The sequence below is a fragment of the Convolutriloba macropyga genome, chromosome 2, assembly GCF_964194025.1.
Source record: "Convolutriloba macropyga chromosome 2, txConMacr16.3, whole genome shotgun sequence".
Lineage (NCBI taxonomy): Eukaryota > Metazoa > Xenacoelomorpha > Acoela > Convolutidae > Convolutriloba > Convolutriloba macropyga.
The window spans coordinates 70227033-70299121 of NC_134469.1; the positions used below are offsets into that span (position 1 = coordinate 70227033).

Consider the following 72089-nt stretch of genomic DNA (forward strand, 5'->3'; position numbering starts at 1 on the left):
AAAACAATCACCTAGCTTTTGGCTATATAATAAAACATGAAAAAACATAAAAACAATAAAAGATTTGGCTGGACCATAAGCCGTCTGTAATTTGAATGGAAACAAACTATGTCCTGGAACACTAAGTATTTTACACTCAATTTCGTTGCTAACTTTTGCTTATAGCGTAGTCAGTAGGCATGCTCTTTCATCTTTTTCCGAAAATTTATTACAAATCGGCATCTTTTTTCAAAAAATAATTTTTGAATTTGGAAGGCAAAAAATTAAGGACGCCACTTCTCAATCACGGCCAATGGGATGACAAATACTACAATTAAAGTACTTAGTTTCTTTCAATCAACTTTAGTGGCAAAATAGTCCAGCTGCGATAACTGCTTTATCTTAAGAAGCGAAAAAATTTTTGGCAGTTTTCCGTTGTTTGAGAATTTGTACGGCTTTTGTGCAATGCTGTTTAGTGTTGCATAGGTGCTGTCAATTGACAAGCCTGCTTTGAAAATAATTCAATAGCATTGTTTTTAAAAATTGAACAAATTTTTGCAAAGGTGAATAAAACAGTGAAATTTGGTCCACTCTTTACAAAGGTTAAACCTCCATAAATCCTGTAAAAGAAAAGGAAATCAAAAAAACTTTTGATTTCCACATTTTACGCAGGGCTAGTTTTCCAATGATGCCAGTCTTAACTCTCTACGAAGAATAAATCGTTCGGCCATAGTTGACTGAACAAAATAGCTCATTCGATTATAGAGGTCATCCCTTCCTTCCCCCCAAACAATTGCGTCGCAACAAAGTTATATATTAATTGGGAATGGGGTACCAATTATTTAGTCTAAGTCTTTAAAAGCTCCCTTTCCGCGCTGGCTAAACTGCCCTGATGTTGAACTGTATGACAAAAAAAGACTGAAAAAAGTAGTTAGTGCTTAATCCTCGGAAGGACAGTAAAATAACCAGAATTCAAAAAATCGCAATTTTAATTTTCGGGAGTTACTTTATTCAATAAAAAAAAGTCAACTATACAAACAGGGCCACCCTAAGCCAGAATCTGGAATTACTAAAAGACTGCCTTCAAACAATCTAAAGCATGAGAGGACTGTCTTCGACAGATTTTTATTATGAAATAAATTTTTCTGGACATTGCGTGATGTCCCCGACTTAGTCGGGAACAAAAACAATCACCTAGCTTTTGGCTATATAATAAAACATGAAAAAACATAAAAACAATAAAAGATTTGGCTGGACCATAAGCCGTCTGTAATTTGAATGGAAACAAACTATGTCCTGGAACACTAAGGATTTTACACTCAATTTCGTTGCTAACTTTTGCTTATAGCGTAGTCAGTAGGCATGCTCTTTCATCTTTTTCCGAAAATTTATTACAAATCGGCATCTTTTTTTCAAAAAATAATTTTTGAATTTGGAAGGCAAAAAATTAAGGACGCCACTTCTCCATCACGGCCAATGGGAAGACGACTACTGCAATTAAAGTACTTAGTTTCATTCAATCAACTTTTGTGGCAAAATAGTCCAGCTGCGATAACTGCTTTATCTTAAGAAGCGAAAAAATTCTTGGCAGTTTTCCAACTGTTTGAGAATTTGTACTGCTTTATTGCAATGCTGTTTAGTGTGGCATAGGTGCTGCTTTTGTTTGTACCGAAGCAGAAAACAAAATATTCACATTTGCCAAAAAACACTTTTGAGAAGACTTTCGCTGGACTCATAGAATAACCATGTTTGGCTATGAAACGAAAAAATCTTGCCTGACCCGAAATTCCTATGAAAAGACCTTTACTCGACCAATGAAAAGAATTTGACTTTATTTAAAAAAATGGACCTCGAATTTAATTCAATATTTACTCCAATCTGGAATTATTAGGTCTTTTCGTAAATTGCGGGCCTAGACTAGGGCAATATTCGATAATGATGGTAGCTTTGATCATCAGCTTCAAACAAGAGCTCTGATGTTTTGAAAGAACGATGATGAGGAATTGCAACCAAAATTCCTTCTTTTGAAACAAGCTATGATATGATAGCTCAAGGTGTGTATTAGAACAATGATGTGCTCCAGATAATAAATAAAGCTTAATTCAAATTTGCGTGAACTTTTGATATTTATTGCGAAGCACCCCAAAATTACCGATTCATGTTCCGGCTGTTTACGTTGGGCTGTTGTCAAATTTTTACTCAAATATTGTTTTCCCACAAGCTTAAAATTTGATTGGCTTAAGATTGCAACTTGAGCTAAAAAAAACTGCAGGGTATCTGTTTCTGTTTCCGTCGAAAGAGATCATTCTTACAGTTTCCTTTGATACCATTGCTTGTGTTGTTGAAAGTGGGTTCATGATTAGTTTTAAGTCAATTTATGATCCGATGTTCTGGAACTAGGATTCAAAACAATTGTAGTATGATTCAACTAATGGTGACGATGCGTGTTTTTCAATATAATTTGGCTTTGTTTATTAAGTGGTTTTTTTTTGAAAAAAAATCGAGTTTTGCCGTAATTAATACTTTTTGTCCCGACCCCTCTTGAGGGGAGAGGAACTAAATACTCAAATAGGTTTTTTGTTCAGTCAATTTTGACCGATCGATATATCCATGGTAGAGAGCTGGGAGTGGTATCATTAAAAAGCCCGCCCAGCGTAGAATATTGAACTAAAAATATTTTTTTGGAATTTCTTTTTCTAGAGCGAATTATCGATGTTACAATTTTTGTGAACTTTTTTCTAAATTTCGTCATTTTTGCTAGAATATTTAAAAATTGTTAAGAATAGTATTGTTAACTTTATTTTTCAAGACAAACAATTTTTTTTAACCATTATTATTTAATTTTTTGGCAAATATTTTTGCTAAATATTTCAAATTTCAGCATTTTTCATCAAAAATAGAACGAAATAAGGGTCTTTAGTCAACTTTGATTAAATTTGCCGGAAGTACACGCCCCCTAAAACCCATAACACAACCTTTATCAACTTTAAAAAGGGCTACTTCTACTTTGGCTTCCATTGAGAGTGCTCTGTAACTAAATATTTTCCGTTTTTGCTAACATTACTCGATTATTATCAAAAACAAAGCATATTTTTTCGATTCTGCAAATAAAAAATTATGTATAACTCAAACATTCGAGACAATAAGGGTTTCTAAAGGACACGCAGCGTTAGCTGGGCTAGATTTGAACCAAAATTGGACTGTTACAATTCAAATAAAATTCGGATTGTGAAGTCGATGGTTTTTTTAAAACAATTCAATCTTCTTTATTATAACTAAAGAACCGATCAATTCAAATCAAAGCCCATTGATGATAGGTCCAGTTCGATTTCTAAACATTTCAAAATTATGGTATCCAGTTTTAGCTTGAAAGTTTAAGATCGTCCTTTTACTTTTAAAATTATTTGATTTTTAAACAAACGAAAGCTTATTGAACACTTTTTCCTGAATTTTGTGATTTTGTAGCTTAGTGTTAGCAAACGAAAAATGCTTCCTCTTTTTACTGAAGAAACGTTGAATTTTTATTGCGGTTTTACGCAGTAAGTTATGGTCTTCCGGCTTTGATATAACTAGATTTCAAAATTCTTTTTCACTTATAGCATTTGACCATTTTTCACGTTTTTTCCCGTTTTGTCACATTATCACATTATAGTCAGTTCACACATCACATTGTTGGCAAAAAATAAGACAGAGTTGAAACTATGAGAACTTTTGAAGGTATAGATTAAGGTTTTAACGGCTTCCACAGCACTTTGAATTTTTTACTTTTGTTTTTAACTCTCGTTTTTATTTTTTCTTTTCAGTCATCTTTCTTTTCAGAAATTTCCGGGATAATGACACGTCTCATTGGGTTTTTATGTAGTAATAGTTGAGCCGTTATTTTTTTCTAGTAGATAGCTGATGACTTTCATGACTTTCAAACTTTCAGTTTCTAACTCTGCAATTTTGTGCCTTCTAATGTCTATTTGTTACCTATTCTCGCTATTTACAGGTTAAATATGACATTTTCAGCGTCCTAAAAAGGACTATTGAACGAAATTAAATGTGTTAAGAGATTTCTTTATTACTTTACTGACTTTGACAAAATTTTTTCGCAAAAAAAAAGAAATAAATTAGATTTTCAGTTTTGGTCATATTTTATGTTATTCGTGTAGATGTGAGACTCATTCTGATTAATTGCAGATCTCAGGAGCTTCCTTTGGACGAATAGACAAAACCATTTTTTTGTAGTTAATGGCTAAATACAAACTTTTACCTAATTTTGCTCTTCTTTCTTTTGTCTAATTGTTACCTAGTCTCAAAAATGAGAGGTGAAATACCAAATTATCTGTTTTGATGAATTTACAGTTGAACAATTTTTGGGGGTTTTAATGCTTCGAAACTGTTTTCTCGCAAGTTTTAGTTGTGTTTTTGTTTTTTTGTCTCTATTTGATAATCTTTTTGTAACCGTAAAGAAACTGAATCTTGACAGGTCTTAATGCCCTCCTTTAGTATCATAGGTAATCATAAATTTGTTGGAAGGTTTCAGTTGACATCTAATGTCTTCCGTTACTTTGAAATGAATGATTCTTTAAAAGTAAACGAACTTATTAATTTTACTGTTTCTCTTCTTTTTTGTCTAATTGTTACCGAGCATTATTTTGGACTGGGCCCATATCCTCTCTAAGGAATTACAAGTTTTTTGGTTTAATTTCAGTTTTATCTGACGCCTTTTTGACTTTGTTATTAAGTCTTTTTTAAATGGACATAAAGTTTTGGATCTAATTAATGTTTGTTGTTGTTGTCTGATTTTGCTGTTCGTCTTAACTCGTTTTCTTAATGATGGCAGATCTCATCAATCTGATGCAACATTTTTTTCTCCGCTGAAGTATTTGCGTTGGAGGCAGCATTTTTATTCATACACCAATTTTTCCATTAGTTTTTGAGTTTTTGGTGGTTTTCTATCTGGTCCTTATTTCGCAGACAATTATGCCTAAAATGTGGACGAGTGGTGTCGCAAAATTATGTGCGTTAGCACATTACCGAGCCTCCTTGTTATTTTATGCTTTCTTCAGGTCACTTTTTGCGTTTTTATTGTCTATCTCACTGTCATCCCACTTCAGTTCGGTTCATTCCAGTCTCGGGACCAAGAAGTAGAAATATGAAACGATTAATTCTAGGCGTATCTTGACTAAAAAAAAAACTGCCCAGACAAAAAGTTATGCATGGTTCACATTTGTGTACAATTATTGAAATTGAAATAGATAAAACAACGCTGGATGGATTGATTTTGCTGCATAATGTGTTTCCGGATAGACAAGCAAGGTGGCTCATTATTTAATGACTGTAATCAGATAAAAATTTGATTTTGGTAAACCCGATCACGAGAGTGTCTTGGTAGAAAGAAAATGAAACCTGTTTTTGCTTGCTATTCACGCTCCTTTCACTCATTCTCGAGGTGCTACCAATGGTGAATTGATTTTTATCAATCTATCTCGTTTTCCCATTCAAAAATCTGGACTTAGGTCTGCAAAAGATTGAGAAATTTTTTTTATTTTTCAATTGGCCAAATCTCTTATCAATGATTGGGGTAAAAATGATGAAGTCTTGAAACAACACAATTAACGAAATATACAAAAACAAACAAGGAGGCTCGGTAATATTCGATCGCACATAATGTTCCATCCTGCTCATCCACAATTTTTGCATAGTTGTGTACCAAATGTGGAACAGATCGGAAACCCCCGAATATCCAATTGTTTTTTCCAAAAATGGCGCAAGAAGAAAAAAATTTCCCGCAAAGCAAATAATTCAGTGATTAGAAATTGCTGCATCAGATTGATGAGATCTGCCATCATTAAAAAAACGAGTCAAGACGAACAGCAAAATCAGACAAAAACAACAAACTTTTATTTCATCCAAAATTCTATGCCCATCTAAACAAAACTTATCAACCAAGTCAGAATGGCATCAGATGAAACCAAAACTAAACAATATAACTTGAACTTCACAAGAAAAGATATGGGATCATTTCGGATAAAAGCTCGGTATCAATTGGACAAAGAAGAACAAAAATAGCAAACTTAAAAAGTTTGCTTTTTTAAAAACAATTTATCAAATAATGGAAATCATTAGATATCCGTTGAAATCATACAAATGAACGATAATTACCATTTTATCTAGAGAAGGACATTAGGAACTGTCCTTATTCAACTTTTTTGCATTTACAAAAAGAACAACAAGTAGATAAAAATAACGAAAACTCTATTAAAACTTGCGAGAAAACGCTGTCAAAGACTTGAAGCCAAAATTTCCTTCCCAAATATGTTTGATTGCACCTTTTGTGAAAGTCGATAATTTGGTAGGAGACTTTTTTAATGAAACTAAGTAACAATTAGATAAAAAAGAAAAAAAGGACAAAATTGAGTAATACTTCTGTTTTTTTTCGAAAAAATTTTTGTTTCAAGGTCATGAAAACCTTTAGCTACAAAAAAAATTCAATAGTTTCAATGCTCTTGAGGCCTGTAATTAATCATAAATTGTTTTACGTCTACAAAACTAACTGCAAAAAAACTAAAAATTAATTTAGTTTTTTTGCGAAAACTTGTGTTGATGTCAACAAAATCATAAAAATTTCTTTAAAAAGATTTGATTTTGTGCTTTTGCGTCTTTCGTTGACACCAATATGTCATATATAACCTGTAATTAACGAGAATAGGTAACAAATAGACAATTGAAAAAGAACCAGAGTGCGAAGTTAAAAAGAATTTTTTTTCTGAAAACAACTGTTTTCAAAGTCATGAAAGCCATCAGCTATTTACTAAAATAAAAAAATAATCTTTTTCTACCTAAAAAGCCAATGAGATTTCTTAATATCCCGGAAATTTTTCATGACTAAAAAGACAAATTAATAACAACAGTTAAATACAAAAGTGAAATATTCGAAATTGAATTCTTTGAGAAATTTGCGTTGAAGCCGTTAAAACCACAAAATATGCCTTTAAAATTCCGATAGGTTCAATTGTGCCTGACTTTGAACGCCAAAAATGTGATATATGAACTAACAATAATTGTATAATGTGGCAAACCGAGAAAAAAAAATTAAAAAATGGGCAGATGCCTTAATGTAGAAAAAATTGTGAAATCTAGTTGTATCAAAGCCGGAAAAGCAAAACTTGGCCGGTAAACTTGCAATAAAGATTGAATGTTAATTCAGTAAAGAAGAAGCCATCTTTTTCGCTGTCACGAAGGTTCAGGTTGGTCGAGGTTTGGTTAAAAAAATCATTTAAATTTATCGGTGAGAAAATTTTTCACCGCAAGTTCCCGCATCTCTTAGCATTGAATCTGTTGAGAGTGCTGAATGCTGGTAAGATTTGCAATTTTAGCGGTGAATTTTTTTCGCCGCATCCTGGTACCGTTGAAAAATTTTTTTTCACCGCTTTCTGCTGGTAGCAGTGAATAATTTCCTTTCGCATCTTAAAAATTTTCCTTTCACCTCTTAAGTGAAATAATCAACGCTGATCGTACAAAAATATACGAAACAAGAACCATTCAATTCTTTGAATAACAAAACACTTTCCTCATTTATTTCAAGCATATGCCGCTCAAAAACACATACCTCAAATCCAATTTCACAGAAATCTCCAAACTAAACATTAAAAGGAACGGCGAGTACCCATTAACTTGCAATATAGAGTGAGTCAACACTGAAATTTAAAAATTATTTACAGAAAGACAAATAAAAAAAATTAAACAATTGTTCAGATCTGTTGTTTTTAATACTTCTAAGTTCTAAGGTAAAAAAGTAGACGTGTTCAGACATGGTTAAAACCAAATATTCTTCGGCTAAAATGCTTATCTTCTATCCATAAGTTGATTATCTATCCATAAGTTGGTCCTCGATCGACAGCATTTTCGACATACATTATATTATATCTTTTTAAAGATTACGAGGTTGCTGATTATTCAGCGCTGTTCTTGTACTGTTTTAGTACAACTATTACAATGGTGAAACTTTGTAAGATTAGCTGTGAATTTAGCGGTGAAGTTTTGTATGAACTGCCATTTTCAGCTGTGAAAAAAAAACAAATTTCACTGCTTAAAAGTTTTTTTACACCGCATTCATTGCATTAAGTAAAATCTTACACTTTTTTTCAAATTCAACACAAATCTTACATCTATTAGCTATATTTAGCGCTGACCCCTCGACCCGGGTGGCGATTTGATCTTGTTCTATCTATCTCGCTTTCCCATTCAGATATCTGGGCTTAAGTCTGCAAAAAAAGTGAAATCATTTTTCAATTGGCCGAATCTTTTATCAATGATTGCGAAAAAAGTATAAAGTCTTGAAATGACACAATTAACAAAATACACAAAAACAAACAAAGAGGCTGTGTATTATGAGGCGGCACATAATGTTCCGACACCACTTATCCACATTTGTGGAAAAAATATCTATCAAATGAGGAGCAGATGTAGCCCAAAAAGAATCAATTGTTGTACTTCACAAGAAATAATACGGATCAGTCCAAAAGAAAGCTCGTTAACAATTAGACAATTAGACAAAAAAGAACAAAAACAGCAAAGTTAAAAAATTCGCTCAAATAGTTAAAAACTATTTATTTCAAAGTAGTGCAGACCAATAGATACTAGTAACAACTATCAACATCCAAAAGTTTTTTTAATTATCATAGTTTTTATAGGAGGGCAATAAGACCTGTCATTATCTAGTTTTTTTGCGGTTACAAAAGTAACAAAAAATCTTGACGAAAAATAACAATACGCAATTAAAATCTACGAGAAAACGCTCTCGATGCCCTTATTTTTCCCTCAAAATAAGTTTGATAGCATTTTGTTATGAAAATCAATAATGTGATTTGAGACGTCTCATTAATGAAACGAGGACACAATTAGACAAAATGCAAAAAAGGCAAAATTATATAAATCTTTGGTTTTTTTTCGAAAATTTTTTTTCAAAGTCGCATAAGCCATTAGCTACAAAATGAAAAAAAATAAATAAGTTCATTTATTTGTCTAAAGTAAGACATTTAGGACTCTAATTATTCAGAATTTGCCTGCGTCTGCAAAAATAGTATCAAAAACTCAAAAACAACAAAAATTAGAAAGTAAACAAGTTTTCTTGCAAAAACTCGTCTGGAAGTCAGTAAGGTCTTAACAAATTCTTTAAAAACATTTCATTTTGTGAATCTGAGCCTTTTGTTGACGCCAATAATGTTACATACAACCTTTGATTAACGTGAATAGGTAACAAAAAGACAATAAGAAAAGAGAAAAAAAGCTCGAAGTTAAAAAGATTTTTTTGATAACAACTGTTTTCAAAGTCATGAGAGCCATTAGCTAATTACCAAAATAATAAGATCATCTATTCCTCCTTTCAAAGCCAATGAGACTTCTACTAAACATCCCTGAAATTTCATATAGCTAAAAAAACAAATTAATAACGACATTTAAATACAAAAGTGAAAAATTCGAAAATGAATTCTTCGAGAAAGTGGTGTTGAAGCCGTTAAAACCACAAAGTATACCTTTAAAATTCTGATAGCTTCAATTTTGTTTTATTTTGAACGCCAACAATGTGATATGTGACTTGACAACAAAGTGATGATGTGAGAAAACGAGAAAAACGTCAAAAATGGGTACATGACTAAAAGAAAAAACAAAATCTAGTCTTATCAAAGCCATAAGACCAGAACTTGCCGCGTAGAACCGCAATAAAGATTAAAAGTTAATTCAATGAAAAGAAGAAGCTTTCTTTCTTGGCTGACACAAAGCTACAAATTGACTAAATTGAAAAAAGAATGACAAAGTTCAGTGAGCCATAGTTTATTTAAAAATCAATCTTTATTAAAAGTCAAAATGACAGCAAAACTTTCGAGTCAAAACAAGGTATTTTAATTTTGAGCTGCTTAGGAAGCGGATTGGACTTATCAGCTGTGATTTGAACTGTTCTCTTCCTTTATAAATATAAAAAAATTGAATTGTTTTCAAACGACCGACTTTACAATCCAAATTATATTTGAATTGTAACAGTTCAAAACTAGCCTAGCTAATGCTGTTTTTTTAGGAACATTTTGTTTTTCCAAATGTTATAGATTTTGATAATTTTTTAAAAAAAACATCAAAAATATATGCTGTGTTTTTGATAAAAATTGAGTAAAGTTAGCAAAAACGGCAAATTTTAATTACAGAGCGCTCTCAATGGAAGCGAAAGTAGTTATAGCCTCATTTTGAAATAACAAAGATTTGTTAGGGGTTTTTTGGTGTGTTTTTTCAGCACATGTATTCAAAGTGGAATAAGAATCTTATTTCGTGCTATTTTTGAAGGAATAGGCTGAAATTTGAAACATTTAGCCAAATTTTTTTTGACAAAAAATTTAATGATAATAGTCAACAATACTTGTTTGCCTTTAACAATAAAATCGGCAGCACTATTCTTAACATTTTTTAACCTATTTTTGCAAAATTGACGAATTTTAAGGCAAAAACTTTAGGCATACGCGTGAATAAAAGCAACGAAAATCCTTCTAATATTCACGAAATTTTAAACATCGATAACTCGCTCGGCAAAGATAATTAAAAAAAAATCTTTTTAATTGCATATTCTACGCTGGACGGGCTTTTAATGGTACCACTCTCAATTCTCTACGATGAATATAGCGATCGGTCAAATTTGATTGAACAACAAATACATTTGAGTATATAGTTCCTCCCTCCCCCACCTAAAGAGGGATCGGAACAATGAAGGAAAAGATTGAGCTGCTAAATTTTTACATTTCTGCTCATTCAACTCATTTGAACAAACTAAGTGTGTTTTGGGTCAAAATTTATTTGATTGACTGTATTTATGAAGATGCAGTGTGGCACAGAAAGGTTGGTTTTTGAGTCGCCGAATTCTGTTGTTGTTTGAATCCAAAAGATAAACCAGGTTGTGGTCCCAGAAGGAAAGTGTCTATGTCCAGACTTTTGTACGTTGACCAGACCATTCATGCGTTCATGCCCAAACTTTCGAGCGTTCACCAGACTTTCGTGTCTTCTCAAATTTTCATGCGTTCATGTCCAGATATTCGTGCTTTCACCAGACCATTCGTGCGTTCATGTCCAGACTTTTGTGCGTTCACCAGACTTTCGTGTCTTCTCAAATTTCCTGGTTGAGTTGTTGGATAGACGTTAATGTCCAGACTTTGGTGCGTTTACGTTATTGTGTTCACGTTAATGGCAACAAAAGTGTGCGCAGACTCAATGTCAGACATTAGTTTTGGTCTTCCAATTTTGTTCACTTTTCCTCTTCACATTAGTTAAATAAAATGTCAGCACCCCATTACCTTCACAGGTCGAGGTGTGCGTTAATGATCAGACGATTAAAAAAGCACGGGGGGGGGGAGTAAAGCGCTTTTTTGATTACATGGACGGAGCGTCATATTAAATTCTGCCTACATGAACGAGCTTCCTATTCAAAGTATGCATAAATTCTGATCATTAACGAGCTTAATTCTGATCATCAACGAGCTAAATTCTGATCATCAACGAGCTAAATTCTGATCATTAACGAGCTAAATTATGATCGTTAAGGGGCTAAATGCTGATCATTAACGATATTACTTCTTTTGAGCGCAGCTTCTAAGATAATGATATAACATTATGTCGGAAAATTATCTCAAATTGATTGAAAAAAAAACAAATTTGTGATTTTCCTGTATTTTCTGGTGGTGTTCCCCTCCTCCTTTCTCATCCGGGCTGGAAATTATGCTACCCAGCTTGGGGGAAATATAATGTATAGTCCGCCTAATTTCCAAAAAGCTTCCACAAAGGATCTTTAACTTCCGGTCGGGGTATAATGGGAAAGGCTCTGTTTTCACCACCCATTAAGTTATAACTTTGTAATTTGTATGTTTAGTCCACTACCATTTCACGCTGGGAATAGAAATGCATGATTATTTTAACCACACTGACATGAAATTTTTTGTTCGCAAATTTAACCTTACCTGTTAAAAAAGCAATACGAGCAATACAGCATAAAAATAGAACACCTGTCTTGAGAAGTCAAATTAATCAGATTATTTTTAATTTTCCGCATTACACATACCTCTAGATGCTCTTTAGCAACGTACAATAGTTTTTTATGCGTGCGATATGGACTCGGAGCAGAATCGTAAGTTAATTCTGGTCAAAGTTGGGCTGTTTGGCAGTTTCTGTCTAGTGTTGACGTTGCTGGTCCATGGGTCATACTTGGTCAACGCAGACACTTTTCACTACGGCATCTGGAAGTACTGTCTCCAAAGTGCTCAAACATGTACTGACGTAGGTAAGACTTGTTCTGTGTAAAGAACTTGATTGGGTTTGGGAGGTCGACTTTATGAAAAGCCAAATGAACTCGACAAATGTCCCTATGCATTTCATATGCAAATTACCTTATACAAATGAACCCTATGCAAATGAAGACCCTATGCAAACTACATTATTGAGACCATAAATACATCCAACCCAAAGTCTTTCGATTCAATGTACATTGACCCGCGATTTTTTAATACCCAATATCGGTCGACCCTTGGTCTTTTCATAAATTGAGCTTTCAACCAAGGAAGCATCTATTCTGCAATCTATCTCAAGAAAAATTTATATATGTTTCACGCCTTCGAGTGCAATCACATAGGGCACTGGAGGGGTCATGTAATTCATAAGTTATATATTTTACAAAAAGTTATTAACGCTTCACTTGTGATGGCATCAGTGCTAATTCAGCTACAATTTACTCACGCAAGTCCTGGTAATTTCACATTAACTGTTCAGGTGTGTTTTTCATGTAGTTTTAAGGTATGTTCAGGTAAAATTTTAGGTGGTGCCACCTTAATGATTCAGATAATTTTAAGGTAGAGTTAATGTAAGATCAAGTAAGGCAAAACAACCAGAACGTTTCAGATAAGTTAAGATGTTTTCTCAGGAAAATTCATGAACTTTATTTAGTGTGCAAGAATAAGTTAGGCAGAAGTTTGCAATTAGCAGTAAAGTCTTTTGTCTAGAAAGATCTCCTTTCGCAACAAAATTGCAAGACTGTTTCGCTACAAATTTTGGATATTTTCACCACATTGAAATTATCATCAAAGTGCTTCCAAACTAAAATGCTTTATTAAAAAATTAGCGATGAACCATATTGTATGAGCGCTATTAATTTCAACCTAGAATACAACTTAACTATTTCAGCAGTCAATTAGTTCTCAATTTCAAAGCTTAGGGAGCAGAAAACTTCAGCAAGTAAAAATCCGGTTTAGACGTAATACTTTACTTGATTGTGGAGCTTGCGTTCAAACTAAAGTGTGACGAGTAATTAAGATTTTCATTGTAATTCACTGTAAGCTATTGTTGCGTTTGACTTGAACGCAACAAAAGTCTGCAATGAACTATAGTGAAACTCTCAATTACTCGTCACACAAAGTCCTGCGAAACGAGCATTAAGTTGGGCAACCACAGTCAAAATGACGCTGTTTCAAGTATCGCCATAAAACCAAGTACTCAAGTTTAGTTGCATCTTTACGATTAGCGAGACGAGAGTCAATAATAATAATTAAAGATGTTCAGATTGAGGTCATTCGGTGAGTAGAGCTTCTAAGACAACTTCAAGAAGGTGACTCATAAGGAATACTGCAAAATATGATGTATATGGAAATATGGGACATGTTCAAAGAAATATGCAGTCCAAAAAACATGCTCAGATTAAAAATGATTCATGGATGATTTACACTGACTAGTGGATCCAAGTGCACCTAGCAAAAATATTTAAAAACCAACGGCTAGATGCCCGGTTTGCTGCATCTTATTAGTCATACAAGGATCATGAATGATGTCCTACACATCATACGTTTTTTCTTAGTACGATCCTTGTATGATTCCTAAGAAATCATCAATAGTTCAGTATGATTAACGGGACAACATATATGATCCTTGTACGACAACCAGTATATCATAAAAAGGTGACTTCCATGACTACCAGGGATCATATATGACCGCTAGATTGTCACGCCCTCAGAGAGCTTTACTTTCTTTTTCTGATTGTACGGCTCTAATTGACGATGGCGTCGGACTCCGAGCTTCGTGTTTTGACCAACAGTTGTCAAATTGTGTGTCAGAATTGTTCGTTAGAACATGCAGAATAAAAAATGACGGAAAAGTTCTTCTCTTTTTTGCAACCCATTTGCTCTTTCAAGATAGAGTGAAGCGTATAAGAGTCACAAAATATTTGTTCACTAGATTAGCATAAATCATATCATTTGTGGATTGTTTTGAGATGCTAGATATTCTAGAATGAAGTTTGTTCTTTTGGAAACTTGGTATTTTTTAGCAACACAACTGAGAAACATTTCATGGTTTGTAAGCGTTCAGCAAATTTCTCAAACCAAGCAGCTTGAAATTATACAGTGTAGCAGAAAAAGTTTTGGCGTGAAGCCAATTGTTCTTCAGTGTATAAAAAGTGACATAGTTGCCACGAAATAATCGGTTGGCAAAAACGATAACTTTGTTATGGAAAATTGGGACTTTTTTATTTTAATTCTTCCGCATGAAGAAATTTCCTTCAACTGTAAGATGAAAGCTTTACAGAGAAATTATCTTTAATTTTCAGAAAAAAATAAAGATGTTATTTTTTCATAAAAGCATGGTACCAAAGTAAGCATAGAGATTAATTAAATTGGTATAAATGACTATTGGCAGAAGAGTTAAAATTTAGTTTATTTTGTTACAAATATCTCTAACCTATTTGTTAATATATTGAATTTACTCGTCTAAAAAATGATATCGAGGACTGCAGAGTCAGATCTATCTGAAATCCAATGATAATAATTTGTAACAATTTCTCAGGAACCAATTATTCTCATTCACCACTATCTCATTCAACATAATAATTACCTAAATTTAACTTTTCTAATAATTGCTAGCATTTTCTCTTTCATTGGCTGCTTTCCATTTTCTCTTTCATTGACTGCTTTGCAACATGTAGTCCTAACAAACTATAGATCAGCAATGAAAAGATGTTGGTCAAAACTCTCCATTCTTTAAAAATCATTACAGGAGTCAGCGAAATAAACGGGTGCGACTTACTATATATATGTTACTTACTATATATGTTCAAAAATAATGCGGGTGCGACTTACTAACCCAATAAAATAATAATCTAAAAGTAAGCATAGTCCACTTTTAGTAATAAGAGAGAAAAATGGAAAACAACTATTAAAATTAACAAAGATTAGAAGCGGTAGACGCTTCTAATGTTTCCTAATTTAAACTCAAAAAAATTATAATAAACGACATATTGTTCTTCTAATGTAGCTTGCAATGTTCTTCCAATGAGGTTAATGAAATTTTAGATGACGTCATGAGCGGGAGATGGCAGCGTGAAATCAGTGCTGCTCGCTTCTTTCTCATCTCAGGGCACTTGGGTTATGTCGTCTGTATATTTCTGGTAATTGGGGCAATTCTTGAGTGGAGCTTCCTCAACAAAACCCAACTGAATCTGGCTATTGCTTTTGCCTCAATGATTTCATGTTAGATTATAACTTCAATATACTCGGCAACGCTAATTATTATAGACATTGGCTTGTTCGAAGTCCAAAATATTCACTTACTCTAGTCAAAACATGAATATGAAATGACTACTTAACTAACTTTATCCCATCATTTGAACCCCATTTTATTCCTTATATTTGGTCGTATCAACAAAAATGAATAGAAAAATGTAGGGTTTGGGTACAGCGTTTCCGCATTAAGAATCAAATTAAACCACAGCCGTTTTTTTATCCCTTTCTAATCAAAGTGAAGTAATTTTGTCCAAGTTTTTGAAGTGATGTTAAATTTGAAGAACTAATAGTATCAGTCATTAAAAGCTGTCAAATAATCTGATATGAGCGAAGTGTGGACTTTAACAACCCCCTCCCCTCACTTGCCATTTGCGTGTGGTACAAAATGTGTAACTATCTGATTAAATGCTAGGTGTACTTTCGGCTGCAAATTTCAAAAAATTGACCAAAGTTACATGCTGAAATCAACCCCGATCAATTCAATTTCGCCATGTAAAGAAATGACGGGTTCCTATCAGAAAAGCTTTTGATATCTAATTCTATCCATAGCAAAAAGGTTATTTGGTGGTTCGTATTTGGTATAGTCGCGAGTCATGTTTTGTAAAATTTTTGCGAGATACTCTTGAGGTATTTTTATGCGTAATCGATTTTCAATCATAGGACTTGTTCATGCCTCCTTTTTGTCTAGATAGGTCAACGAGCACACGAACGCACCAAAACATTGAACGAACCAAATCTTGATCACAGGTGATTTTGGTTTGTCTGGATATTTTTAGTGGCAACATGGTGGGGTTGGGTATTTTCTCAAATTATGACCTGCTCATTTCAGGAATACTGTTTCAAAGGAAAAATTGATGTACCATCCCTCATTCCTATTTTTTGCATTATATTTCTTCCTCAGTACTTTAAGGCATTAATGACTTTAACATTTTCTGTTGCATGAAATAGCGACCCACTTTTAGTTCTTCTGCTGCTGTTCGGAATGGCACTCGTGTCTGATGTGGCAGCCGACACCCTGAGGGATAACTCCAGTGCCCGTCTGGACTGGTCCAGCATTATTCCTTGGATCGGAACCCTATTCGGACTGCTGCAGTGCGTTGAGAGCCTGACTGTGTTCATGCTAACGAAAAAGCGGCCTGTCAAAAAATAATTGGATGTTTATTTTGCATGATGTAATAAAAGGATATAACTCAAATAGGTATTTAGTGTGATCAACATTTTTTTTAGATGTAGTCTTTTTATGAAGCCCAATTTATTCAAGGTGATGCATTGATGTGAGATTTTTTGGAGTTTTCTACCTTTGTTGAGGTCCAAAAGACCAAGAGTCGGAAAAGTTTTGCTGGTAAAAGAGTCGAAAAGTTTTGCAGATAGCAGACCAAACTTAAAATTTGCTGCTCATTTGCCTTTAGTTATGATGTAAATTCAGGAAGAGTTTCATGCCAGAAAACATCTTTATGAAGTATGATTATCTTCAGAAAACCAGGAAGAATTCAACTCGCCCAACAAAAATTGAAAATTTTTATGTTTAAAAGTTGGGAATCGCCGGTATTCGGTTTCAAAACATTCATTATGACCGAAAGTCGATCAATATGTCCAGACCATCCCAGACGGAAAGTGCCTATGTCCAGACTTTTGTGCGTTCATCAGATTATTCGTGCGTTCATGTCCAGACTTTCGTGCGTTTTTCCGTGTTTCCAGACTATGTAAATTTGAACGCACGACCCCCCCCCCCCCGTCGTGCGTTTATCTGTGTCTGGAAAATATCAACTTTCCGTCTGGGAGCTCAACCTGGGAGGCATTACAAAATCACTCGTCAGCACTCGATTAATTTTTTATTGATTTCAAGTTCGTATGAAACGAGCATTCATATGAGGGCCGAAATTTGCAAAAAATCTCAGTGGCACAGCCATATTTTATTTTTCGTTTTAATAAAAGAAATGTATGAGCTCCATGAGTTTTCAATGCTGCGTCAGTAAAAGAGTCGGAAAAGTTTTGCAGATAGCAGAACAAACTTAAAATGTGCTGCTCATTTGCCTTGAGTTACGATGTAAATTCAGGAAGAGTTTCATACCAGAAAACACCTTTATGAAGTATGATTATCTTTAGAAAACCGCAAAGAATTCAACTCGCCCAACAAAAATTGAAAATTTTTATATGTAGAAGTTGGGAATCGCCGGTATTCGGTTTCAAAACATTCAGTATGAGAATAATGAAGCACCAAAAACACTGAGCTGCGTTACTTTTATAGATAAACGTATCAAAAGATATGCTTGTTTTGTCGTTTTTATTTGATTATTGCACCACAGAAAAACTTTCTGTTGAGCTTCAAAATTGAGTTTTCGAAAAACTAGTATTCAACCAATAGGCCATCATTTTATTTTTTATGTTGTATAGTGTCATCTATTATAAATTTTTGAAATGATTTCTTTTCGCCAAAATCCGGACTCAACAGTTGGGGCGTTTTTGTTGGTCCGCATAGAACGATGCCAAATCTGGCTTTGGCTTACAAGTTAAAACTGTGCTACTTTTTTAAAGTAGTTGAAATTTTCTAATTGTTTCATAAAGCCCTTTTAAGTTATTTATGTTTTTTTAAGTTGTTGGAGCCTACGTTTCAATTAGAGCAATTTTGTCATAAACTAGAATTTTTTTTCTCCAGTGAAACACCGTTAAAGTCTTACTTTCTGTGTTATCACTTATGATTCATAAATAACATCATATTAGCCTCATAAATAGCCCCACATTTTACGCTCTCCTGCTGCCTGTAAGTTTATTGATTTCGTTGCAATCATACAAAACTCATGTTTTTTGTCATTCAAATAATGATACTAAAAAGGCATAGCGTGGGGTAATCAGATGAATTCGTTACAAAAAAGTCGTAACCATAAAAAAAGCATAAAACCGAAAACTGTTCTAAATCGGACAACATCTCGACCAAATAGAATGATGTTATCCATTCGCTGATACGTGACAAAATTTTGACAAATGATACATCGGCCGATGAAAGACTTGAAAGATTACGACTAAAAAATAAATAGGATAAAACATTAGATGTTGTTTGGCAGAAAAAAGCAGCTTAAAATTTTACATTTTACAGTTCCGTGAGCCAATTTCCGTCAGAAAAGGTTTGACCACAAACTTGCAACAAGCTGGGAATCAAAAGCAACATTTATACACAATATTCCTTGTAGAAAAGCTGTTACAAATCACATATTTTGTTTTGATTTGATTTCAAATATCAGTTTACAAAACCAATTGAATTTCTGGTCAGACGCATGAATTTCCTTAACAAGGCATCAAAAAAATTATCTAAGGTTGTGAATCAAATTAACATTTTTACATAATTTTCCGTGTAGTAAATCTGATAGAAATTCCATATAATGTTTTGTCCTGATTTCAAATATCAATGTACAAAACCAATTGGATGAGAACTTTTGGCGAGAGGCAACACTTTCTCGAACAAAGTATCAAAAAATTCTCTAAGCTTGCGAAGATTAACCTCACGAAGTTGAATGTCATTGTGACTGCTCTGAAGCATCAAACAGATTTTTACTTTGAAAGCATTCTCCGGTCGGCAGAGTTATCATTGAAACTCTCAGGGTTGCTCCCTTTTCGCGCAGATATCTAATGAAAAACAAAGATTACATACACAGATACACACACATACACACAAATTTATACATATATATATATATATATATATATATATATATATATATATATATATATATATATATACATACATACATACATACATATACAAAAAGCTCGATCAAAACAAACGGTAGTCCAGCGAGGTGGGGGTGTCGGAGTTTGGATCCCAAGACACTTCAATGTTAAACGTAAGAAAGAATTTGAGATAGCTAATGCAAATCTTTTGAATCAATGTGGCTCGAAAATAATGAACCTCTGAAGGATAAATGTTTGGTGAACATTTCGTACAATCTGAGTAAAAATCTTTCCGATTTTTTCTTGAACAATTTGAGTGCCTAAGTATCTAATGCATATTCCTTAACAGACAATCGTCTTCTATTTGGCGACTACAATATTGACCAATTGAATAAAAAAGAGAAAGAAATACTTGATAACTTTACATCTGGTCTGGCACTTGACCCAACAAATGTGGACACTCGCACTCGCATCAGCAAAACTAATCAATCCCTTATCGATCACTGCTTCATGACAAAAAATCAAATTGTAGAATGGAAAGTTTGTTTGCCGCCCATTGAGGTTGACCACAATATCATATTTTATCAGAGTAATTTAGAAATGATAGGGAGGAACGAAGATACATATTTCTTTAAAAGAAATTTAATTGAAATTTTTTTTGGGGGAGAAATTCAACAGGGACTTGGCTTTTGCGGACTGGCGACCTTTGTATCAAGAGGAAAATGTGATGAAATGTTTACAAATTTTAATGAAATTTTTCAATGTATATTTAATCAACATGCACCTATGCAGATCTGAGATTCTTCAATAAAACAAAACAAAAAAGTGATAAACCATGGAAATCCAAGGACCTCAAAAAATTAATAGCAGGAAAACATCATTTGTACAATCAATACGACGAGTTCAAAAAATAGCGTAACCTAGTGAACCGAAAACTACGAGATGCACATCACAAAAAAGTCTGTTAATTTTTTTAAGCAATGTGAAACATCGAAGCGGAAATGGAACTTCATCAATAAAAAATTAGGAAACCACAAACAAGGTATTATTGTGTCAGAAATTGAAACAGACGAAGCCATGACCGTTGACAAAAAAGCAATCTGCAATGCATTTAATAAATCTTTTGCAGAAATGGGCAAGTATTTTGGTGATTTCGTTCCTCTCAACATCCATAAGTTGGGCAACTGTTCTGAAAAATTCAATTTTGGAGCATTGACTCCAAAAAAATCTACAAAACTATTGATAGTTTAGAAAACAGTAAATCACCGGGTCTAGGATTTGTCCATGCATGGGCTTCAAAGGCGGCGAAGTTCGCAATTGGTACTCATCTGCAATTTATCTTTAATGAATGTATTCAAAACAGTGTCTTTCCAACTGTTCTGAAACATGCATATGTCACACCAATTCACAAAAAAGGATCAACAACACAAGTGTGCAACTATCGACCAATTTTGGTCACACCAACTTTTGCTAAATTTTTTGGGAAGCTTCTCCTTTTCCAAATGATGGATCACAATAATAAAACCAATTTATTGAATAAAGAGCAATTTGGATTCCAAAACAAAAAATCTTCAACAGATGCAGTATTGTTTTTCACTGAGACAGTAATAGAAAACCATGAAAATGGGCAAAACACTGCAGCAATTTTCTTAGACTTTGCACAAGCATTCAATTCAATTTCGCATAACATACTTCTGAAAAAGGCAGAGTGCTTTAACTTCTCTGAGCCTGCAGTTAATTTATTGAGATCTTTTCTCGAAGAAAGATCACAATGCGTCAAAATAGGCACCGAGGTCTCAGAACACATTTTCGTTAATCACGGAGTACCGCAAGGGTTAATACCCCTAATTTTTCTTTTAAACGTTAACGATTTTTAAGAAAAACCAAAGATGACTTTGAGCTTGTTCAATTTGCAGACAATACTAGTATTTTATGTCGATATGAACCAGGAGAAACAATTGCAACAAAAATTGAAAATAATTTACTGAAGACGGACAGTTACTGGAAGGAAAATCAACTCACTTTGAATGCTGATAAAACAGAACTACTTTATTTTTCTACCATGGACGAATTAGAACTAAAAATTACTTCTAACGGAAACTTAATAAAATCTGCTGAGAGTTGTCGTTATCTAGGAATACACCATGACTCAAAATTGACTTTTGAAGCACATCTAAATGTAGTTTTTTAAAAAATGGCGCCGCCATTCGCTCACTATATCTAGTAAGAAACCATATACCTTTGGAAGTAAGGTTGCAAGTTTTCAAATCTTTAGTCCTCTCTCATTTGTCATTCAGTGGAGTTTATTTACAAACATTGTCAGCAAAAATTTTACAGCGTATAAATCGACAGATTAATTGGGGCATAAAAGTGTGTTATATGCGTCGTAAATTCGATCGTTGTCCTGATATCCTTCTCAAATCGCATGTCCTACCAGCTGAATTAATTATTTCAAAGTTTAATATATTGAAACTCCACACAGACTTGAATCAGAGGATAATATCAGAAACTTTTAAAACATGTGCAAACCTGCAAACCGCCTACAGTTAAAACTGAACAAACGGACAAAACAGCTGATAATAAGAGCGTAAAATTATAATAAGCAGAGTGAAAGATCTTTGACTTTGAAGAGCATACAAAAATGGAATAAGTTACCCACTAACGTAAGAGCGACGGCGAAAAAAATTCTTTTCAAAAGAAATTTAACAGAGTTTTTGCAACGTCAGCATGAAAATTTTCCAATAGATAGACAGTTAGGATCATTCGGGTCTTTTATTTATATAGTAGAACGAACAGCTTAATGGGTAGCATCAATTAATAACCAGAAGTTTGATGTATAATTTTGATTATTTCAATAAATATTCGTGATTATTCGGAAGGCATGTAAACTTTAACTATTCGGTTATATTATTAATTTACATGTTTGGAAAAAGAAAAAAGATATATATATATATTTATATCTATATATATATATATATATATATATATATATATATATATATATATATATATATACATGTATATATATGTATATACGTATATATAAATGTGTATATAAATATATAAATATATATTTTATGTTGTTATTTTCCCCCGAGAAGGATATGAAAAATATCCCAGAATCTGTTAGCAATACAGGTGTTCTTGCCAATCGTACACAAATTGCTGAAAATTATAATAATTGTCTTCAAAGTGCAGCTCCAAGCGTGAATCGTCTCTAATCAGACAATCTCAGGCTGATAAGACATCTGATACAATCGCCAAGACTAAAACTGCGCTCCAAGTTGGAAGTAATTGCCTTCAAAGTCTGTTTGAGTCCGTTTCTACCACGACTAAAGTGCAATCAAAAAAAAATTTGCACTCTAAGTGTGTCCGAAATGACTTCTACATGGAGTCGCCACTGCTTAAAATAGTCTCTTTTCAGTTTCATTAGCGCTCCAAATTGTTAATGAACTATCTTGCTCTCGAAAATATATCTGATCAGTCTATCCTGCGTTCGAAGTGTTCAAATTGAGGTACACTCTGAACAAATTCTTCTCCGATCGGACTATTCCGCGCTCGAATGTAGATCAATTGATTCATTTCACCACTTCAATTCCACAAATTTGATTTGCACAAATGTGTCAATTCACATATCAAAACACGATTATACTGGCCTAGTGCTTCGATTGGGTTTTGCTAAGTAAAACAGTTAAAAATGCCAATTTTTTGTAGTTGAAACCTCAGCTCCTAAATGATGGTCCTATGTAGGAGTCTGGAATTAAGCAAAAAAAATATGACTAAACATAAGTGATGAAATTAGGAATAAGATTAAGCATAACAGATGAAAACCGATTGCTTTTACGTTTTCCGTCGTTGTTCCCAGTTGATCATCGTCTTGGTATTGGTATAGTCTGGTATTCGTAAAATTGAGCCTTCTTACCAAAATTATCCTTGTTTTGTAGTGTACAGTACAACAAGGATCTTTTCTTAGTGGTAAAAAATCTACTATGGAAAGCGTAAAAGAATTTGATTAAAAAGAATTGGGGTTTTTTGGTATCAAAATGCGGAGCTACTTCGATGCTTATAATGAGAATAAATCATCGTTTGAATGTTCTTTCTTTTTGAAAGAGAACCAGCGACAAAGAAACAAGTTTTGAAGTGGCTACCAAGTACAATTATATGAAAAGTTTTCGAAAACTTATTGATATATTATATATTTATCCCAAAAATAGAAATAACGCAAGTTACAAAGAAAGAAAAGGCCGTCAGTTGAAATAACATTTAAATAACTCTTTATTTGTCGGTTTTTTTTAGTCTTTGTCGGTCTTTATTAGTCAGTTGCGTTTATTACTATGTCGTTCGTGCAAATAAATTTGAAAAATTCTATTTAAAACCCCTTTTATTTTTCTGAAACCTTTTTTGCCGTTTTGAGAGCATTCAAGCAAAACACACAATTCCCGTCAATTTAGACACTCAACTCTCTGTTTTCAAACTTGTGATAAAACTTTTAAATTCTGCATTTTGGTTTAAATGTTTTCCGATTGCGAAACTTTTTGACTTCCGAATTTACCAAAATAGTTTTGTTTTGAAAGGCTGTGAAGTATTAAAGAAAATTTTTTCGTTAATAATAGCTTTGCTTCTTGATATGTAAGCTATTATATCATGTGTGCTCAAATAATAATGAGCACGCATGACATAATTCTCTTCATTTTTTAACAGTTTGGGAATATTAAGTTTTATCTTCAAAATTGGTTTCCTTGGAATAAAAATGAGCGAGAGTTTGTGTGGAAATAAAAAATTAGCATGAAATTTTTTGGTAAACACCTTAATTTTTTGGGATTTTTGAATTTTTTGGCTGCTAATACCTGCGTGCGAAGAAGAGTTTCATCCAATACTCTACCAGAAATCAAAAACGACCCACTCAGGTTTCATTGTAATGACAAACTTTCTCAGTTCTTTTTGTATGGCACCTTTTTATGGTTTATTGTAAAGTCCTTTAGCAACTGATGAGTACACTATATTTTTCTATTTTCTGTTTCTCGGAATGTTTTTTTCTTCAGAAGAATCTGCTTCTCTATCTAAGGTCCAAAAAGAGAATGAGATAAATATGCCGACGGTTGATGATTGTCCGGAAGTATCCTATCGTCTACACTGCAAGCGTACTTTCCAAGTGTTCAATGTTTCTGTCGTTGTTACTTTTCACAGAGAAGGATAAGCAAAACATCCTAGAAATTCTTACCAATTCAGGTGCTCTTGCCAATCCCGCCCACATTCCTGAAAAATTTAACAATTGTGTTCAATTTGGGTTTCCAGGCGGGAATCAGCTCTGATCGGACCGTCCCGGGCAAATATGACGCCTGCTTCAATCAACTGGGACCAAAACCGCGCTCTGACAAAAAATTGCTGGAGATTTTCACCCATCGAATTGCGCTGGAATCCATCTCTGCTCACTGTAAAGCGCAACTGAACGGTTTATCTTGCGTTCGCAGTTTGCTCTGTTTAGACTACACCCCGAACCAAACTTAAGTCTGATCAGAATTTTATGCGCTTGAAGTAGATAAACATAAGTGATGAAAACTTAGGTAAGATTAAATTTAGCTGATGAAAACTGATCACATTTACGTTTTCAATTGACAATTTTGTTCGCTTGTTGAGCAACGTTTTGGTATTGGTTCAACCTCAAATAGACAATTCTTTCTGGAACTTTCAATGTTTTGTTTTGTACAGGACCACAACGATGCATACTTAAGTTGCAATAGATTTAAAATCAATAACTTCCAAAAATCTGCCTTAAAACTTCTTAAAACTTTAAACTTCTGAGTATCCAATTGTGAAGTTATTTCGTTGATGATAACGGAGACGAAGCCTCTTTTGAGTACATTTTCCCTTTATAAAAGAACTGTGACGATGAGACAGTTTTGAGATGGGTACCATTATCTGAAAAAGTTTTGGAAACATAATAAATTACAAAGTTTATTCCAAGACTGGAAATATTGAAAGTTACAAATAAATAGAAAAGGCCGATACTTAGATTAACATAACAAATAAACAACTGAAGTTAAATTTTGTTTTTCCCCAGTGTCTTGAAGTACTTTGCAAACGCTTACGCCAAACCAATTCAGTTTACTATAATGATATACTTGCAAAAAAAAATTGAGAACTAGATGATTTAGTATTCATTTTTCATTGTTTTGAAAGATTACCGGACCAAAAAAATTGCATTTTTTAAAGGCTATAAGTTTAGAAGTGCGCTACAAACACTTATGAGTCCTTCATTTTGTGTTAGTGTTAGTGAAACAAAACTACCTCACATTTTGAGCGCATTTTTTGTGAAGTTTGTATTTCATATCGTCTATTATGGTCGATTTTGTTGATGCTCTGCTTTATTTGGATCAAATTGATGCCTTTTCAAAGCAACTCTTGAGAAAACAAGGTCATTATTATCTTGTTTGCTGCGGATTATTTACCAACTGTTAATTTGAGAAAAACGGTGAAAATTAGTGATGCCTCAGCTTAAAATTCTTCAGAAAACTATGACAAAACCATCTGAAAATTGAATTTTCAAAAAACGGAGGCACATTTTTTTTATTTTTTTTAATGGAACTTTGTAGACTATTCTAAATTTTTCCTCTTTTTGCTAAGTTTTGAGGGGAAAATAATGAGTTTTTTTTTGCCAGGTTTAAGCAAATATCCTTTACTGCTGTTTGTTTTTCTTGAAACTGCTTTCCGTTTATGCTACAGATCAAATCAAGCAGACGATATTAAAATCATCACAAAACTTCGCCTGCAACTTTACTGTAGAGAAATTTTTTGAATTGTGTGCAGTTTATAATTCAATATTTTGTGTACGCTTTTTGTAATCATAGACCCTATCTTGTATTCTCCGTTTCCACTAATTTTTAAGTCCGTTTTCTTCAATGCGCTACTTGTCAACCAAACTGTGTAATGCTCTATGTAGTACTCGGTACATCAGAGTTATTTCAGTCTGTGGGATAATCATTGAATGCAAACTGGGTTTCTCTGGAATCTGATACTTCTTGTTCTCTCTTTTTTTTCTAGTTCTCCCTGTCGATTTCTCTTCGCGTTCATCCCTTTTATGCCAATCAGCTTAATCCTAAAAAGAATTTTTTTAAAATTTAGAGCCCATATTAGAATAAAGATATACAATTAAATAAATTGGAGTAAGAAAATCAATTGATGAAATTTAATTTCTGACTGCTGAAATTCCATGGCAGCAGATCTGTTTTTTCCACTTTCAAGCACCTGGAGAATGTTTTTTTTCAAGAAAAAAATTCTCAAAGGTCCTTTATTCAGCTTTTAAGATATTTTAATAATGATTTTTCGTTACTTCGTTAGAGAGTTCATTGACGAGGCTATTGAACCCCCAAAAATCATCAGATATTACTAAACAGCTAGTGTAATTTCTAAACTTCAAAAATACTTGCTCAGACCGTCCAAAAATTAATATTGAAAAAGTGGAGCCACAATTTCCTTTCATTTTTTTCGAAAATCAGCTTAATGATATTTTTGGTGATTCATTTTAGTTTTTCCTGATTGTTTGAAAATTTCCTGATGGAAAAATAGTACCTCCTGATAAAAAAAGTTTGGTTTGTGATTACTTTGCCCCTATTTTCAACGCCTTACAAGAGAATCGTTTTAGACAGCGATGCGTTCTTTTTATTATTTTCTAAATCTGTACTTTGTATCAGTAGTTTACTGTCCCAAATTCACAGAAAAAAATTCAGTGTCCTCGAAAATTATTTTTTATTACAACAAATTTCTTCGATTTTTTGCAAGCATAAAGCACATTGATTATTTTTTATTCGATCCAATTCTTGTTGAAATTAGTCAAAATCGATAGGTGGGTAAATTTTCTATGAATTGTTAAATTAAGAAAGAAATAATTTTCTGGCAACTCTAGCCAATACCAGTTTTTAGAACTTCGTTTGTTTATGGCATTTCTCATGTGTTTTAACAACACCAGTCTTTCAACCATTGTATGAAAACAAATTAAAAAAACAATTGAACACAAAAACAGCATTTTTGACTACTTAGTTTTACGCTTTTTTACTGCTCTCTCACTTTTTGAAACAAACTGGCGCAATAAAGAAACCATTTTCACGGAGCCAATTCCCCTCAGAAGAAAACTGCAACGAAGCAAAATTCAGAGGATATAGTGTTCATTCGTGTTATCCATTTTCCTGTCACAAATCAGCTGAGAGTATCCAAGTTATTATTGAATGCTGTCTAGCATGAATCTTGCAACCCCTTGCCAGACGATAAGGTTGTCAAACGGAATATTTCGTAACCAGTATTTTTCTTACGGGATATTATTTGTTTTTGGTTGATAACGAACTATGTTAACTATTATATTCTAAACGTGGCGTAAGATATTAGGCCCAAACTCGATCAGTCGAATATTTAAATTTTGGAAATTAGGCGAGAATTGTCAACAAACAAAAGTCATTTAGGCTAAAACTGAAATATGATTACAAAATCAGCTAACAAAATTCAAGGTTTTGTCAAATGACAATAAAGCTGTTCTAATATGGTACTAAGTTCTTAAAACTTTGCTCAAATTTGTTCCGACCCCCACTTTAGTGGGGAGGGAGGAACTATATACTCAACTGGGTTTTTTTTTGTTCAGTCAATTTTGGCCGATCGATATATTCATCGTAGAGAATTGTGAGTGGTATCATTGAAAAGCCCGTCCAGCGTAAAATACGGAATTAAAAAGTTTTTTTCAATTTTCGTTTTTTACAGGGAGTTATCGAGGTTTAAAGTTTTGTGAACATTCGACTGTTTTTGTTCACAATTTCAGTGATTTTTGCTAAAATTTGGCACAATTTCGCTAATATATTTCAAAAAAATTAAAATTTAACGGCAGAGTGTTGTTGTTACTGTGAGAGCGAAAAGAGCGTTGCTGAATTGTTTGATTGAATTTTTTTGGCTAAATTTTTTGATAAAAATTCAACCTTTCATAAAATGGCACAAAATATGTTTTTTGGTCTACTTTAATAAAGTCTGCTACACTTAGTGACCTAGAAACCTTAAAACAGATTCCCTAATCTCAGAATGATTGCTAGTTTCAATTATGCGCCGTATGAAATTCTTCTGGATTTAAAACTTTGCCGTTTTTTGCAGATTTAACTCGACAATTATACAAAATGCATCATTCTTTTTATTAATATTTGAAGAATTCCACGCAACAAATGTTCTAATTCACAAACACTTGGAACACTCAATCGGTTTACTGGGCTTGCGACAAAATCAGGGAGAGGTTCGACAATATCATGGATTCTTAGAATCAGAGACTTCTTGGTTTTTCTTTTGATGCTGCCTTTTTCAAAAAATTTTGCGTTTGTTTTTTTTTAATGTTAATTACTGACAATATTTTTTTAATCACGGCTCCATTAATGACAGCTCCAATTTACGTAAAATTGAGGCCTAATATAGACACAGTTTTTTTTTCAGAGAACCAAAGGGTTTTTATGGCTTTGAGAAAGAGTTATAGTGAAATTTAACTGAATTCTTGTCTTTTGCCTTCAATTGTTATTCTTTTGGCAGTCTGATTTTTAAGTTTAACCTGTCAAAGATCTAAATTTCTTCCTCATGAGGTGCAATTGAACTTTTTCTGTTCATTCGGTTGTTACCTAATTTCTCTTATGTTATTGAATGTATTTGTTTTAAGGAAATTTCTGATTTTTTGAACTTGTCAATTTTTAATATTATTTTATCAACATTTTGCTTATTCTCAGCAATTACAGGTCAACCTTTCCTCCATATAGGATACAATATTTTTTGTGGCCTATAAATTTGTGGCCGATTGTTTTAATAGAAGGTTTTCGTGCTTTTGGTACTACGAGTTTTCATACAAAATTTCCTGATTCTGGTGCATAATTTCCCATTTTTGCTGTTGTTTTTGTTTCTTTTGTAAATTGTAACTTTATTTAACAATCTATCTGAAAAAATCTTTGCAACATTTGAAACTGAACGTATTTTTTGTTTTCATAACATACGGTTTGAAGGGCTTCGACACCGTTCTCTTTCGGAAATTGGTAGATTTTTTTTATTTTTGCCATTTGTTGTTAATTTTTCATTGTCCTATGCCAAATACTGTGTGATCGAAGGTCTCAGTGGCCATTTATAGATATACAAATGAACTTAATAATTGATATCGGTGAATAGCTAATGGCTGTTTTGACTTTCGATTTAAATTTCTAAAAAACAAGAGTAATAGTATTCTTCAACTTATCCCTTTATGTTCTGGTTTGCGTTTTTTTCGTCTTTTACAATGTTGTATCATTTTTGTAATTTAGGCTCAATATTTAGAGTTCGTTTAGTGTTTTGTTGAATCGAACAGAAAATTTTCTGTTGTTTAAGCCTTTTAAATGATGTCTTCAGGGCTTAGACAATTTGTTTCAGAAGAAATTTGTGAAGTTTAGATACTTTTCAATTTTTGTGGTTATTTTTGTGGTCATTTTGTGATAGCTGTTTTACAAAAAGACGTTATGATGGTCAAAGAAGACGCAAATGAAGATGCTATGATCTCGCGGTTAATATCTAATAAATTTAATGGCTTCAAAACTGTGGTTTCGTAGAGTTGTTTGTGAAACTTATTAGTTCAGCTTGTATATAATGTTATTTTTTAGTCTTATGATTTAGTGTCATTAATAACAGTCGCAATTAGTCTTCCCAGTAATTGCAAGACAAACTGTCTACTCTTTTAGTCGAAAGCTTTTGTTGGCTATGAATTTGGAAAATGTTTTTAATGAAAAGAAAGATTTTTGAGATCTGTCAATTTTATTTTTGTTAAATTGTAGCTAAGCATCTCTATATACAATTCACATCTTTTATCTATTGAAATACAATTTGCTCTTCATAACGGTTTTATTTTCTTCAAATGGTCTTTCTTCTTGGAAGAACCAGTTTTCATAAAACCAATTTTCGTGATTTTTGCACATTTGCCCTTTGTTGTAGGTTTTTTTTCTTTTCACAGTATCTCAATAATGTGCGTCATTTGAATTACAAATGTTGTTACCTTCCCAAAATGCAACAAAGATTTCTATTGTTTTTAGTAATCAGCTTAATTTTTTTTTGATTGGGGGGACATCGTTTTCGTGCATAATTTTTCGCGCAAATTTTTAGTTTTTGCCTGTATTTGTCGTTCTTTTTGTAGTCGTATGACATATCCTGGTTAATGAAAGGCCTTAGTCGCTCTCTGTTGAGGTATAAAAGACTCTCGCAATGATCTCATTTGATGCGTAATGTTTCTAATCAGTTCGAATTTAATTCTTTTTTTTAAAAAAAAAAGCAATGTTTTTTTTAAACTTTGCGCCTTTTGCTCATTTCTAGTCGATTTGTTGCCAAGTCGCTTTGAAGAGAAGTCCCATATTTTGTTCCAAAAACGTGCCGGTTAATCGTCTGAGTATAAATTTTGTCTGCTGCCATTTTGATTTGGTTATTAGTGCTTTTCAAAAAAATGGACAAGGAGTTTTGGTCGTAATTAATTTTTGTAACTAATTGATTTTTATTGCCGTCTTTTCGGGTTGTCATACTACGGTAGCCACAGGTTTCATAGGCCTTCTAGAGTAGATTGTTTTATTCTTTTAGTGGTTTGTTGAATGATATGCTGATATGTTAGTTTTTTTTATCTCTTCTTCATTTGGTAGACAATTAATTGAAAAATGTAGATGAGCAGGGTCGGAACTTAATGCGCGAACGCACATTACCGAGCCTCCTTGTTAGTTTTAAGACTCAAAGTTTCTGCGTTCAGGCATCTCCAAATCCTTTTTCTGTAACGGGTTTGATCTCCCTGTTCAAATTTTTTGAACACATATTTGTTAATGTTTTCTTGTTTCTGCAATTTTAAAAGATTTCCTGTAATTGTAAGCAACAACCAAACCAAGAATTTTATCTTTTCAAAGTTTAAGCTAAAGGAAACCGGAAAAAATGACCAGTGCTCGATATCTCAGTGATACTTGCTGATATAAGTATGGTTTGATAATCTCTAAAAATATTTATCGCGTTACTTTGCTCTCAACAATTTTTAATCTTTTTCTCTGATAAAGCATATAAACAAACGATAATGTTCTTCAGTTTCTTCGTATAAGTAAACCAACATAACTGGTACTTTTCTACCCGAAATAAACGCAAAAATTTGATAAATTTGGTTTCAAGTTTTTGCTGCAGTTTTAAAAGTATCATCGCAAAGAATAATTTTGTTCTCTTTTTGTAAAAAATTAAGCAACTTCTTGGTTTCAAGTAGGCCAGTTCCTCGATTCTGATGACGACGACAATCTTGATTATAGAATTTTTCCCCTCGATTTCAGGAAATTAAACCGCCCTCTAAGTTTTTTGGTTCTAGGGGCAAAAATTCTTTTGGCTCTTTTATGAAAGCCACTCAGAATTGTATGAAACTCTGGATGAAATTAGTTAGAAATTTGCTTAAATTTATTGAAATATTTACCCTAAATAATATCAATTCTTTAAGGATCATTTTTATTGCACCTAGAATTTGTTGCCCAATTGTTTTTGGCAATATATTCATTGTCCGGGTTGTGGCAACGTTCGGATGTTGTTCAAATGTTTTTTTCTCAATGTTGCATGTCGACTTGTGCAACCGCTATTTACGCATCGACCATAAATAGCCGTTTTGATTTTTTTTCTTCTAACAAAATCAGTAGTCAAGAATTAGGTTAAATCCGCCGCGTCTTTTGGGTGGAACCATTTAAAGTTTATTATTTTTTATTCATTTTAGTCAGTTTCAGAAATAAATGATAGTGGACTGTCTGAAAACAAAATTTGTTTAACTCTTATCAAAATTTTTCAAGATTCTTCAATTTTTCGCCTGATAAGATATAACATATCTTTGAAGCAAGTTATGAAATCTTAATTCATAATGTCCGTTCAGCTTGACTGATATTTTCCGAATTATTCTTTATTCGTTTTATGATTACTGTTTGTCAAATTTTTTAAACATTGGAACACTTTTCATGGCTTTTGATTGATATTTTTATTGATCAACTTTTTGTAAAATTTTTCAAACAGCTTATTGTTAAAAATTAAGAAAGCGCATTCAGCGTTGACGCAAGCCATATATAACCACGAAAATCACTCTGAACAATTTGCGCTCAATTCCAATGCAGAGCCGGTACAAAATTGGAAGACTTGCAATTTTGTGGCCTGCAAATATTATTTGTATAAAATCGACCAAATTACGAATAACAACGCCAGTTTTTTTGAACTAGTATTGGCGATATTAGATTTTTGCATATCTTATTTGCGGGATATAGTAGATTTTATTATCTAGAATTTAGTATCTTAGAAAATTTGCATGCATAATTACAAATTGAATTTTGCCAGTATAATCCGCAAGTTGTGATTTCAAAGAGGGCTAGAACCATTTATTATTATCCCTTTGAAACTCTCGCTTACAAATAGTCAAAATTTTAAGTAATTAATATTCACAGTTTTCTGACGTACCTTCAGATGGGGTGTGATTAATGCTTACATTTATGGCTAATTCGACCTTTGTAATTTGGCAGCGATTGTGTCAACGGTCCCTTATTTTGAAGTTCAAACTGTAGAGTTTCCCATGAAAATACATGTAGTTATAAGCAGTTTGTCCTTCGAACAAACTGTTGACTTTATTCTTTTTTTAAACAAAGGAAAAAACATTACGCTAATCCCCTTTTCGTTAGCTAAAAAGACATTCATTTGTTGTTTTGGTAGCCAGTTTATAAATAACTATTAAACCTGTTTTCTTTGATCACAAAAATGTGGTAATTTTGAAGCTTTTTATCCAAAACAAACCAGAAAACTATTTTGTATTTGTTTTGCCTACGAGTATCCAAAACGCATGCATTGTTTGTTTGTTGTGGCTATATCAGTTATTGGTAAATAAAGCAACACCTGTTGGCTTTATTATCAAAATTTATTAGCCAATATTTGATGCAGAATGCTGTTTTGTTTAATGACCCTTAAATGACATCTTGGTAATAAGTCTCCCGTAATCTTTTGTCACACCTTATAATTTCGTTTTCTGTCGTCACTCTATCCATCCCTACAGTTCACTCACTTTCGTTTCCTGCTTGAAAAACGGTCGAATAAACGCAAAATTTCAGAAAAGCTGAATTCCGAAGCTTCATTTTGTGTAATTAGTCAATTTAGAGACCAGTTTTTCTGTGTTTTCATTGTTTCAACTCATTATTTCTATTCAGCGATTTTTAATCCAACATCACGGAAAGCAGGCAAAAAATAACAAGTTAATTCTAGAAATTCCTAACAAGTTCAAATTATTTGTGCTGTTCTTTGTCGAGTTTCCGAATAAGCAACATCACCAAGTTTCGAGGGAACCGAATTTCCATTCCTATCTACAGAAATTTCATTTTTGAGCTGAAGAAAGTGCTGAAATGTACGGAGAAGACGATGCGCGAAAATTGCTGCTAGTGAAGATTGGAGTGTTGGGTTGTGTATGTCTTGTGTTCTCTTTGTTGGTCCATGGCCCTTACTCAGTGGACACTACAACATTCCACTATGGCATTTGGAGGTACTGCATAGAGGCCACAGATAACTGCTCCCCTGTTGGTAAGATACACATCCCACAGGCCAACAAAAACGATTTAAAAAGACAGTCAAATTAATTGTTTTAAATACATTCACTCTCTTGCTTATGGAAACTTTCTGATCTAGTTTTCTTACATTTGAAAAACTCTTTGGCTCGATTGAAACTGATTTTCGTTAACCAATTTTTGTTGCCCTTCGGTCATCAAATTTGTGTCCCGCTAAAGCTCAGCAGCAAAAACTTGGATAGAGTCCAGAAGCAAGAATTTAGATCGAGCGCAAGTCGAGAGGACCATTAATTCAAACTAGAGTCTCTTCATGGGCTATTTGAGTCCAGAAAGGTCTTCTCATGTCACTTTACTGTAGAGCACAGTCTTTTCACAAGTCCTGGCTGAGTCCAGGGTTGCGCTGCGTGTAAAATACTTTCTGTTTTTTTTTATTTCTGCGCCTTTTTCTTTATTATTTTTTATTTTTTCCTATTTCTTTATGTTTGCGCCTTTTTAACACTTAACTTTAGTACTACAGCATGAGTAAATTGGTAGCATCTATTCAGTACATCTCAGTGTATACTGAAAACTAGATATAAGCCCCAAAATTTGAAATTTTTCGGAAATTATTGATCTCCGGGGTCGAAATCAAATGGTTATCTTGCAAGATTCTGGCAGATTCTGCCAGATTTGTGCAAGAATATGCATACTTCTGCAAGTTTTCTGTCAGAATAATGCAAGATTTTCATTTTTTTCAGAAACTCACAAGATAGCTGTTTTTCTGTCAGGATCTTACAAATAACCATTTGTTCTGCCAAAATCTTACAAGATAACCAATTTTCTGTCAGAATCTTACAACTAAAATATCGAGCTAAACCCTCTTCTCAAATCTTAAGCTATTAAACATTGAGTTTTTTACCTAGTTTTTTTTATCAGTGGCCAAGGTTTTTTTTAGAACTCATTGGTTTTAAACTTATTCCCTGTTTCTGTATATCACAGAGAAACGAGCAACATAATTAAATGTAAATAAGGTGTCTAGAAGTTTTCACTTTTCCAATATTACTTTTCCGCTTTTTAAAATTTTTAACGATGACGCGGTTTTTCCCTCAAAAAATGCAAGATAGGCATTTTTCCGGCAGATCTTGCAAGAAAACCGTTCGTTTGTCAGAATCTGGCATAAAAACCTTTTTCCCAGAATTCTGGCTAAATCTTGCAAGATAAACGTTTGGTCTCGACCCGGGCTCTGCTTCTCCAAATCAATAAATTTAATTCTATATTTTCTCCCGTAATTTGATTTTCTATAAAGAGTAAGTCCTTTTAATAGTTGCGCATATTGTGAGCGATACTGGTCCCGATGTTTTATTCAACTTGAAAATCTTAAAATTAGGAAATTTTTTAATTTTTTTTCTTTCGAGTGCACATTGAGTGCTCACAATAGTGCCTTACTTAGTATACTAATTGAATTAAAATCTTTCATTTTCTGATCTATGCGGAAAAAAGATCACTTCTTGACAACAACCAATCTGTAAGTATGACAGACATTTTGCTGGCGTAAAAAAGAATTGCATGCAGAGTTTATAGAAATCATACTGAGACTTTTAATGTTACAAATTTTTTATGTTTGATGGCATTCTTTTTCTGGCAATGGCATTTTTTTAGAGAATTCTGTTATTAGTGCATTTTGTAGGAACACTTTTTATTAGTTTAAGAGAATCAAGGGATTTTTATTTTCTATCCATCAATTGTTTCAGCAACGAATATAATATGTTAAAAACTGAATTTTCAGAGCATTGGTTTGTTTTTATTTCAAGTTATTGATAATCAAAAAGTGCTGCATCTAAGGTTTCCATAAAACTTGAAATTGAGTAAGAGAAAACAATGAATTTATTTTTCTTGTTCCAGAGGACTCTAGTCTCTGTCTAGTTGCAACAAGGAGGCTGGTAGTGTGCGATGGCACATAAGGTTCCGACGCCGATCATCCACAATTTTGTCATAATTATCTACCAAATGAGGAACAGGTTGAAAAACACAAAATTTCAAGTTTTTTTGATGAAAATAGTGTATGAACGAAAAGATAGACCCCTACGCAAATAAATCCGTGGAGTGGAAAATGATGCACTAGATTGATGTGATATAATAATATTAATAAAGTGAGTTAAGACGAACAGCAAAATCAAACAACAACATCAAACTTTAGATATATCAAAAACTTTATGTCCGTTTTAAAAAAACAAAACCTAACATCAAATTCAACATTGCGTCAGATAAAAGTGAGACTCAATAAAAAAATTTTAATCCAACAGAAAAGATATGGGAACAGTCCGTAAAAATTAACCAGACTTGGTAACAAATAGACAATAAGAAGAACAAAAATGCGATGTTTGAAAGAGTTTTTTTATTTTGGAAAACAATTGTTCTCAAAATCATGAAAGACATCAGCTATCTGCTAATATCAGAATATCGGCTCATCTATTTTTCCATGAAAAACCAATGAAACCTGTCATTATACAGGAATTTTCATACGACTAAACTGACAACGTAAAAACGACAAATAAGGACAAAATTCAAAAAATCAATTAAGTTCTTCAAGATAGTGGTGTCGAAACCGTAAAAATTCATAATCCACATCTTTTAAAATTTTGAGATGTTCAATTTTGCCTTTTGAAAAGCAATAATGTTATATGTGGTCAGTCAAAATTGTTATAATGTGATAAACAACAAAAACGTGAAATATGGGCTAAGGGCTAAAAATCAAAAACGAAAATGTAAAATCTATTATCATCAAAGCCAGAAAACCATAAATAAAGGCGTAAAACCGCAATAACTGTTGAAATTTAATTCTGTAGAAAGAAGAAGCGTTCTTCCCTTGCTGACACTAAGCTACAAGTTGACCAAATTAAGAAAAATAGAGGCAAAGTTCAATAAGCCATTATATATTTTAAAAACAAATATCTTCAAAAGTAAACACGACTACAAGCTTTCAAAAAAAAAGTAGATAGAGTATTTTGGATCTGCCCAGGAAACCATTTGGATCTCTCAGCGTTGAGTTTTGACTTGAAATGCGCTGTTCTTTATATAATATTAATAAAATCAACTTTTTTTTTTAAAAAGACCGACTGTTTACAATCCGATATCTATATGGTTTTTGGCAGCCAAATATTAGTCAAAAACTAGCGCTGCTATTGCTGTTAATCCACTAAAAAACATTTGTTGAACGTTATATAGATAAATTGTTAGTTAAAAAATAAAATTTAACAGCTGCGTTTTTTATAATCAACGAGTGAAGTTAGCAAGAAACGGCATAGTTTTAATTACAGAGCACTCTCAACGGAAATTGAAGTGGTAATAGCCCCCTTTCGAGCCTATAAAGATTTTATTACTGTTGTTTGGGGATATACTTCCGGTAAATTTAATCAAGTGGACTAAAGAAGCTTATTTCGTGCTGTTTTTGATGAAAAATGCTGAATTTTGTAAAATTCAGTCAGAAACTTTGAAAAAGTATAAATAAAAATAGTCGCCAAAATGTTTTTGTCCTTAAAAATAAAATCAAAAACATTATTTGTTAAAATTTTAACAAATTTCACCAAAATTGACAAAATTTTTGGCAAAAGTTTCAGTTTCGGCAAAAATGTGAATAAAAACATCGCAATTTAAACCTCGATAACTCCCTATAAAAACGAAAATAGGAAAAATCTTGTTTAATTCTATATTGTTCGCTGGACGAGCTTTCTAATGATACATGTCTGAACTCTCTACGATGAATATATCGATGGGCGGAAATTGTCTGAACAAAAAAAAACCATTTGAGTATATAGATCCTCCCCCCTCAAGAGGGGTCGGGTCAAAAAAGAGATAGAATAAATTATTATAAAAAAAGACAAACTTTTCAGAAAATTTTTCTTCAAGTTTATGATATGAGTGATTATTTGCGGTAATATCTACTTGGATTTTTTTTATCCACTGTTGTTATTGTTAAATAAATCTTTACAACTTTTTAGTCTTTTTAATCAGATTACAGATTACTCGATTTAGTCCTCAAAATTTATGGCACCACTCTCTGCTACTTCATTTTGTACCTTTTTTGACAGCTTTATAACTTTTCAATGGATTCCAAGTAACTAATTCAAGTCCATCAAACACGTGAGAGTTCAAATTAGATACTCAAAAACATTTTTCAGCTAACCCTCTTGCTTGAAAATTTTTTTTTCAGTTTCACATTTTTGGTTGCAAAGTTTAAAAAATTTTTTTGGTCTCAAATAATCAGTGACAAATACATCTTTTCTTTTGTAACTAATTCAAATACGAGGTTAATTAATTATAACTCCAAAAGAATTGAGATTTCGAATTCGATGTGTCGAGAGTTTAGCTTTTCATATTTGTGAATTGTCTTGCTTTTTTACCGATTAATTATTTGTATTATTAGGTACGAATCAACATGTAATCATAAAGTGGTCTGTCAACGGTGTTTTTGCGATTGCCATACAAGACATTTTATTTATCAGAGGTCATGTCACATGTTTTTCCAACTCGAATGCCATTAATCAAAATGCCCACTAAAAATTTCTGAAATTTTCTAGAGAGGAGGATTTGTTCTGACTCACGTTTTTTGGTATTATTAATCGTTGAATAGCATAGAGCAAGTATTCGTTCTTTTGTCTCCATAACCCACACTATTAAGCCCTTTTTTACATGCATTAAGATTCGTTTTCTGGAATTAAAGAGGTAAAATGAACTAAATGGTTCAGTTTATTTGGTTCACGCGCTGGCTCGTAACGTTAAATTGGCACGTGACTGAAATACCAATCGGTCAGATTGACAGTCAATAACAATTGTCGTGAAATCATTGCACATGATTGTGTTTTAGATGACGTCCTTCACAACAGGTGGCAGAGGGAACTCAACGGGGCCAGATTTTTCCTGATAGCGAGTCACGTGGTCTATATAGTCAGTCTGATCGTGACGATGGTGGCTCTAGTGGGCGCTGGTCTCAAGAGGAGACAAGCCAGCATTGCTCTTATGATCATTTCTTTTGCTGCATGTTAGTATTCAAATTTTCTCCTCTTTTGTTAGAAAACCAATAGCATTTGAATAGGGATGGGAGGTGATTATAACATACAATAGATTAAAATGTAGAATTTTTGAGGTATCAGCGCATTTTCTGAGCAAAAATAAGTATGAAGTGCGCTGAAATGAGCTGATTTTTTAAAAGAAATTCACTGAATGGGAAAAAGAGCTGAGTGAGTTGTATTAACTCCCCAAAATTCATCTATTTGCCGAGTATTTCCCAAAATTCAGCCCATTTTATGGGCTTTGCTATAAATTCAAAAAATGTCAGCACATGTTAGCCCTTTTCTCCCATCTTCGCTTTTCTCTCAAAATGCAGATAGGTTGTTCAGACTTTTGACCAAGAATTGATTGAACTCAAGGCTCAGGTGCAAAAGATCGAGTTTTGAACATGTAATTTGAATGAGCTGAAAGCGCCAAAACAGCTGCATTTGATTATAAGTATGAGGGTTATAATTGAGAATATGATCCCAAATAACTTTTTTCATTTTTATAGTATTTCAGGTAGTCAAAATACAATTTTTCTTTTGATTTAATTTATTTTTTAAAAATCTTGACAAACCTTTAGCCAAAATTTTATACGACATAGAGTAAAGTATTCGACTAGTGAAGTTCACATTTGAGGCTAAAATCTTCCATATAATCTAACATGATAATACACGACTTTAATTTTTTATTGAGTTTTGGTGCATAATTTTCAGTTTGAATCGAATTTTTAGCCATTCAAGATTTTTTTTTTAAGGTTCGTGGAGATTTCCACGTTTCAAACAAACAAACCATTGGAACTCCCAGTCATTTTTCGAGCTTTTTTCTCTTTATTTAGATGTAATTTCGACGAAATGTTCCAAACCAGTAAAAATGGTGCATCATTGATGCGTTCAACGATTTAAAGTATAAATTTTAGCATATTAATTTGCATTACAGCAAAGAATATCGTAGAGTTGTCCACATCCATTTAGATTTTTTGAGGAACATAAATCTCCATGAATTTTGCTTAAGTAATGATTATGCATTAGTGAAAATGGATTCAAGTGAATTTCACATGACATTTCATGACATTTCTTCTGCTCAATTGATCAAACGATAAATCTTTCTGTAAGAGTATACATTCAATTCTGATTATTCGTGGAATAACAAACACTCGTAATTAAAAATCTTGCAACTCTGCATAATTGTAATTTGGAAATAACGAAATCTTGTCATTCAAAACTCTAATACAGTTGAGTAGCTACAATATTAAACAAGAAAAAGTAAGGGTATTATGCCCTAAATTAGTTGTTTTTTCTTTTAAAGCTCTGAGATCAAACCTAAATTGGCTTCACATAGTTTTAGGGAGCGCAAATTTTTTATTCTGGCAAGAAGTATCTCATTATGGATTGTTGGACATTTTTACTGTACCAACTCTTTTGGAATTTTGTACGGGTCGTACTTACGACAATGAAATTGTAATAGTTTAGTTTAAAAAGTGTTTATTATTTAAAAACTTAATTTTCAATTTTCAAAATTAAACAAGAAATAGTTAGAGTATTATGCCTTTAAATAGTTGTTTTTCTTTTAAAGCTCTGAGATCGAACCTAAATTGGTTTCACATAATTTTAGGGAGCGCAATTTTTTTATTCTGGCCAGAAGTATCTCATTATGGACTGTTGGACATTTTTATTGTACTAACTCTTTTCTGGAGTTTATACGGGGCGTACTTACGACAATGAAATTGTAATAGTTTAGTTTAAAAAATGTTAATTTTTCAAAAGCTCTTAAAAGCAATTTTATCTGTTTCGAGTCAACGTTAAGTTTTCTACAAATTTATCTATTTCATATTAACTCCATTTTTTCAATGTGGAAATGTATATGCGAGGCAGGCTTTCTTTATTATTCAGTCAATTTTTCACAGTTTGTTTACGCAGAGTAATTTGTTTACGCATGAAAAACATCTTTTTGTAGCATTTAGAGCTTAATTTTTGTTTTTGTCGAAAAACTGTAAAATATACAGCATTTTAATAATCTGAAAGTCAGGAAATTGGAAAAAGAAACAAATTCAGGTTAGGGTTGGAAAATGAGTGGGGTTGAAAATGAAAATTTTGTAACTTCGCTATTAAGTTATTTCCATCGAAAAACGTGTTGGATATTACAAATTTGTAAAAAAAATAGATTACAAAATTGGCGAAAAGCAGGAATTCAAAAAGAACTACCTAACAAAAAATTAACTACCTCCAGTTTTTTTAGCCCCCCTGGTTCTTTTCTCTCTCTCTCTCTCTCTCTCCCTCATAACTGCTAAATTTTTTGTTGTAGCTTAATGAATTCTGAAAATAACCCAACTGGATTGAAAATTTTGGAAACACAAATTTATTAAACGGACAATAACTTTTCAGAAAAAAAAATGTATATTTAAAAAAAAAACTATTTCTGTTTTTAAAAAATCAAGTTAATTTTTAACATTATTTTATACCTTTTAGTTGTAACTTTGTTTTTTTTTCTATAAACAACGACTAAAACAAATTTGACATACGGTTTGTACTTTAGTGGCGCCACCAGACTCTTAGAGAGACTATTTTGAGAAAATTGCGCCTAAAACAAAGCATTCCGATTCCCAAAAAATTTTGGGCATTATTATAGGTCATTTGAAATGAAAAACTTTCTATTTTTTCGGTTAATCTTAACTTCGAACCGTAGAGTTAATATTGCAGAGTATCTACAAGCTTGAGATATTTGCTATACAAAAAGAAAATGTCACGTAGAAAAATGTATAAAACTTGAACTTTCAATTTTTTTCTTCAATTATTTACAGGAAAAAGAAAATAATGACTTTGAAAAACTTTTCTTTGCTTTCTCTTCTGATTCTGTGCATAATTTTAAGTATGCTAAGGATATAGTATATTTGATGAAAAAAAAACGACTTAAAATGAAAACTTCTGGCCAAAATGACCAAAAGTTCACATAAATTTCAATTTGATTGCATCTTTCAACGCGTAAGCCAATCGCAGCGTTTTATTTTGAAATATGCTGCCTTTTTTACTTCTCTGTTAAAAATTTTTAGGGGTTGATTACTTTTCTTTGACACCAACTTTCCCTGAAAAATTGTTTTTTTTTTCAAAAATTGATAATATATTTGGTTTTTGATTTGGTACCATTATCTCAAATCGACTGCTCCGAAATTTTAAGCTTTTAAGCTGAGTTTAAAAACAATTGTAGTCAAGGGTTCTCCGGAAATTTTTATCAAGTTCACCTGAACAATTAAAATGGAGATACAATCTTCAGCAAACAAAGAATTTTTTTGACTAATAGTAATTTTGAACAATATTCAAAGTATTCAAAACCGTAGTACCAATCAGTAGAAACTAGTAGCAGAATTCAGTAGTACAATTTTTCCAAGATAATCATTCCAAAATCTCTCTGGTTGAAGGAATTAGAACTCAAGATAAAACGTATGTAATAGAGTAATTAAATGGGCGTCAACCAGTTTCAATGACCAACCATGACAAGTTTATTTAGTTTTTTCCCTTTTCAAAAGTGGAAATTTTGATATTCAAAGATATATTTCATACTATATATTTCCAGCTACAACACCGCCTTTATTTTTTTTCAGTTGTGTTTCTTGTGATTGGTATGTCTTTGGTCACTGATGTCATATCCGAGACACTGGACACGACCAGTGACGCCAAAGTGAGCTGGTCTTTCGTCATACCCTGGATAGGCACTGCACTCGGATTTCTCCAGGTGCAAATTTCACCTCTGCCGCTGATTATGTTTGGGATACATTTTTGTCTATCATTATATTTCCTTATATTGAGCATATGTTTAGCCCTATTCCAGAAATTTTCGGTTTTAAATGTGAGGAATTCATCGGTATGTTTGGTTCGGTTAATCAAAAACGGCAAAAACCCGGGTTTCTTTTCTTTTTTCGGTATATTCAGTATTTTTGGTCTTCAAACTTACAAGATCATTTGCACTATGTTTAGGTTCAAAAGCAAAAAAGATTGTAGCAAAGAGTTGTTGTATGTCTCTCATCTCAGGATCAAGCCATTGATTAGAAGCGAATCAACTGATTCTCAATAAATGTTCAACAACTGTTCTAGATTTTGATAATACAGATTGATTCAAATTTTATTATTTGTTCTCCTAAATAGTAAAAGCAAAGCAAATTTTATATTTGAGTGAGTTGGCAACATTTTGTGATAAATAATCTAGAGAATTATTATTGAACTTACAGTTGTAAAATATCATAACTAAAACGACGTTAAAACTTGGTAACAGTGAAGAATGCAAGTAATTTCAACAGCATTTCAGCAAAATAGACCCATCTCTCCCCCGAAACATTATTATCATGCTGCACTTCAGCTGGACTCAAAACTTTACCGCCAGATTTTCCCTACTTTTGTCTGACTTTTGCCATAAAACAAAAAAAAACGATATAAAAATTTTGGGTCGTGCAAAAATCCTGTGGCAAAATAATGAGCCGAGCTAGGTGCGGCGGTAGAATATTGGCTCCGGACAATTTCCAGCTTAATCGGGTAAATTAACCTCCATTTGCTTGCAGATTCTGGAGTGTATGAGCGTGTGCTTGATGAAGAACACATCAGTAGAGGCTATGTGACCTACAGGACCAGTTCGTCTTCTCAAATTCGATTAAGAGAGAACTGTCACAAACAGAGTTTTGAGATCTAATGCACCAAACAGACCATTTATTTTTAGTTTATTGCATTATTAGTATGCATAATTTTATGAATAAATTGAATAATTTTCACAAAATTTTTACGCCATATGTCCTAAAAATGCAATCTTCTATTACGATGAAACGTCACCTACTGTCTTGCGAAAAAAACAGTTCTGCAGAAGTAAAAAAGGTCCAGCTTTTTTTAATAATAGTTATCATCACAAAAATTTCTTTTGCTGGAACAGTGAAACGAAATTTGATACACCTTGAAAGACATGTAACAGCTTGAATATCTTGAGAAAACTCTGTACCTGAACAAAAACTTGATAGCCTAAAATTCTCGCAAACTCTTTTTACGATCATTTTAAGATATATCAAGATATTTCAACGAATTATCATGGCAATCTTTTCCAATTTCTTGATTTTCACAAACGATTTAAGCAAACAAAGTTCTTAATCTGAGCGTACCTATACCTGTGCGTCATCTTGGTGCAGTTTTCAATTATTGCAGAAAATATAACGCAGCAGAAGTCACATCTACAGCTCAATCAAACTTCTAGCACGTTTGAAATGCTTTATTTTTGATACCGATGCAGAGATCTTGCAAGTACGTACATATACTGAAATGATTTCCCATGTATGGATGTTTTTTATCACAAAGCTATCCTGAGAGCATATTTTTCTTAAAATGATGAATCTATGATGTTTCTTGGAATACAAAGATATTTTTTGAGTATTTCGCCCGGCATTCGAAAAGCATTTAATCAAACTGCTATATAGAAGCAGAAAAAAAAACTCTTTAAATAAATTTGAACTCTGAAAAAACGCCATAATTTTTGGTAGAACTTAAATGCGGAAAAATTGTTAGCACAGTCATTTCCAGATCTTATATTACCAAACAAATTGCTCTATAAGTCAGCTGCTGACATGAAAATAACGAAACAAAAATGACCTCAACAAATCCAGAAAATTTCAGCTATTACGTTATTTTTGGGGTCCAAAAAATTCAATCAGTTGAAAACAAGCAGACTATTATGCCTATCAGAGGTATTACTGTGTTAAAAAAAATTAGGAGCGCTGTTTCACCCCGACTGTCTTTAGACTCAAGTCACTGCTGAGTAACAATGAGAAACTGAAGGCTGCTGAAACCTGGACAATCATTTCAAATCGGTTTTAATTAATACAACCTGCAAAAACAGACTAAATGCTAAACGTATCAAGACTGCCTATGTACAAAAATTGATCACGATGAATTTTTAATTATTTTCTTTCCTTTTGTAGACAAAAATGATGCCAAATATACCGCAATTATTATTTTGAAGGTTATATTTAACAATAAACTTCAATATTCAGCTAAAGTGAAGATACGACATTACGATGCAGAGGTGTACCCCAAATTTTCCGCCATGGTAAAATTGGCTTGAAAATTAGATACATACAATGAACGAAATTAGGAGACATCCTTTGTATCTTACTTTTCGCAAACGGGGTTCCGCCAACTTTGCGAAATAAAAGAACATTCGGTGCGAAAAGTAGGTAACAAATCTTGTAGCACGTTTCCGCTCAATTTAGGTATCTATTATTCGCGCGCATTTTGAGCATGCAATAAGCACTTTAATAAAGATTTAATTAAAGCTTTCAAAGCTGTAAAGTGCTTTAAATGCATGCAACCACAAAAAATGATTTTTTTCCGAAAAATCCCTCGCACATGAAAGGCTTTGTATATCAATGTGGGACTGGCCGAGTTTAATAAGTAGTAACAAATAGTACTAATAAGTAGCAATAAGTAGTAATAAGGTACTATAATTAGTTATAAAGTAGTAATAAAGTACTACTAATAGTAATAAGTTAGGCTTAATTAAATAAGTAGTAATTAAGTTAGGCTTAATTGCGGATTGTATGCGAAATCGAGCTACATTGCGTGCGAAAAATTGATACATAAATGTAGCGGATGCGTGATACAACTCGCGTGAAAAATAGGTTATTAAGTTTGTACTTGTATTTCGCGGCTAAAATTAGGACAGTTTTGCGAATACGGGATACGATCTTCCCCTCCATTTTGCCGGTTTCTGCTAAACTAGCTATTTTCCGTAATATTGTTCCATTTTCAATGTATTAACATAGTAAAAACGAACACGAGATACACGCATCGGGCATATCTGCCCGTGACGATTTGGGTATACCTCTGCATCGTAATTGAAAAATAGGCAATGTCCATTCAAATCATCCAGATCGTCCTTAGATTTGTCAAACGTATGGTTCCTGCTTTCACCTTACGTAATGCAAAGGCAAAAAATTTTGTAGATGAAACTCATAGCAGCTGCAATATTTCATTCCTAGCGAATCAGACTGATATCAAATTAATCAAATGAGTGTTGTTGTTTTGCGCTCATTTTTATTCGTAATTTGATAGTATTAAAAAGCGCAATCGTATTTGAAAGAAAAATTTAGCACCGGTTTAATTTCAACACAACAAAAAGCTAAAAAAAATTGTAACTCATTCATAAGAGGAACAGAAATAATGATGATATCAGAATGAAATAATCTGAAAAAAAGTAGCCTCCTATTTTATCAGTTGACACAGTTCTTCTCCTATTTTGTCCCTTTGCATTGAACAAATTCACACGGATACAGTATTTCAAAACCCTCTTCCGATACGTGAATCGCCTCTAAGGACTGCCGTAGGCTTTTCCTTATCAGACGAAGGATGTACATAGTACCTTATTCTGGCTTCCTGTTACGCTACAGGATGTGTTAACTTGGTGGAAAATTCTAATTACATATCATCGCTACTTTTCATTTTCCTTGTAAAATTAGTAGCCGTGATCGTTTTTTTACTACCAAGATAGAAATTTTGGGTCTTTCCCCTCATAAACCTCCCCCATCTTACTGGCTAGATAGCCTGTAGAGCTCTCACCGTTATAATAATCAAACAATAAGGGGGGCTATAATTTCGTGGAGAGAAAGCTATAGTGTCAAAAACCTGAATTTTTTTTAAAAAGTCAGTATTGCTGAAAGCTGTCACTGTGCAGACAAAGGTTTGTGTAATATTAAGTTCAAATCACAAATTAATCCAAATTTGATTACTAATAACTCTACGTATGTTCATTCTGTCGAGTTTGCAATTCTTAAAAACGATCTAAATATAACAACCACTTTAAGGCATGGCTGTTATATTCATTCATTGTTTACGGGATTTTATGCAAATTTGTTTTTTTTATTAACATCTTTGTTGAAGAGCAATTTTAAAATACAAAATTAGATATAGTAGATACAAATGTTATATCGGGAATTTTGATAGTAAAGGAAAAAATTTTACAGTCAGCAAGTTTGTTTTTGAGATGTCTATCAACTGCTTATAACTTTTTTGTTAATTTTAGTGCTTGAAATCATTTCCATTTATTCTTGTGTTATGAAAAGTTTGTGATCATAAACATATCTTTATACAAAAGCTCGTTACCGAGGTTAATTGAATCGTTAGTCAAGCCTTTTTAAGATCTGCAAAACAGAGTGTGTATAAATTTGCATAGTAAACTCTTTCAGGAAACTATGATATGAAGTTCGCCATCTTGTCTACGAACTGATATTATATAACTCGCGAAAAGTAAACATATAAGCAAAATGGCACCAAATTGACAAATTGGTTCTTAGATTAATTTTTAAAAGAAATTAAACCTCACAAATCGCAAATTAGCTTTTACGGCTTTTGAAAACAATGCTTTGCTAACGCCCCAACCAACAAACACACGGAGACCGGGAGAGGGCTTCTCCCCCTCAAAGAAAATATATCGGCAATTGTGCAATGACACAACAAATTTTTTGTGGCGAAAGATGCCTTTCAAAAACGTAACCCGGTCGACCCCAAAAGTCTAAAAAATTTCAATGAGAATTTTTAGAAATCTATCGATCTTTTTTTTGCGGTTTATTTTAAATTCTGTAACTTTATTTTGACGACAGATAATTGATCACGCCTCAAAATGCAAATAAACAGCGTGACGAGTTAATAATTGTTCCGACCCCTCTTGAGGGGGAAGGAACTATATACTCAAACATGTTTTTTTTGTTCAGTCAATTTTGGCCGATCGATATATTCATCGTAGAGAGCTGAGAATATGGAATTAAAAAGATTTTTACAAGGAGTTATCGAGGTTTAAATTTTGAGAAAATAGTGTGAATTCCGGCGAGATTTTATTCACTTTTTCCGGAACTTTTGAATAAAACTTTACCAATTTTGCTAAAATTTGTTACTTTTTACAATCAAGTGTTGTTGATTTTTATTCGTAAAAACAAAAAAAAATCAAAATAATATTGTAGGCTACTTTTCTTATTTTTTTGTCAAAAATTTTGGCTAAATATTTCAAAATTAAGATTTTTCTTCAAAAACAGCACGAAATAGGTTTCTTTAGTCCATTTTGATTAATTTTACAAGGGGAAGTACAGACCCAAACACCACTAACACAATTTTTGGGGCTTTTTTACATCAAATTTTATTGAGAGAGGTCTGTAATTAAAACTTTTTTGCCGTTTTTTGCTAAATTTATTCGTTGATTATCAGAAACATAGCGTCTGTTTTTGATTTTTTAACTAACAAAAATTCAATATCTATATCATTCGAAATAAGTAAGTGTTTTTAAAGAACAAACAAAACTAGCAAGGCTAGTTTTGGACCAATCTTGGACTGGTATAATCCAAAAAAAATTGAATTGTAAACAGTCTTTATTATTACGGTCTTTTTCATAACGGTCTTTATTATTAAAAAATTCGATCTCTTCTACAAAAATTAAATAACAGAACATTTCAAAAAAAGCTTACTGATGATAGTTCCAATTGGGTTCCTAATTAACCCCACATTATTGTATCTAGTTGATTACTTGAAAGCTTATGGTTGTTTTGACATTTAAAAGTATTTGATTTTCAAATAAATAATGACTTGTTGAACTATTGCCTCTATTTTCCTCTTTCTTTGGCCAACTTGTAGCTTATTGATGCTTCTTCTTTCCATTGAAATGAAATTCAATTTTTTTTGCGGTTTTACGCCTTATGTTATGGCTACTGGCTTTGATACAACTAGATTTCAATTTTTCTTAGTTTTTAGGTTTTTGCCCATTTTTCACGTTTTCTAGTTTTGTCACATTATCACGTTATTGACAGTTCATATATCAAATTTTTGGTTTTCAAAATAAGACACAGTTCATATTATTAAATTACTTGAAGATATAGATTATGATTTTAAAGGCTTCGACACTACTTTCTCGAAGAATTTAATTGATTTTTTAATATGTCTTTAACTGCCGTTTTTACTTTCTCTTTTTAGTCCATGAAATTTTACTGAACAATGACCCGATTTCTTTTTTTTCCATGGAAGAATAGATGAGAAGATATTCTGATTTTAGTCGATAGCTGATAGCTTCCATGACTCTGAAAATAATTTATTTCCAAATTAAAAAAAAAACACTTCTTAACTTCGCAATTTTGTTCCTTATATTGTCTGGTTGTTATCTAGTCTCGTTAATTACAGGCCAATTATGACATTATTGTTGTCAAAGGAAGGTTTCAATAGGGGATTGCTGTCACAAAATCTAATGTTTTTGAAGAATTTATTTACTTTACTGGCTTCGACACGAAAAAAAAAATAAACTACTTTTTGATTTTTGTTATGTTTGACCTTCTTTTTGTAGATATAAGGCAAATTCCGGATAATTGCAATTCGCATTGGCTCCTTTTGGCAGAATATACGAACCTAATTAATTTTTTATTCTGTAATTAATGGCGTTCAAGTCTTTGGAAATATTATTTTAACGAAAATTTTTTAATGTGTTACTTATATTTGCATTTTGTTTTCCATTTTTTCTACTTGTTACCATACTTCATTTTTTGTGCAGTCAATTTTGGCCGATCGATATATTCATCGTAGAGAGTTGAGACTGATATCATTAGAAAGATTGTCCAGCGTAGAATATGGAATTAAAAAGATTTTTACAAGGAGTTATCGAGGTTTAAATTTTGAGAAAATGGTGTGAATTCCGGCGAGATTTTATTCACTTTTTCCGGAACTTTTGAATAAAAGTTTACCAATTTTGCTAAAATTTGTTATTTTTTACAATCAAGTGTTGTTGATTTTTATTCGTAAGAACAAAAAAAAATCAAAATAATATTGTAGGCTACTTTTCTTATTTTTTTGTCAAAAATTCTGGCTATATATTTCAAAATTAAGATTTTTCTTCAAAAACAGCACGAAATAAGTTCCTTTAGTCCATTTTGATTAATTTTACAGGAAATACAGACCCAAACACCACTAACACAATTTTTGGGGCTTTTTTACATCAAATTTTATTGAGAGAGGTCTGTAATTAAAACTTTTTTCCGTTTTTTGCTAAATTTATTCGTTGATTATCAGAAACATAGCGTCTATTTTTGATTTTTTTTCTAACAAAAATTCAATATCTATAGCATTCGAAAAAAGTAAGTGTTTTTAAAGAACAAACAAAGTTAGCAGGCTAGTTTTGGACCAATCTTGGGCTGTTATAATCCAAAAAAAATTTGAATTGTAAACAGTCGGTCTTTATTATTAAAAAATTCGATCTCTTCAACAAAAATTAAATAACAGAACATTTCAAAAAAAGCTTACTGATGATAGTTCCAATTGGGTTCCTAATTAACCCCACATTATTGTATCTAGTTGATTACTTGAAAGCTTATGGTTGTTTTGACATTTAAAAGTATTTGATTTTCAAATAAATAATGACTTGTTGAACTATTGCCTCTATTTTCCTCTTTCTTTGGCCAACTTGTAGCTTATTGATGCTTCTTCTTTCCATTGAAACGAAATTCAACCTTAATTGCGGTTTTACGCTTTAAGTTATGGCTACTGGCTTTGATACAACTAGATTTCAATTTTTCTTAGTTTTTAGGTTTTTGCCCATTTTTCACGTTTTCTAGTTTTGTCACATTATCACGTTATTGACAGTTCATATATCAAATTTTTGGTTTTCAAAATAAGACACAGTTGATATTATTAAATTACTTGAAGATATAGATTATGATTTTAAGGGCTTCGACACTACTTTCTCGAAGAATTTAATTGATTTTTTAAATTGTCTTTAACTGCCGTTTTTACTTTCTCTTTTTAGTCCATGAAATTTTACTGAACAATGACCCGATTCCATTTCTTTTCCATGGAAGAATAGATGAGAAGATATTCTGATTTTAGTAGATAGCTGATAGCTTCCATGACTCTGAAAACAATTGTTTTCCAAATTAAAAAAAAAACACTTCTTAACTTCGCAATTTTGTTCCTTATATTGTCTGGTTGTTATCTAGTCTCGTTAATTACAGGCCAATTATGACATTATTGTTGTCAAAGGAAGGTTTCAAAAGGGGATTACTGTCACACAATCTAATGTTTTTGAAGAATTTATTTACTTTACTGGCTTCGACACGAAAAAAAAATAAATTACTTTTTGATTTTTGATATGTTTGACTTTCTTTTTGTAGATATAAGGCAAATTCCGGATAATTGCAATTCTCATTGGCTTCTTTTGGCAGAATATACGAACCTAATTAATTTTTTCTTCTGTAATTAATGGCGTTCATGTCTTTGGAAATATTATTTTAACGAAAATTTTTTAAAGTGTTACTTATTTTTGCAATTTGATTTCCATTTTTTCTACTGGTTACCATACTTCATTAATGAGAGGTCACATAATACATTATTGGTGGTTGCAGAAAGTTCATTTGAACACAATTGATGGCCATAGTATGGCTTTACGGTTTCGAAAGCGTTTTCGGCCAAGTTTTATTTGATTTTCTTATTGCTGTCTAAATGTTCTTTTTGTAACCGCATAAAAAATTGAACACCGGTAGCTCTTAATTCTTTCTAGGGAAGCATTGGTAATCGTACACCTATGGGATATTTTGTTTGATTTCTAATGGTTTTCATTATTCCAAAATTAATTGCTTTAAAAAAAGCGAGTTTTTCAACTTTACTGTTTTTTGCTCTTTATTGTCTAATTGTTACCAAGCCTTTTTGTTGACTACTCCCTTATCTTTTCTGTTGAATTACAATTTATTTTGTTAAATATCTGTTTTACCTGATGGTATTTTTACTTTGTTATTAAGTTTTGTTTTTTAAAACGGACATGAAGTTTTTGATGTAATTAATTTTTGTGGTTGCTGTTGTTTGATTTTGCTGTTCGACTTGACTCGCTTTCTTAATATTTGCACATCTCATCAATCTAATGCGCCATTTTTACTCCACCACAGTTATTTGCTTTGGAGACTTTTTTTTTCGTTCAAACACCAATTTTTTTTAAAAAAGTACTTGAATTTTAGGGTTTTTCTATGTTTCTAATTTGGTAGACAATCAAGCCAAAATTGTGGATGAGCGGGGTCTTAACCTTATGTGCGATTGCACATTACCGCGTCGCCTTGTTCATGTTTATTATCAAAATTTACTATGTTTTTGAGCTGGAATTTTGAAATATGTTAAAAAATGATGAGTGGCTCAAAAACAATTTATTAGTGTGTTTTTTACACATATCTTTTGGATCTTTTCTGTTTGTGCCCCCCCAGTACATAATTCACCCGTGTTTTCAGTAACCTGCGACTACGTATTAAATCATTATGTAAAAAAATGCACGTGCTTAGGGGGTGCAAATAATATGCACCCACTAAGCTGGGTGGCACAAACTGAAAATACCGCAGACACAAATTTTGTAGATATTTATTTGTCTCAACGGCTTGCATTTAACTTAGAGTCATTTTCTTTCTTTTTGTGCAATAGCATGATAACAAAAAACAAAATATTTCGTATTTACTATTAAAAAAATCGAAATTCTTCAAAAGACTTCATTAATGAAATACTTCATGCTTGCTCTGAAATAACTCTTTGTTGAACAAAAGGAAAAAATGTCAGTGACTTCGTCCTATAATCCTACACGTTCTACAGTGCCAAGTAGGTAGCTACTCTCTTTCCACCCTAGTCAAAACCTCGATCTATTAAAAGGCCAATCTCGACTATAAATTCCTATGAAAAGACTTAGCTAAGAAGCTCGACTGTGTAATTTTGGTCAATATTGCCCCCCATTTGGGTTTTTTCATAGGTCTAGGTTTTGACTGGGACTGCAAGTTGTTACAGGGTGCCAAGCATACGCCACCAGTGGTAAAATAAACAAAATATCCAGGCTATTTTGAGTTTTAGGGTTAGTTAATGTCTTGGTTAACTTTAGGTAGACCGCATAATGAATCGAATCTTGATACACCTTGATAAGATACCCTTGACCCTGGCATGTCCTGCAAAACTTGCAACATTTTGGCAAGAAGTTGAGACAATTTTTTGGTAAATCTTGTTAGATCTTATTTTGTTGGCATCGTCGATATGTTAGGCTATTGAATATTTGGAATATTCGGATTGTTTTGGCTTCAAATGCAAAAATCATCGGTATGAATATGTTTGTTTTAAAATAGGTATTTTAGATTTAAAACGTGAAATAATTGTGAGTGTGTTTGGTTTCTCAGATTCGGTGATTCGGTTTTAAACATATGAAATTGTTGGTGCGGTCGGTTTGAAACCACAGAAAGTAAAAAAAAATAAATTTGTACTTGATTTTTTTGATCAAATCAAGACTAAGAGAGCTTAACTTAATCAATTGAAATCCCAACATTGTTCAGCTAGTCTGATGCATTTAAAACTTAAAAAAAAGAAAAGTTTCTATTTTTCAAATAGTTTCATGAGCAAAAGAAGAATATTTGACAATTGTCACTTTTTTTTAACAAACTGTCTCCTAGATGTATGTTTGAAACTCCTGCGTTCGGAAAGTTGTGGTATTATAGGACTGCATTGTAAAGAAAAGCTCCTGTTATGCATAGGAAAGACCATTCGTGTTCTACTTAGATGGGCGGACATGCTGATTCAGAGAAACTGAATACTCAATTTCTCAGAGACGGAATATTTCTAACAAACGGAACATTGACGGATCTTTTCGACGAAAAATTTTGGCGATCGGACATACCGAATCCAAGACACTGAAAATACAAACGGTTATTCTACGCTTAAATACAAAATACATACAGAACTTAAGAAATCGACCACACCGAATATATCAGACCAAAACATTCGTTTGATTTCTAATTTTTGAAACCGAATATACTGAACTCAAACATGGCAACAATTGTTCTCGCAGAAAACCAAACGTACCGTAGATTTCTTGTGCGTCGTTTTTTATCGGTCTTCTAGAATAGGTCAGGAATAAAATTTCTCAGTAGCTTTTTTAATTATCCATGTAAATTTTGATAGCATTTTCTTTTATTTTTTGTTTCAAAACTTTAGTGAGTGCTTTCATGGTGGGAGTCATTTATAAGGTGTGTACTATGTGCGAAAAAATCTTTAATCTACTTAAACATTATGTCTAGAATAGGCAAAATGAAATGAATGCAGACAAATACATTGTTCATGCGTTTATTGCTTAATGATTAACTTCAACTTTGACTTTGTCAATGGCACCAATATGTTAGGTAATCTAGATTTGTTCTATCTTGCTAGACATATTCTTTGAATACTTTAGGGAACTCAATACTTCAAATTACGAAATTAAATTCAAATTTTTAATGCTGGAAACCACAGGTTGGTTAGCAGTTTAAAGCTGTCAAAAGATAATTTTCAATATCTCAATAAGATACTTATTTCAATCTCACCTCTTTATGCGTGAGTATGAACATACTGGGAAGCTAAAGATCAGATTTTTCTAGTACTAGAGTAGATTCAATATCTGCTAATTTCGAGCCTGTCATTGGTCTAAGCATTACACCAACTGTTCCTTAGCTATAGAGCGTTGGGATCTCAAACAAAGCAATCTGCCGTTGTTTTCTATTACAAGCCTCATCTCACTAGCCAGGTTTACGCTAACAAGTAAAATATCTTTTGAAATGACAGTTTACCTTGTGCACAGTTTACCTTTGGTTTTTTATTCTCTCTTAACCTTCTAACACAAGGCTACACAAATTGTACCAGGTAGAAACCCGGGCTCAAGTGACCAGAAGGCGCTCCCTTTCAGTGATGCGGAAACTCGATTTATAATAGGCGAAGACTCGATTAGGTGAAAATTTTTGTAGCCTTTAGGAACAAAAATGAAAACATGTAAAAGAGTCCCTTCAACGTTATATAGTTCCCAAGTATCCCTAACTGTAGTTTTCACATTAAAAAAACTTGTTAAAAAACTGCAAAATGCATCACTTACTTTCTCGCATCTTTTTTTAACTTCTACTCAGTGTCATCACGGCCAATGATTTCGGTTTTCAAAAAAGTAACACGAAAAGAATTGTTATTGTTTAGAGTAGTTGTCGCCAGCTTTAATAACAATAATTCGGAGCAACTGGTTAAAAAAGTGCGAAATTAAGAGGGAGTAGCGGTAAATGACATCTTGAAGATGATCAAAATTCGAAAACTCTATTCATTTTTTGGTAGTCCTTAAGCTAATTGTCTACGAAAGCAATTGTACGAGCCACTTAGGTACTTTATACTACCCAGCGAATTTTGCAGTACCTCCTTTGGGGGTTTTAATTGCCATTTGTCTTATTTCCACTACACATTAGTTCAGGATTTTTGCCTTCTGACTGAGGGAGATTTGGTGAATACTGTGAAAAAAATTGTTCCTAAAAAGTGCACCGATGAGTTTACCGCAATTCTGACCGAAAAATTAATAGCTAGAAAAATTCCTTTCAACCATTCGAGATTGTTCCTAGTATTCAACGCCCCTAACTGACAGTTTCCATTAGTACTAATAAAAAAGTCAAATTGATTGAATAGCAGTACATAAAGAAAAATTTTTCAAGGTTCATTGATTTGTCCACTCTTTGGTTTTCGCAACGGATTCCATTTATTGTCTGAAACGCTATAATGAATGCGGCAACCTGCATTGAAAATGTGAGAATAAATGTTCATGCGTTTTCTGCAAACTATTCTTGTTTTAAGTTTTTGCTTAGACAAGTAGATTATGAGTTGAATTTCAGCCTGGATATAAAAAGAAAAGGTTTTCTATTATAAACATATATGACGGGTAGGAGATTGACTTCTTGTTAGATGATGAACTTACGGTTGGAAAATCAACCGTATGAGTTTTAGATTGGTTTCTGGAAATTGTTCTCACTGTTTTAGAATTCAAATTTAATGTCCCTAGATTAAGTGAATAATTGACTAATCCATTTATGAGATGCTTTCTTGTTCTCTCTCTCTTGTCTGTTTCTCTTTTCCTCTCCGTTTTCTCTGCGTAATATTTAAAGTTGGAATTGGTGCTTCTTATCAATGAACAACATACAACAATCGGGCTGAGAAATTAGATAATTTAAATTTTTACAGACTCTGAGCAAGCGAAAGCCATGTGGTCCGAAAGTAATCTAATATAATATTCAAGTTTTACATTTTAAGACGCAACTTTGATCCATCTTTTTACAGATATAAATCTATTTTTCCCGAAAACAGCAAGCAAGCAAGTTTAATTAATATTTGTTGCAAATTAATGTTCGTGGCAATTTTTAATTAATGTTCGTAGATGTTTGTTAAGTGAGCAAATGAGTTGAAAATGGTTAAGAACTGTTTTTCTATTTCTTAGGGCTATCAATTTTAGAATTATCTTTTTCCTATTGTTCAACTGTTTTTTTTTAATTTCCCGGTAGTACAACAGTAAAATCTTTCATAAAATTAATAGCAATTATATTTACCTCTCAAATCTTAAAACTTTTGTTAGAATTTGTTGAAGATGTGTCACTTGCAGCTTCTATTGCATTTGAAATAGAATCTACTGGTTGCATCAATTTTGAAATTATGTAACCTAGAGCACTAGTATTTTAGTTTGAAAACAAAAATCAACTTTGGACTGTAAATAGTTTTTTTTGTTAAGATAATCTAAAAGTGACAGATCTGTTTTTAATTATGATTTTTTAATTTCTTGTTTTATTTCTTTCATTTACCTGGCACCCATCAACTCAAGTGTGTCTGACCATTCAAATTACGATTCATTGACGTCACAGATGAATTGAAATGTGTGGATATGATGTTTTTGTTTTCTTCCTCATGAAACGAGTCGCCGAAAAGATGATGTCATGAGTAATTTTTAACCGTAAAACTTTGAGATTCACTCATTAAAAATGTTCTTTTACGAAATCAAAAGATTTTTAGCTGCATTTTCCCGATAGAACATTTTTGCTAAATAGATCGGCGCGCAATTTTAATTAAACTGAAACATTCTCTACTTTGTATACGTAAACCGACAAAAGCTATCATTAGGCAGCGCGTGTGAGATAATCAAAATGCACGTTGAATGCAAAGACCTTTCTAGAGAAGTATACTTTTCCACCTATGTCGTTTAGTTTCAACAGAGAAGCTATTAAGCAGAAAAATTGGTAAATACTTCCCTTTTGCGCCCTTTCGCACAAGGAAAAATGGTATTTGAATGTCAGATATAAAAATTGGTGGAAAATTGTGCTTGCCACGTGATTGCTTTTCTAAAGGAGCCCATTTCCGCCCATATAAGGTAGTATTTTCTGTGTCTGCCTTCATTCGCTTACCATTCTATTTTGTGTACATTTCTCAAACCAGGAAATGCTGTTTCAAACAATATGCTTTCAAAATCACTTTTCATAACTACACAGATGAGCCTGTGTTGCTTTTGGATCCTGTTAAACCAATAATGAAAGATTTAAGCGACACTAGTGACAAAAATTTACCCGAAGAGGACAAAACTGAGGCCGAAAAGGAGTCGAAGAGGAGAACAGCCGATTTAAGCGCGAGTCCCGAAGAAGCAAATACAAATAATATGGGCAAGTCATACAACTTGCAGAATGCGTCAGTTAAAAACGACAATAATATTATGTAAGTACAAAATAACAAAATAACAATATATATTTTAAACAATAAAACCGTCTTAAGTTAGGAAGATGAACATTCATCTTGCAATTCATCTTGCAATTTTGAGTTAATCATTTGGTTGTAAAGGAAAAATTCCATCCAAAAACTCGGAGACACCAATTTAAAACACAGAGCACATATGTAGTTTAAAAAAGAATAAAAACGTAGTTGAAAAGCAATTTTTTGATCTTATTGATCACTGAGTGTTTAATTTGCTACAAAAGCTATGAACGCTTGGCCAATGAAAAAACTCTCCAACGACCTCAACAGTATGATTTACCGTGTGTTTACAGTCAATACTGCCCCCTCCCAGGATACTTTTGAAGTTGTTTTATAAGTCGAAGTCTGAATCTCGGCTCTTAGCGGAGGGAGAAGTCGATAATGCAAAAATGAAAAGGCGAAAATGTTAATTTGTACCATGATGGTTATTATTAATTTTAAAAGAATTAATTTTTTTTATTTTTAAATTGGCAAAATACTTGGTTAAAAAACTCATGGCCGAAATCAGTTCTTAGTTTAGTTGATTTTCAGAAAGTTTTATCAATAAAATACGTAACGAAGAATTACCAGCAGCCCTAATAAAGTCACAAGAATTTTAACATTCACAACGACAAATGTGTCTCCGTTTGGATTCAAAAAGATATACACAAACAAAAAAAAACATTGAAGCAGAGTTTAATTAGTAATCAAAACTATTGAAATGAACTTCTATTTAACTACGAATAGTTCTGTACCCACAAATCACCATGGTATCCAACAAATTGACTCTTTGCCTTTTGTTTGTTCCCATGAACCCACACAATCTGATCCTCAATTTTCGTCTCCATTAACCCACACAATTGGATTAAAAAGAAAAAAAGAGTATTGTCCATTTGCGTGACGAACGAGTTTTCGCGCAGCCTTAGTTCGGCAACTAAAGTTTAGGTTACCAAGATTTTGGCATTAACCTTTGCGGAGCTCTGTTTGTTGTCTCATGAGTGAGTCTCATAATAATGGATTTCTATCAGCATTGTGGCTGAACCTTTCATTAAGGTCACTAAAAATCCTTGAGATAGACCAGCCGGTTAAAGTTTCGGTTGTTGGAAAGCTAGGCAATGCGTTTCAAAGATTTTTGAATCAACTCTGAGAATCCCATGAAAGATTCAAACGCCAATGGTATAAACTGGTTATCTATTTCAGAAATTTTGTCGTCATATTGTTCATATCTTCATTTATCAGCATTTGTCAGAGCAAAATCAGAACTCCTTGCTGCATCTGAAATTAGACTGGGCTTCAGTGGGCAAGTTATGGTTGCATCTAACGCAGCTGATTTTCCAGCCGACCAAATGGGAATGAACATGTCTCTCGGCCGTGAGTTGTTCACTGGAATCAAATTCTTCTGTTAACAGACGGATTGTGATTTTGCAGTCGAGCAAGCAGCTAATATTCTATCCCTGACTCTATCGTGCCGCAATATCTTATCCGTACAATCGTGACAGCTCAATGCGTGGTCACTCAGATTTTCCACTGTTCCCTTTGACAGTACAATTGTTTTTGTTCCTCAATGTACAACAGAACACCAATTCAATAATTCATTGCCGCTATAAATTCATTTGACGGTGAAGGCCTAGACAATAGTCTGGAGATGCGGTGAGCCAATCACTTGATTGAGGCAGCGAACATGAAAAGTTGTTCTCTATTTGAAATCGTGAAAAAGGAGGTTGGAAAAAGCAGCATCGTCAAGTGTCTCGGGAATCTTGTATTGTGTATACTTGGTAACTTCTAGATTGATCAGTTCTTCAACAGATTCTTTGGAGAAGGAATCGCTTATTTTCTCACCGGTTATATGTTCTCCTCTTGCCTCTGAGTGCAATACCAAGAATACGCCAGATCTGATGAACTCGTGGACTGCAAAATCTCGTCTATCTGGTTCGCTAAAATGCGTGATACCTTTTTTCACTTCATACAGAGTTTTTCAAGAGGATGTTCAATAACAGATGTTTGGTACAGTTTATTATTTTTATCGTTGTAGTAGATGATTCGTTTGGAGGCACTTGAACGCAGGGTACAGAGTCATTACTCAGAAAACTACTCAAATGCTGAATACGCTTTCTAGAACGTTTTTCTTCGTTAAATAAAGGCCACCAATAGTACTCTTATGGATTGTTTTTATCCCATCAGATAAAAAACAAAGACGTGGTTGGTTTTAGCTAGATCCCACAAATTTGGGGCGCACTGAAGCCGCTGACCATCCACTATATCGTTGATCTCCTCTTTATATTGTTTTCAGCATTCCTCCAGATTCAAGAATTTCTGACATGATAACAGCCAAAGATTTGAAAAAGTGGTGGATCAATTCATGGTGCTAAAGACTCAGTTTACAAAAAAATTTATCTCTATTTTCCTCCTGCTTGTTGAAATCGAGAAAGCAACTTAAATCCATGTGTTATTAATCTATAAAAATTGTTTTTTTTAAAAAAAAGTAAGCAGTCATAAAACATACACTATGGTACCAATAAGCTACGTACAATAAGCTACGTACAGCATGGTTTCAGCTTTTAAAGCATGATTCGTGCTTTATAAGCATGATTTACGCTAAGGCGTGAAAGATGGATTAAATTTAGAAGTTTTAAGAGAAATTTCACACTTACTTTCTCCTCTTAAACAGAAGAGATGGTTAAACCGCTTCGTTCTTTCACCGTTTGTCAAGTTGTTAAGCTACGAGATGTCAGGTCAAAATTTCATGGTTTAAAATACAAGAACAACTCAACTTGAAATCATCATACAAGGCACAGTATGCATGCAAACGTATTTTGAAAAATAACAGTTTGGAAGCCCACAAATCCAGCGAAAGAACCCCAAAATTATCAAAGAAACAGAAAAAAGTTATTACCGATGTTTTGAAAGATTCCGAAATCTCATTGGAACGCATTAGAGTTGCTCATGGCGCTTTCTCTTGCTGTGATATTTCCAGAGGTATAGTTAGACAAAATCTCAAAAAATTGATGTTTTTCAAAAAATGCTTCAAAAAAAAATCAGTTAGAAGAAGAAAAGCAAGTGTTTTCGTTCGAAATGGAGCATCAATAATCAATATGCTGAAGAAACCTTTTTCTTTCTGACAGAATGTTGTTTTTTTATGATGAAACGGAGGTGCGCACCTCCAGTGACGGAATTGTTAGAGTTTTTTGAAGAAATAGAACAAGATTTCGTGAAAAAAATACAAAAAATTTGTGTTCGCACTAACGATCACTTATGTTTTGGGGTACAATGCAATCTGATGGACGAAAATTGCTTGTTAAGTGTCCAAATAAGCCAAAAGGCTGTTGATTATTGGGCAATTTTGAAAAAAATTACGAAGAGAAATCGCATTTCCTGTACATTATTTTTCAACAAGATAAAACTCCTATGCATAAATCGAAGATTATCGGCAATTCTTTCCAAGAAAATGAGTAGATGGAACTGGAATGGCCAGCTCGCAGTCCCGATCTGAATCCGATTGAAAATTTGTGCGCGATTTTGAAGCAATGGTTACGAAAACAGACAGTTTTTTGGGAAAATTTAGAAGAAAAAGTGTATGAAATTTGAAATGAACTTGACGCAGACGTCGTGAGAAACCTGTATGAAAACTATACAAACCATCTACTAGACGTTAAAAAATCTAAAGGTTTAATGACATGTTATTAGAGAACAAATTTGAACTCAAAAGGTTATATTATTTGATTTTTGTATTGCTTTTTAAAAAATATTCAGGTGTACGTAGCTTTTTGGTACCTTAATGTACCAATGTCTAATTTCGCTTCTGTTTCTGTTTAGACAGAAAAGTGTAACGTCAAAAGATGACAGTGGTGAGGCCATTAAAATTTTAACAACTGAAGACAGCAACTTGCCGCCAAATGAGAAAGGTGAAGTTGGTCAGATGTCGATGGACATTAATGACACGCCTAAGCTTGGTTGGAAAGCACCATTGGTCTACCTGAAGATAGTAAGAGTCTTTTCAAATATAATCGTTGTAACTCGTGTCCACAAAAATATGCCGTTATAAAAATCGGTATTTGTCATGGAAGTTTTGTTTTTGTCGACAAGGTTTTGATAAGGAATTTGTTTTTCGTTTATTACAAATGTAGAAAAAGATTTGATTTAACTGAAGTGATGAGATTTTCTGTGATCCCTTGAAACTCGACTTCTGATTAAAAAAAGTCCTCGACCGTTATTAGGCATGAAAAGACGTGCCCAATAGATATTACGATTGAAAACATTTTGACTCGAATTTAAACAGTGACCTCAATTTTGTCTAGAACTTAAAAGATTGTCCTTGACTCGGGCTTGATAATATATGATGTCGTCGACATTGGCTCAACAATAAAGACGGTGCTCAATTTCTGGTTAGTTCTTCTGGCTATTCGGATAAACTTCCATCATATATTATTTTTCAAATCGTATGTTCTACAGCGTAGTGTCGCAGTATGTGAGCTCTGAGACTAAGTTTGCGTCGGTTGTGGGAACGAACCCGAATCGGAAACCATTTTTGGAGATTCCCAAATTTGGCAATAGAAAATTTTTTGTTCGACTCACGATCAGAGATATGAAACTTCCTAGGCTTAAATTTAATATTGTCCTCAAGTAGGAAAAAAATGTTAGAACTCACACTGTGAAAGAATTGATTTTTCCATAGAGTCAAGTTTCAGATCACGGATGGAAACACACAAAAAAAAATTTGTGCTTTTCTTTTTAATCAAACCAGCATGAAGCTAAACCAGATCAACCAGCATAATTTCTGGAATTAATTCCAGCGAAATTCAAAAAAAAAACAAAAAATTATATATTAATAACGATAAACACCGAACAAGAAGAAGGCTTGCTTGATCTGTGCGCGGCACACAGTATTCCCACATCCGCATTTAAAAGATTATTATATGTCCAAAAAATTCGTCGAATTTGATAATTCAGAAACGTTTGTTTTAACTCCAAGCATTGTTTTTTGCCAAGCTGTTACGAAAAAAAAATAAAGTTGGTTCATCGAATTTTGAAACAAAACCGACACAAAAAAAATTGAGCATTCAGAAAAATAAAAAAAACATGAGTAACTTTTAATTACGGAAGTCTTAGTTGCACCTATATTATAAAAAATGATATAAAGTACTTTTCATAAAAACGTGTTGTAACCAAACACAAATCCTTTAAGTTTTTATTCTTTTGCATGCCTTACTGACGGTTTTGATTAAGCTCAATAAGTTGTTTATCACTGATGAATTTTGATTCAAGGTTAACTGTTTTCCATACTCTTTACCACTCTCATTAAGTATATTTTGGTCAAAAGCATCGGTAATTGTGGCTGTAGAAGTTGAGATAGTTTTATTTAAAAAAATGTCTGCAAATTCTGTCGAGATAGTCGAAAACGAACCCCAAAATCATTCAAGGAAGAGGGCCAGTTAATCAGTGAAATCTTGTTTTCAGGTGTTTCTTAGCCTTAACAAATGGTTTCAGATATGCAAATCCCTGGAAACTGATACAAATTTATTGAATAGTTTTCATAATTATTTCTATTAAGTGGCAGAACAATAGTCCCGGAAACTTTTTTTCAAATTCTTTTCCTGGAAAACGCATTCTTTTGTATTTCTGTTCTATATGGAGACATTGAAAAACTGAAATATGCTTGTTGTTCACATAAACCTCAGCAAAGCCGCTTTCTGTCTTAGATGATAAAATTTTTATCAAAAAGTTAGTTTTATTTGATTTAAAAAAACAGGCTTTGTTGCGCTAAGTTGGTGATAGAAATGGTTGAGAATTTTGTTTTCACAAAGAAACAAAATTCCAAAAATTTTTCTGTGTATTAAAACTCTAGACGCAGAGGACTTAAAATTCGTTCCTCCTATACTAGCCTGGGATGTCCTCAAATAGCCAGAAGAAGGTGTGAACAAAAAAATTGGGGCTACCATAAAGTTCGCCCAACTTCTTAAAAGTGGGATAAACTAGGCACAGGAAAGAAAGTAGTCCTTTGCATTACAGCTTGTTTTATTCAACGCCAATAATAACAAAAGATAGCGAATTAAGCACAGAAGACAAAAATTCAGGAGTGCTTCGTGTTATATCCTAGCGTGCTAGGATTAAGAAAAATAATCAACTTTGCAGTATTTCGATGGCTTCCCAATTAAGTGCCTGGCAAACTTTTTCTATATCAGTTAAATTTAATAGTATTCAGTAAAGGAGCCTATGAAAAACTCTTAAAAAAGTTTAGTTTCAGACGGAAGCCACCTCGGATCAGACCCAAGTTCAACGCACATGGTGTGTTTCCAGACCATAATTTTTGGGCCTGGGATTTGGTTTGAGCGCGGTTAAGTATGATCAAAGATAAATTCGGTTTGGTGATGGTCTGATTAGGGGTTTCTTCCAGATGGTAATGTTCTGATCAGATGTCATTTCCATCTGCGTCGGTCTGATCAGAGGCAGATTCAAGCGCACACCAGTCTAAACAGAGACAATTTGAAGCAAAATTGAATCTGATCAGAGACCATTTTGGCGCGATTTGTTCGAATTTTTGTATTTTTTATTGAGAGATGTTGACTGTGCCAAGAGGCAACAAAAAAGTAGCATTCCTATCACAGACACATCTACAGTCTGCTGCCTCTGATCGGAATCAGAGGGGTCCAGCTGATAGCAAATTCCGGTCCCCTTAAGAAAAAATTTTGATAAAATGATAACCACGACGTTTCTTACGGAAAGCTGTATAAGTTCATCAATTGAGTCAGAAATATGCTCTAATTGTATGCTAAATATTTTTTCTTCTCAGCAGTTGTGTTTCAGTTCCTTACCAACAATTTTAGAATTGGTTTTTTCTCATTTGAATTTAAAACCGCAAACATCAAATTTTTTTTGAAATGAATATATTATAGCAAACTAAAGAGATTCATTCATAGTGAAAACTATCCACTGATCTATTTCGAGCGCAATTGAGTCTGATAAGAGGCAATTTCGAGCGCACAATAGTCTTATCAGAAGTATTTTTGAGCACACAATCGTCTTGAAAATGGTCTGATTTGGGTCTGATTAGAGGTCATTTTCGTCCTGCCAGGTCTTACCGGAGACAACTTCGAGCGCACTCCGAGCGCACACGGTGTTTCAAACGCACATCAATTTGATCAGTGGCCACTTTGGTTTGGGATGGTCTGATCAGAGGTTTCTTTCGTGTGGCACCTCAACCGGGGTTTTGCCCGGTAAATTTTATTTTTTTTTTACTGCAAATTTAATTCAAAAGCTCTGCTGAACAACAGGGTTTTAATCATGCTTAACAGTATCTCTCTATCTTTATGCATCACTGTCTTCTTTCTCTGGCTATCGCTCTTTCTTTTTTTCTTTTTTTCGTTCTTTCTTTCTTTCTTTCTGTTTCTTTCTTTCTTTCTTCTTTTGTTCTCTTTGCAGCAGAAACTAACCCCTGTCTTGTCAATCCTTGTCAAAAATTTTGACATGGATTGTCAAAAATTTGGTTCTGTCGAAATTTTTTTTTACTGTAAATCAGACATGCATGCAATTCACTAAAGTAAAGGAACAATTTTTTTAAAAAAAGACTGAAAGTTGTTCAGCAAAATTTCTATACCATTTTTGCACTTTTTAATCATCATGCGCTTATATGTGTGCTTTTACCAATACGGCCTAATATTGGTAGAAATAGAAATAACTTAATAGGAATGAGGACTAAGTGAAAATGTGTGTTCCAAGTTACTTCCAAACCACGGAAAATTCCAGTTCACATATATCTGAGTTCATAAACACTTGCCTGCGAACTTCTCTATGGGTATTCGGTCCATATTTGGTTTAAATTATTTGATTGCTCTCAATTTGGGTTCAGATGTTAATTTGCATGCATCTTGCAAGAATCGCAATAGGTTTATTTTGCAGGTTGGCCAGTCTTCGCAAGTGCTGTTCAAAAATTCGGAAAAAAAAACGTTAATGTCATTTTAAATTCTAGTATTGAAAAGAAAAGAAAACTCATTGTGGCAGACTTCACCCTGCTATTATAACGCTCACTTTCCTCGTTTTAATGAACTAATCAAAATTGAAAACAAGGAGTCTCGTAAAGTGCAAGTGCAAATAATGTTCCGATCCTGGTCATCAGCGTTTCTTATTTAATTGTCCAAAAATGAGGAAATGATGGAAAAGTTCATATATTCGAAAAAAACTGATGTATCTTTTTAAAAAATTGGTTTAAGCGAAAACCAGAGTACAATTTAAAAAATTATTCTCTAGAGGACCGATGATAACTGCCACTAAGGAGAGTAAGAGACAAGACCAACGACAAAATAAAAAAAGCAAAAATCATTAGTTACGACCAAAGCTCAATGTCTATCTATTTTTTTTAAAATTATTGAAAAAGAAAGGATAACATCTGATAAAAACTATGCTTATCTAATTGACTTGTACTTTGCAAAAGATATGACACCTGTTTTTTTTTTAGATCAATTGACAAGCAGAAAACTAAAAAAGGACAAAGTTAAAAAAAAACTAAAAAAGGACAAAGTTAAAAAAAACACAGAAATCAGTCAATAACGTCATTTCCAACATCATATCAAGCCATTGAAGGCTATCGTTATCCAGAAAGTAGTAAGGATGCAAAAACAAACAAACACAGTCAAAAAATAACAAAAAAAACTCCATTAAGTTTTGCGAGGAAACGTGTCGACGCTTATAAAATCATAGCTGTTCACTCAAAACAATAGACACAACCAACTGCTCCTTCTTTGTAGGCATTTATAGTGATATGTGACTGGTTTTAAATTGTCATTACTTACCATAATAATCGGACAAGACCTAAAAAAAACTCGAAATCTAGATAATATCCAAAAAATTTTTAAAAATGAATTTTTGTAATAAGAGGGCCAAAAAACCTTCATTTAACAAAAAAAAACAGCTAAGAAGACAGCACTATAGTTCTTTGAAAACATAATGCAATATGTTTTTTTGCAACATCTACACAAAAAAGGTAACATAAATAAGATTAAACGTTGCAGGTCTCAAAAGAAACAATACTTTTTAAAAAACTATTTTTTCAAAACCATATGTCATAACAACTGTAAAAATGAAACTAAAAAACAGTAAAGAGAGAAAATTTTTTTATACTTACGAAGCCACTTGCACTTGTCGTTAGTGATATTACGTCAAAAGACTACAGGGCAGCAACGAATACACTCAGATCTCAAAATTTCGCAAACAATTTTAAGCAAAATAATCTAAAAAAAACATAAGTTTTTGTTGACCTTTTTATGTATGTCCATTTTCTGTCCTCTAACGTAAATTTATCTGTCAAAAACTATTTTGTTTTGATTTCAAATCATTCTGTTTTGTAATTAGTTTATAACAAAGAAATCAATTAAAAGAAAAAAGAATAAATTAAATTAAATAAATTTCAAATTATTTATAAAAAAATAGTACAAGACTCTCAACAATCCGAAGTCTTTGGGACTTCAAAATTCGACAATTAGACCAATCAGTTGGTCAGTTTATTGATGCTTGGTCCTGAAAACAGAAAAATTGATCCAAAAGTAACCGAAGTAGCTAATTTGACAAAAATTCAAGATATGTTGATTGTTGAATTCCTATCTTCATTAGATATCTAAACATTAAATAATTTTTAATACCTTCATAGATGCTGATTTCAAAAGTTGGTTAATTTGATTTTGTCATAAGACTACAACAAGAACATCAAAGGCTGGCAAAACTCAAGAGTTCATTTAAGTTTAAAAAAAAAACCTATTTGTCTTTGTCTGAGCCATAAAAACCCTGAAATTTGCCTGTGTTTCATATAAAAAATACAATAAATATTTTAAAAGAACAGACCAAAATTTTTGCGAACCTTTATTCTTTGCAAAAAAAATTATTTGACCAAAAACTGGCTTCGTTATTGCTGCTTAAATGCGCAATTGTCTCAATATCTGCCAGTTAGTTTTTTTGGCTAAAGAATATCTTGAAATATCAAAAGCAAATAATTTTTTTAAAGAAAACTAGCAGCATAAATTAGTGGAAAACCGCTAAAGTATTAGTTCCTGAACACTTTCTTCGGAACCGGAGGTTATAAATAGATGTTAGCTGAGTAAATGAAGATTGTGTTTGCGCTTTTTTTGTCTGCATTACAAGTCAAAGTGGGCCAAAAAAAGCGTATTTGAGGCAATTTTTTAAAAGAAAAATTACTGAAATTAAAAAAAATTAGCCAAAACAGTTGGTTCGAACATTTCATAAAATCTCTTTTATATCTAACCTTAAAAACAGTGAGGTTCTCGTCAACCGATTTAACTAAAATAGACTAAAATTCACATAAACTTAAATCTTCGTAACTCTGGAAAACGCGAAAAACAAAAAATCTTTTAAATTTGATTTTCTACTGTGGGCATGCTTTTTAAGGATACTACTCTAAAATCTTGACGATAAATATATCGATCGGCGAAAACTTACTGGACAAAGGAAACAAATTTGAGTATATAATTCCTCCCCCCCCCCCACTAAATTGGGGACAAATATCAGTAATGAAAATAGACGTATTCAAGCGTTCTTGTATTTATAATATTATTTCAGTTTTAAGGTACCTCAGGCTTTGATAAAAGCTAAAGAGTTTTAAATTGATGCAATTCGACATTTCAATGAAACTGGAGTAACTTCTCTGTGCTTCAGATATTTGGAAATGGCAGTTTAAACGAAAGTTCAGAGGAAATCGATTGTTTCGTACAAGTAATTGAACAAAAACTTGAGTAAAAATTGGTCAAAAATGTTTTTTTTTTGTTCCGACCCCACTTGTGGGGGGGGGGGGGGAGGAACTATATACTCAAATGGGTTTTTTTTGTTCAGTCAATTTTGGCCGATCGATATATTCATCGCAGAGAAATGTGAGTGGTATCATTAAGAAGCTGATCCAGCGTAGAATTCAAAATTAAAAAGATTTTTTTGATTTTCCTTGTTCTCGAGGAGTTATCGAGGATTGATATTTAGTGTGAACATGGGATATTTGTTCACTTTTAGTCTGATTTTTCTTCAAATGAAGACATTTTCTATAAAAATAGTATTTTAAACTTGAATTTCTAGCCAAAAATGAACCAAATTTGTGTTCCTAATAGACTAATGGTGATAAAAAAGACTAGTTCTGGTCTCATAGGGAGCTTCAATATCAAAAAAAAATCAAAATCTATTTGAGAGCTCTGTTTTTATAAAATTGTTCTGCTTTTTTTGCTTTTTTCAATAGCCAAGAGACAAGTCACTGTTCATATCGAGGTTCCCTTAATTGGAAAGCTGCTTTACAGTCAAGTGAAGACCAATGAACGAAAAAATTGTTTTCAGGGAGTTGCTCATATTTTTTTTTAAATTTGACTCTGAGTTTTCGTCATTTTAAATGAAATTTTGAATTTTTATTTGAGGTTTTACTAATGTTTTGGAGCCTTATGGCATGGCTTCATTGAGTAACAGTGCAAACTAATCCGTAAAGAGATTTAAGTGATTATATCTAGTGCTTTGAGAGGAGAGCTAATGGCTGCTGAAACTTTAAAAAAAAATAAATTTTCGAAAATTTTTTTTAACATTAACCAATCATAAACCTTTTATCGTGAACTGTAAGTCAGTCTCTGTGATGACAGCACCCTCTTCCGTCCTACTGTAATCAAGTTTTATCTTTTGATCTAGCTGGCGGTTTTATCTTCTAACTATTCGTAATGACTTCAATGACACAAGGTTTCAAAAGGTTTTAAAATTTTTTTTGGATATTTCTGTATTATTGGTTACTTTTGAAATTTTATCACATTATCCTAAAGTTGACAGCTCCTATTGGCTTAAAGAAGACGTTCAGTGCAACACAGATAAATTTTTCAGAGAAAAGCCTATTGTTTCAAATGGCTTCGACCCTGTTTTTGTTGTTGTTTTCATAGTCATAAGACTTGTTGTTATGTCTTATTTATCACCTACGCATGACAAACATCCCTATTCTCCTATTGAATTATTTTTGGGCGTACTTACTAACTTCCATTGAAATTTACTGAATTTAATGGCCGTTGAGAATTTAAAAATAATTTTTCGAATACTTTTCTGAACATTAACCTATCGTAAAGTTTTCAGTGGATCAGAGATAAAGTTTTCAGAAAAAAAGCTAATGTTTTAAATGGCTTCGAAATTTTGTTCTCGAACTTTTCTACTGAATTTTGGTTTCCGCCTGCTTTTATTGTTGTTTCATTGTTTTAAGACTTATTGTGATCTCTTATTGATTATCTATGCATGACAAATATCTTTCTACTGCCATCGTGTTTTTTAGCGTAGTTTTTGACCTCCGTTAAAAGCTTTTAAGTTTAATGGTTCTTAGGACTTTAAAAATTTTTTGAAATTTTTTTTGAACATTAACCGATCCTAAACTTTTTTTCGTGGACTGTTTGTCAGTCTTAGTCGTCAATAACTTGTTGTATGGCCTTATTGGCAAATTATGAGTGCCAAACAAAGCTATTGAAATTAATGGCGTTTATACTACGAGTTTTCTCAAAAATTTCGTGGTTCTATTGTATTTGTTCATATTTGATTTCTTGAAATTATATTGATAAAAAAGAGAAATCCCCTTGCTGTTATAAATTAATTGAACATAGGAAAGTTTCTAGTGAAAAGTTCATTTTTTAATGCCTTCGACCTTTTTCTCACTCAATTTTTTTCTTGAAATTGCTGTTTTTGTTCTTTAGGTAGCTTTAAATTGCTGACAAGTCTCTTAAACTTGAAGTTGAGGATTGAATTATTGACGTTACCGAATCAGTTGGTGAGTTTATAGCCCTTAGTCTTAAAGTTTATGACATATTTTTTCAAACCTTTTTCAAACTTTTCAGTTATTGTTGTTCTTTTCGTCCAATTGTAACTTATTATCATCAATGAGAGGGCACATCCAGTTTCTCGTATCTCCAAAAATAACATATCTACTAATAATATTTGTCCTCGATGCTTTGTTTGTTGGACAATATGCATTTTAATAAACGTTTTTTGAGTAGTCATTTTTTGCGTTTCTAATCTTCCTTCCGAACAATCGCGTAGTAACAGCTCCAAATGGTTTACAGATCTGGCCCGAATAAACTTATTTAATTTTTCAGTATAATTCCTGCATCTGAATTAGTAGAAATAAGAATTAAATTAAAAATACGTAATATTCAGATAATAGCTAATGATTTTAATGGTAGCAATCGTTTCTAAATTTTTTCTAAGTTTTTCTTTAGTTCGTTTCTAAGACTTAGTCTACCCAAAGACAAGGCCTTTTGGTTTTGCCACAACTTTTTAGTTATTTATCAAGGATTTTTTAGTTAAAAGCTAATGATTTTTAAGACTTTTAAAATTTCTTGGTTTAAAAAATGTTTATCAATTTTTGAATTTCGCCTCATTGATAGTTCTCTTTGCTGACTAGTAACATAGTCTCATTAAGAAAGCTTTCCATCCACTGTATAGTTAAGAGAAACTAAATTTGAGTAGTTAAGGTTTTTTCTGACTGCATTTTGACGTTGTTACTATGTGCTTTTAAATTTAGATATTAAGTTTATGCCGTGAAATTTTTGTTTTTGTGAATTTTTTTGTTGTTCCTAGTCTCGTAGTCTCTTTATTGTCAGATCTCATTGGCGCTGTGATAAAGCATGGCATTATGTTAATCAATTAGTAGATAGGTTGTGTAACGATTGTTTTAAACTCAATCATCTATTTTTGTTATTTCTTCATTTGGTTGAAAATTAAGTCAAAAATGTAGATGAGCTCGGGTCGGAACATCATGTACGAACGCTTATTAACGAGCCGCCTTGTTTCTTCTATAGACATTCTGACATATTGACTTATGCAAAATCGGTCGTAGGTGTTAGTTTTATTAGGATGTTTTTTTAGTTCAAATTTGCCTCTGTGCTGGATATCATGCTGTTGATTGTGGGGATAGTTGCATCCATTCTGACTGGAGTGGCGCTACCTGTGCTAATCATCCTATTTGCCTATTTGGAGATTTGATGGAGAGCATGTTGATTCCTCTTCAAGGAGCCCCGGAGTATACTGCCGGAACCAACAGCACTACCCAAGTTGTTCAAATCGGAGACTGTGAGTCTGTTCACTTAACGATTCCCTTGTGAAGGGTTTCGCTTGACCTCATTCATGACACGCAAATTTTGAACGCGCACCTGGTACAGTGTGTTAAAGCATATACTGTCGAGAAATTTTTAACAAGGCCAGCAATACGCAATAAATTTCATGAAACCAACATCTGGATCATGAGTGATGTCGGTCTGAATGGGTATTTTCATCAGTCATTTTGAACGAGGACCGACATGAACTCGGGTTGAATTTAAGATGAACAGTTTTTTCCTACCTACACAGGCTGCAGTCCCAGACGGAAGTGACCTCTGATCGTCCCCAAGCCGAACGCACACGGCGTGTTTCTGAATCACTTTTACAGGGTCTAGAAATCAGTTTGAAAGCACATAAGTCTGCAAAATTGAGTCTGTTAAGAGGACAATTCGGTCTGAGTTTGTCTGATCAGAGGTCACTTTGATCTCGGACGGTCTCGGCAGAAATCACTCCGAGTTCACAAAAATCTGATGAGAGGTCAAACTGAGCGTTTTTATACAGTTTTATTTGTGATGAGTAAGTGATGTTGGCTCTGCTAAGAGCTAATAAAGCATATGTCTTCTCATCAGAGATTCATTTGCAGTTCTTCGCCTTCGATCACAACCATCAGAGAAAGTTGTCCATCCTTTAAAAAAGAGCATTCCCCTTAAAATTCAGAATAG

General features: G+C 32.9%; 3 protein-coding genes across 3 annotated transcripts; all 3 read left to right on the forward strand.

Moving 5' to 3' along the window:
• Positions 1-12044: 12044 nt before the first annotated feature.
• Positions 12045-16831, forward strand: LOC142335427 (uncharacterized). The gene is made up of 3 exons (XM_075383908.1): positions 12045-12280; positions 15333-15509; positions 16505-16831. The coding sequence occupies exons 1-3, from the start codon at positions 12109-12111 to the stop codon at positions 16690-16692; spliced, it is 537 nt and encodes a 178-aa protein (XP_075240023.1). The 5' UTR covers positions 12045-12108; the 3' UTR covers positions 16693-16831.
• Positions 16832-33077: 16246 nt separating this feature from the next.
• Positions 33078-43552, forward strand: LOC142335428 (uncharacterized). Its single transcript, XM_075383909.1, has 4 exons — positions 33078-33779; positions 38607-38780; positions 42390-42520; positions 43341-43552. The coding sequence occupies exons 1-4, from the start codon at positions 33605-33607 to the stop codon at positions 43395-43397; spliced, it is 537 nt and encodes a 178-aa protein (XP_075240024.1). The 5' UTR covers positions 33078-33604; the 3' UTR covers positions 43398-43552.
• Positions 43553-56984: 13432 nt separating this feature from the next.
• Positions 56985-71313, forward strand: LOC142334981 (uncharacterized). The gene is made up of 3 exons (XM_075383308.1): positions 56985-57321; positions 61150-61318; positions 71197-71313. The coding sequence occupies exons 1-3, from the start codon at positions 57140-57142 to the stop codon at positions 71311-71313; spliced, it is 468 nt and encodes a 155-aa protein (XP_075239423.1). The 5' UTR covers positions 56985-57139.
• Positions 71314-72089: the final 776 nt, after the last annotated feature.

Coding starts and splice junctions, on each gene's coding strand:
- LOC142335427 (XM_075383908.1), top strand. CDS start 12,109: ATGGACTCGGAGCAGAATCGTAAGTTAATTCTGGTCAAAGTTGGGCTG. Junction 12,281..15,332: donor TCAAACATGTACTGACGTAG/GTAAGACTTGTT, acceptor ATGAAATTTTAG/ATGACGTCATGAGCGGGAGA. Junction 15,510..16,504: donor TTTTGCCTCAATGATTTCAT/GTTAGATTATAA, acceptor ACCCACTTTTAG/TTCTTCTGCTGCTGTTCGGA.
- LOC142334981 (XM_075383308.1), top strand. CDS start 57,140: ATGAAAGATTTAAGCGACACTAGTGACAAAAATTTACCCGAAGAGGAC. Junction 57,322..61,149: donor AAAAACGACAATAATATTAT/GTAAGTACAAAA, acceptor GTTTCTGTTTAG/ACAGAAAAGTGTAACGTCAA. Junction 61,319..71,196: donor CATTGGTCTACCTGAAGATA/GTAAGAGTCTTT, acceptor ATGTTTTTTTAG/TTCAAATTTGCCTCTGTGCT.
- LOC142335428 (XM_075383909.1), top strand. CDS start 33,605: ATGTACGGAGAAGACGATGCGCGAAAATTGCTGCTAGTGAAGATTGGA. Junction 33,780..38,606: donor AGATAACTGCTCCCCTGTTG/GTAAGATACACA, acceptor ATTGTGTTTTAG/ATGACGTCCTTCACAACAGG. Junction 42,521..43,340: donor CTGCACTCGGATTTCTCCAG/GTGCAAATTTCA, acceptor ATTTGCTTGCAG/ATTCTGGAGTGTATGAGCGT.